General features: G+C 37.4%; 1 long non-coding RNA gene across 1 annotated transcript; it reads right to left on the bottom strand.

Moving 5' to 3' along the window:
* Positions 1–42,189: 42,189 nt before the first annotated feature.
* LOC121818546 (uncharacterized) lies at positions 42,190–48,882 on the bottom strand. The gene is made up of 2 exons (XR_006058512.2): positions 44,629–48,882; positions 42,190–42,809 (listed from the first exon to the last, which is right to left on the bottom strand). It is a non-coding gene; the product is annotated as an uncharacterized LOC121818546 (long non-coding RNA).
* Positions 48,883–72,089: the final 23,207 nt, after the last annotated feature.

Raw genomic sequence — 72,089 nt, 5'->3', positions numbered from 1 at the left:
ACAATATTACCTGCATATGAAATCTAAAAACCCGATACAAATGAACTTATTTACAAAACAGAAACAGAAACCCAGAGTTTGAAAACAAATTTCTGGTTACCAAAGGGAAAAGTGGGGGAAAGGGATAAAGTAAGAGGTTGGGATTAACATACACACCACTATATATACAATATATAATCAACAGGGACCTACTGTATAATAGCATAGGGAACTCTACTCAATGCCTTGTAATCATCTATATGGGAAAAGAAACTGAAAAAGAATATATATATGTCTGTTTATATATATACACACACACACATATACATATATATATATATATAACTGAATCACTTTGTATACCTTCAACTAACACAACATTGTTATAGTTAACATAATATAAGATAAAAAATTAAAATAAAAAACAAGCATTTATTAATTTATACCTGTTGAACATGTTTTCTGTCATTTGTACATTCCATGGGATTTACTGAGACATTGCTACATACAAGGCACAGGGCCAGGAGCTAGGTAGGCACTTGCTGGTGAGCAAAAGTAGGCACAGTTTCAGGCTCAGGGGACCTTTGAGACTATTTAGGGAGATAAGTAAATAAATAGTATATAATTGCTATTGAGATAAGTGCTAGTATTATTAATGGGTACCTAAATGCTCATATTTTAAAATCTCCACATTTCAGAGTGTTTACATGATAAAGAGTTGATTTCTTACTCATTCTATAGTTCAGCATGGTTGTTCCTATATTATGCAGCCATCTAGGTAGCTCTTTATGGGCAACAACTCAGGAACGGGAGTACCATTCATCTTACAGCTCAGTTCTTTTCCAGAACTTAACTTCAGTTCATATTCTGTTGTTCACAGTTCAGTCACATGATCAAGTGGGGGTGGGGACAGAAAATAGAATTTAGTTGTGTGTTCCAAGGAGGAGAATAACTTTCAACCATCTACCAAAATCTGTGAATGAAAAGAACATGTGCTTTCAGATGTGATAAGGAAAACAAGTATAAGACATAATATCATCATGAAACTTACAGTTTTGTTGGTGAAATATGCTAATGAAATATTCAAATAATACTGCAAGGCAATCTGTCTTTGAAGGAAAGAGAGTATCAGAGGAGAAATCTTTTACCATCATTGAATATAATCCCATTCTTTTCGTAAAAAAAAAAAAGAAAGTCCAAGTTTTTGTGATCCAGGAAAATGGGATATCTTTCCATTTGTTTGTGTCTTTAATTTTTTAAAAATCAAAGTCTTATAGTTTTTACTGTATAGATTTTTCACTTCCTTGGGTAAATTTATTCTTACGTATTTTATTGTCTTCTTTGCTTTTGAGAGTGAGATTGTTTTATTTCTTTTTCAGATATTTCATTGTTAGTTTATAGAACTATAATTGATTTCTGTATATTAATTTTATATTATGAAACTCAGCTGATTTTATTGATTAATTCCAACAGTTTTCTAGTGGAGTCTTTAGGATCTTTTATATATAAGATCATACCATCTTCAAACAAAGGCAACTTTACTTCTTCCTTTCTGATTTGATTGCTTTTATTTTCTTGATTGATGTCTCTAGCTAGGACTTCCAGTACTATGATTAATAAGAGGAGTGATAGTGGGCACTCTTATAAAAGTATTCAGTTCAGTTCAGTCACTCAGTTGTGTCCGACTCTTTGCGACCCCATGGATCGCAGCATGCCAGGCCTCCATGTCCATCACCATCTCCCGGAGTTCTCTCAGACTCACGTCCATCGAGTCCGTGATGACATCCAGCCATCTCATCCTCGGTCATCCCCTTCTCCTCCTGCCCCCAATCCCTCCCAGCATCAGAGTCTTTTCCAATGAGTCAACTCTCCGCATGAGGTGGCCAAAGTACTGGAGTTTCAGCTTTAGCATCATTCCTTCCAAAGAACACCCAGGGCTGATCTCCTTCAGAATGGACTGGTTGGATCTCCTTGCAGTCCAAGGGACTCTCAAGAGTCTTCTCGAACACCACAGTTCAAAAGCATCAATTCTTTGGCGCTCAGCCTTTTCACAGTCCAACTCTCACATCCATACATGACCACAGGAAAACCATAGCCTTGACTAGACGGACCTTAGTTGGCAAAGTAATGTCTCTGCTTTTGAATATGCTATCTAGGTGAGTCATAACTTTTCTTCCAAGGAGTAAGCGTCTTTTAATTTCATGGCTGGAGTCACCATTAAGTTGATGCAAAAGTAATAGTGGTTTCAGATCCTGAATTTTAAATCATCATAACTAGGCTTAAACACATCTTTATTAATCAAAATAGGAACCATTACAATCAACACATTTCTGCCAATGAGAACTAAGTTTGTTTATTCGTGTAGCATAAAAATCCTTGTTTTGAGATTCTACAAACACTTGAAAAGCGTTTTTCTGTCACCTGATAGTTGTGAAAGCATTTTCCCTGCAAAAATGCTGTTGAGATGCTTGAAGAAGTGGTAGCCGGTTTGTGAGAGGTCAGGTGAATACGGTAGATGAGGCAAAACTTTGTAGTCCAATTCATTAAAGTTTTGAAGCATTGGTTGTGTGATGTGCAGTCGGGCATTGCCATGGAGAAGTGGACCCTTTCTGTTGACCAATGCTTGCTGCAGGCATTGCAGTTTTCAGAGCATCTCATCTTCTCCCTGAGCATTCCAGATATAATGGTTTCACCAGGATTCAGAAAGCTGTAGTGGCTCAGACTGGCTGCAGACCACCAACAGTGACCATGACCCTTTTTTTGGTGAAAGTTTGACTTTGGGAAGTGCTTTGGAGCTTCTTCTTGGTCCAGCCTCTGAGATGATCATTGCTGGTTGTCATATAAAATCCACTTTTCATCACACATCACAATCTGATTGAGAAATGGTCCTTTGTTGTTGCACAAAGTAAGATGACACTTCACAATGATGATTTTTTTTTTTAATTTCCAGTCAGCTCATGAGGCCCCTCCTTACTGAGCCTTTTCACCTTTCCAAATTGCTTCAAATGCCAAATGACTATAGAATGATCAATGTGGAGTTCTTGGGCAACTTCTTGTTTACTTGTAGGAGGATCAGCTTCAATGATGCTCTTGGCTGTTGTCAACTTCCAATGGATGGTCACTGCACTCCTCAACTTCAAGACTCTCATCTCCTTTGCAGAGCTTCTTGAACCACCACTATGCTGTATGTTCATTAGTCTTTCCTGGGCCAAATGCATTGTTGATATTGCAAGTTGTCTCTGTGGCTTTATGACCTTTCTGAACTTGAATAAGAAAGCAAGGTGAAAAGACAGCCTTCTGAATGGGAGAAAATAATAGCAAATGAAACAACTGACAAACAACTAATCTCAAAAATATACAAGCAACTTATGCAGCTCAATTCCAGAAAAATAAACGACCCAATCAAAAAATGGGCCAAAGAACTAAATAGACATTTCTCCAAAGAAGACATATGGATGGCTAACAAACACATGAAAAGATGCTCAACATCACTCATTACTAGAGAAATGCAAATCAAAACCACAATGAGGTACCACTTCACACCAGTCAGAATGTCTGCGATCCAAAAATCTGCGAGCAATAAATGCTGGAGAGGGTGTGGAGGAAAGGGAACCCTCCTACACTGTTGGTGGGAATGCAAACTAGTACAACTGCTATGGAAAACAGTGTGGAGAGTCCTTAAAAAATTGCAAATAGAACTGCCATATGACACAGCAATCCCACTGGTGGGCATGCACACCGAGGAAACCAGAATTGAAAGAGACACATGTACCCCAATGTTCATCACAGCACTGTTTATAATAGCCAGGACATGGAAACAACCTAGATGTCCATCAGCAGATGAATGGATAAGAAAGCGGTGGTACATATACACAATGGAGTATTACTCAGCCGTTAAAAAGAATACATTTGAATCAGTTCTGTTGAGATGGATGAAACTGGAGTCGATTATACAGAGTGAAGTAAGCCAGAAAGAAAAACACCAATACAGTATGCTAACACATATATATGGAATTTAGAAAGATGGCAATGATGACCCTGTATGCAAGACAGTAAAAAAGACACAGATGTGTATAATGGACTTTTGGACTCAGAGGGAGAGGGAGAGGGTGGGATGATTTGGGAGAATGGCATTGAAACATGTATACTATCATGTAAGAATCGAATCACCAGCCTATGTCCGATCCAGGATACAGCATGCTGGGGGCTGGTGCACAGGGATGACCCAGAGGGATGTTGTGGGAAGGGAGGTGAGAGGGGGGGTTCATGTTTGGGATTGCATGTACACCCGTGGTGGATTCATGTCAATGTATGGCAAAACCAATACAGTATTGTAAAGTAAAATAAAGTAAAAAGAAAAATTAAAAAAAAGAGATCACTTGAATTTGCTTTTTGTCTAATATCATTTCCATAGTCTAAAATACATACAAAATAAACAGCAAGTAATAAGGCCATTAGCAAAAACCATGAACAAAGAAATGCACATTAAAACTGTGTATAGCACAACCACATTTATTTAAGAATGTATTCCAATTTCAAATGGCAAATTTCAACAATGCAAAACCGCAACTGCTTTTACACCAACCTAGGCAGTGGCACCCCACTCCAGTACTCTTGCCTGGAAAATCCCATGGGTGGAGGAGCCTGGTAGGCTGCAGTCCATGGGGTTATGAAGAGTCAGACTGAGCGACTTCACTTTCCCTTTCCCTTTCATTCATTGGAGAAGGAAATGGCAACCCACCCCAGAGTTGTTGCCTGGAGAATCCCAGGGACGGGGGAGCCTGGTGGGCTGCCATCTATGGGATTGCACAGAGTCAGACACTACTGAAGTGACTTAGCAGCAGCAGCAGCAGCAGCAGCAGCAATACTTGCTTAGGTAAAATGGCTAGTAAGTATCACAACTGGGTTACTTATTTTTCAGAGAAATTTGTAATGCTCAATGTTCATGTCCTTACCTACAAAGTTGATTCTTTTTTCTGTTTACCAGCAGATAAGCCCACATCTCCACTTAGAGGTGCTTATTCCCAGTGCTGAAACTTCTTTTGAGAAAGTCAATCAAAAGGGCCTGGATATTCCATCAAATTTCACTATCCACAGCTGGTAAATACTATGTGCCAGACAAACTCATGCCTGAAGTCTGACCTTGCTCTATTGGTCTTTTAGTTTAGGGCCAAAACTCTTATATTTCAGACCTGTCTTTCTTAGATTCTTGGCAATGTGTCATTTGGCCATGGAGGCTGACAGAATTGAGCAGTTTGTACCATCAGGTATGCTGGGAGCTGAAGCTGGGCTAGCTTTAAAGTCACTCATATAGGAGAGAGTAGTAACCTTCATTGTGTATCTCTACACATTATTAAAAATCTCTTATATACTGGAAGAAGTCAAAGTTTGGCCGGTTTTTTGGAGACAGTTTCTGAGGTGAGAGAAGGAGTTGAGGTAATCTAGTAGAGACTGTCAGTCGCTAGACAATTTGGTACCTGTCTTGTCCAAGTCTTTCTTATATTATGCTTTCTGAAAGTGATATGAATAATATGTAATTTTCAAATCAGAGGGTTGGGGAATTGAGGGTAGGCACAGTTTTAATGTGAGTACACTTGGTGGATTGATGGGATTAGGTAGTGCCTCTCAAAATATACTTTGAGGATGTTTTGTTTCCTAATCCCCTAGAGAGTCTAATGAAATGAAGATTCCTGGGCCACTTCTAGATTAAGACTGAAACTCGGGTTTTTGACTTCTGAACCTGCATGTTAAACAGAATTCCCTTTATTTTAAAGAATGACTACTAGAGAAGGATGGAGAAAAAGCTAAACAATGGTATTGGAATATAAAGCATCAAATTACTCGTGTGCATTTCTTGTGCATGTTAATTTACCAAGTAAAAATGTACTTAATAATTCCAGATTTGGATCTAATAAAAGGCTATCTCTATACATGATCAGATCAAATATATTATTTATTCTTGCTTCTTTCAGACAACTAGTCAAAAAAAGTCATTTGTCTGCTATGATTGCTGTTTGCTAGAATCAGCTGTCATGGATTATGTTAGGCATGTCAGAGGCCTTGTGAGAATCAGCTGTCAGGCATGAAATAGAATTGTACAGTTGCTATGGGTCAAAGAAGAGAGTGTTTTTCCTCTTGGAATTTTGACATTGTGTCAAGGGTTGTATAACTAGTTATATTTAACAAAGTGAGGTTCCCAGAAAGTCTCACAAAAAATTCTAAAGCACTGAAATATCTCTTGATTATGAAATTCTCATATTATGAGTTTAACATTCCTTATGGTAATTAGGAGATACTAAGTAAACATTTTTCATGCTAAATCCTGATCCTAAGATTTTTATGGAGGCTTTTAGAGGGACTCATACTTGAAACTGTGAATTGGACTTTCTTGAAATTATAATATATTCTAAGTAGATGCTACTAAGTTGATTATGTTGAATTTTTTAACTGCTAATATTAAAAACTATAGAAGGAGTTCAGTAAATTCTTTTGGAATTAATGCTCAGTTAAGAAGACAGAAAGAAAAGTGAAAGTCACTCAGTCATGTCTGACTCTTTGCTACCCCATGGACTATACAGTCCATGGAATTATCCAGGCCAGAATACTGGAGTGGGTAGCCTTTCCCTTCTTCTTCTTCTACTGCTATATAATTTGACAGTATTTTTATGAAGATAGTATCAGTAAGTGAAAAGTTCAATGTACATTAGTAGAGTGATATGACTACTTTTAAAAGGTTGCAAAAAGAGTCGTTTTAAGAGAAATGTACAAGGGATGGAAATTGGTCTTTGGACTCTGTATTTGGAAACTGGATATAGAGGGATGTTTTCTCTGAAGTATTCAGAAGACATTGACCACAGAGTTTCAGGAAATGTGAGAACAGGTGACTGAGATGGAGAAGAATCTAGCATTACATCATATAAGGAATGATTGACAAAGCCATAGGTTTTAATCAGAGAAAATGGGAAAAGGTTAGGGAAAATAGGCAAGGCCTTTAAATATTTGAAGAGCTGTTATACAAATGAGGGTGTATACTTATACTCTATGACTCCAAGGAGGAGAAAATGAGAAAGACTCATGTAGTTTTTAAAGTGTGGGAGAAGGCAAACTACAGATTGTTCAGACAAGTAACACTGAAGACTGTGTATTGAGAACTAAAAATTCCATGTTAACAGATGGATTTGGACCACTTGGTAAAGACAACATGATACAAGGGCCAAGAAAGACAAAACAGAGTGTTGAAATGTAATTTTCTTTTTTATTAGAATGGTAGAAGTTCATAAAAGTTACAAAGACATCAGACAGAAAAAAGCCTAATTAAAACTAAAGATGGAAAAGCTCTATACAGTCAACAAAAACAAGACCAGGAGCTGACTGTGGCTCAGATCATGAACTCCTTATTGCCAAATTCAGACTTAAGTTGATGAAAGTGGGGAAAACAGCTAGACCATTCAGGTATGACCTAATTAAAATCCCTTATGATTATACAGTGGAAGTGAGAAATAGATTTAAGGGCCTAGATCTGATAGATACAGTGCCTGATGAACTATGGACTGAGGTTTGTGACATTGTTCAGGAGACAGGGATCAATACCATCCCCATGGAAAAGAAATGCAAAAAAGCAAAATGGCTGTCTGGGGAGGCCTTACAAATAGCTGTGAAAAGAAGAGAGGCAAAGAGCAAAGGGGAAAAGGAAAGATATAAATATCTGAATGCAGAGTTCCAAAGAATAGCAAGAAGAGATAAGAAAGCCTTCTTCAGCGATCAATGCAAAGAAATAGAGGAAAAGAATAGAATGGGAAAGACTAGAGATCTCTTCAAGGAAATTAGAGATACCATGGGAACATTTCATGCAAAGATGGGCTCGATAAAGCACAGATGGTATGGACCTAACAGAAGCAGAAGATATTAAGAAGAGTTGGCAAGAATACACAGAACTGTACAAAAAAGATCTTAATGACCCAGATAATCACGATGGTGTGATCACTCATCTAGAGCCAGACATCCTGGAATGTGAAGTCAAGTGGGCCTTAGAAAACATCACTACGAACAAAGCTAGTGGAGGTGATGGCATTCCAGCTGAGCTCTTTCAAATCCTGAAAGATGATGCTGTGAAAGTGCTGCACTCAATACGCCAGTGAATTTGGAAAACTCAGCAGTGGCCACAGGACTGGAAAAGGTCAGTTTTCATTCCAATCCCAAAGAAAAGTAATGCCAAAGAATGCTCAAACTACCACACAATTGCAGTCATCTCACACACTAGTAAAGTAATACTCACAATTCTCCAAGCCAGGCTTCAGCAACATGTCAACTGTGAACTTGCTGATGTTCAAGCTGGTTTTAGAAAAGGCAGAGGAACCAGACATCAAATTGCCAACATCTTCTGGATCATGGAAAAAGCAAGAGAGTTCCAGAAAAACATCTATTTCTGCTTCATTGACTATGCCAAAGCCTTTGACTGTGTGGATCACAATAAACTGTGGAAAATTCTGAGAGAGATGGGAATACAGACCACCTGACCTGCCTCTTGAGAAATCTGTATGCAGGTCAGGAAGCAACAGTTAAGAACTGGACATGGAACACCAGACTGGTTCCAAATAGGAAAAGGAGTACATCAAGGCTGTATATTGTCACCGTGCTTATTTAACTTATATGCAGAGTACATCATGAGAAATGCTGGACTGGAAGAAACACAAGCTGGAATCAAGATTGCTGGAAGAAATATCAATAACCTTAGATATGCAGATGACACCACCCTTAAGGCAGAAAGTGAAGAGGAACTGAAAAGCCTCTTGATGAAAGTGAAAGAGGAGAGTGAAAAAGTTGGCTTAAAGCTCAACGTTCAGAAAATGAAGATCATGGCATCTGGTCCCATCACTTCATGAGAAATAGATGGGGAAACAGTGGAAACAGTGTCAGACTTTATTTTTTGAGGCTCCAAAATCACTGCAGATGGTGACTGCAGCCATGAAATTAAAAGACGCTTACTCCTTGGAAGAAAAATTATGACCAACCTAGATAGCATATTCAAAAGCAGAGACATTACTTTGCCAACTAAGGTCCGCATAGTCAAGGCTATGGTTTTTCCTGTGGTCATGTATGGATGTGAGAATTGGACTGTGAAGAAAGCTGAGCGGTGAAGAATTGATGCTTTTGAACTGTGGTGTTGGAGAAGACTCTTGAGAGTGCCTTGGACTGCAAGGAGACCCAACCAGTCCATTCTGAAGGATATCAACCCTGGGATTTCTTTGGAAGGAATGATGCTAAAGCTGAAACTCCAGTACTTTGGCCACCTCATGTGAACAGTTGACTCATTGGAAAAGACTCTGATGCTGGGAGGGATTGAGGGCAGGAGGAGAAGGGGACGACAGAGGATGAGATGGCTGGATGGCGTCACTGACTTGATGGACGTGAGTCTGAGTGAACTCTGGGAGTTTGGTGATGGATAGGGAGGCCTGGCGTGCTGCAATTCATGGGGTCGCAAAGAGTCGGACACGACTGAGCGACTGAACTGAACTGAAAAACTACTTTGAGTCCTATCAATTAGATAAAGACTATTAACAATTTTGGTTATAGGCTTTCAAATTCCTTATAAGATATTATTTATAAAAAATTCTTTATCAAATTGAGATTCTAGTATAGACATTTTCCTGTAGTGGTGTCTTTTTTTGAAGATGTTGTTTATTTAAATTTTTTTTTTTTTTTTTTTGCCACACAATATGTGGGATCTTAGTTTCCACACTGGAGATTGAACCTAACCCCCCCAGCAGTGGAAGGGTGAGCGTTACCCACAGAATTGCCAGGGAAGTCCCAAGTGGTGTTTCTTTTGCCACTTCAAAATACATAAATGCCTTCTTCTTTCACATTTATGTGTGTATTTAAATTACCAGTAGCATGTTTTATTATGCTATATTTCTATATAGTATTTAAAAGTTAAAAATTCATTTGTCATTGGAAATCTATACTGTTTCCTATTGTGACAAGTTATGAAAAATTATGAAATATAGAATTATGTCTATAGGATATAATTCTCAAGTGAGATGATAGTATCAAAGTGTACGCATGCTTTTTAGGGACTGTGACATACAAGTATTCCTAAAAAAATATTTCAAAATTTATACTCCTACCAGCTGATAATGATGGAGATATTTTCTGAACATTTATATTAAATTCAATGTTAACATTGAATTTAAAATTTTTTTCCAAGTTTAAATTTTTCTGTAGTTATATATATATATTTATTATTTAAAATTTTGTATATTTTTAGCATTTTACATTTATATTTACTTTTTAAATAAATGTAAGTTCATATGTTTAGCTGATATTTTTAGATATTCATCTTTTTCTTATTTTCAGGAATTTTTTTTAGGCTATTAGCCCATTGTCTTCATATGGTTAAATATGTCTTCTTGTTTATCATTTATATTTCAAGCTTATTTGTGATACATGCACATATATCAATAACTGATGGATCTAAGATTTTATCCTACTTGGAAGCTAATGAGTTAGCTTGTCACAATTTCACGGACACTGGCAAAAGACTCAAGAATTCTAGATCAGAGAAAATGTATAGTTGAATACTTAAAGCAATAGTAGTCGACAGAATGTCAGCATTTTCTTAAGCTGATTTTACAAGCCCCAGTTCTCACAGGGCAACATGACAAGGACCAGGTGATGTTTGCACATGTAACATCCTTGTTTTACAGGATAGTAACCCCAAGCTTGGAGAAGACAATCGCACCCCACTCCAGTACTCTTGCCTGGAAAATCCCGTGGATGGAGAAGCCTGGTGGGCTGCAGTCCATGGGGTCACTAAGAGTTGGACATGACTGAATAACTTCACTTTCATTTTTCACTTTCATGCATTGGAGAAGGAAATGGCAACCCACTCCAGTGTTCTTGCCTGGAGAATCCCAGGGGCGGGGGAGCCTGGTGGGCTGCCATCCATGGGGTTGCACAGAGTCGGACACGACTGAAGTGACTTGGCAGCAACCCCAAGCTTAGAAAACCCCAATATTTTATAAAGCAAGAACTCTGATCAGTATTTGCCCTAGAAGGAGACATACATGTTGGAGAGCAGACAAACATACCCTATCTCTATTTCCCAAGGCTGTTGCTGAATAAACATTCTTAAAAAGCTAATTCAGAAAAGCTTTTCAGTGTCTTGGTTCCCAAAACATGCAAAAATATTAGGACTGATGGAGAACTGTATTCTGAAAATATGTGCCACAAATAATTCCAAAACTATACAGTAGAATTTATCACTCTTAAATAGTTCCTTTTATTATTAGACTGAAAAGGTTTCCCCTTTTTTGAGATTGTTATTAAACTGCTGTCAGAGAATTCCCACTCTAGTACTTATCAGAAGTTACTACTAATGTGTTCCAACAGAAGAGATCTGCTTTATGAAGGGATTTCCAGGTCCCCAATTTTGTTTTTGAATATTCAAACAAATGATTTTTTATATTATTAATAATAAATGATTTATTTTACTACATAAATAATTCCCCAATTCAAGTATAATTCATACAGGAAGATACGCCTTGTTCATCCCTTAGCTTTGATAATTCTGCCACACCACATTCCTTATAAAAATTTACTAATATATACTTAATACCAACTGCCTGTCAGAAATAGTTCCAGTTACTTCACATATATTAGTTCATTTTGTTCTTGTAATGATCTGAGATAGGTACTTTTCTCCCAGTTTCACAGATGCATAACTGAGACTCAGAAGCAACAAGAAATTTACTCAAGATCAAATTCTTGAACTTGAGAATTATGATCACACTTCATCTGATTTCAACAAGGAATTTTTCTATTATCTCATGTCCTTGGAAATAAAGGACAAATTTCGGTATACAATTCATCATAGGTGATCCTATACAATGCCGTCTTTTTGTGTATCTGTAACCCATCTAAGGAAGAAGGCAATGGCACCCCATTCCAGTACTCTTGCCTGGAAAATCCCATGGATGGAGGAGCCTGGTAGGCTGCAGTCCATGGAGTCGCTAAGAGTCAGACACGACTGAGCGACTTCACTTTCACTTTTCACTTTCATGCATTGGAGAAGGAAATGGCAACCCACTCCAGTGTTCTTGCCTGGAGAATCCCAGGGATGGGGGAGCCTGGTGGGCTGCCATCTATGGGGTCGCACAGAGTTGGACATGACTGAAGCAGCTTAGCAGCAGCAGCAGCAACCCATCTAATAAAAGTTACATATCACAAGGGAGAAGAAATGCTTTCTCTCACACACACACACACACACACACACACACACAATATATTGCATGTACTTTCAGTATTATTTTAAATGACTTATTTGATATTAATTTATAGTAGTATAGGATGAGCTATATACATTTTATGTTCAGTTATTTACTGTTTTTATTTATCCTTTAGTTCTTTAAATCTTCTGGCAACAGATATTTTTTAAAGTTAACTTATCATCAAATGCTTAGGGAAAATGCTCAATGAGATAAAATTAAGAGCATCTATAGTTGAATCACACTTGGGAGATGGGATTATTTGGCCTTACCTTTATCCATTAATGTGGAACCAGAATGGAATCTGCTTACAATGATGGACTGTGGAATCAGAGAACTGGATTCCAAATCCTGGCTCCACATAACAGTTATTTTATAAATATTTAACAACTGGTAATGAGGGCATTGTCCAGTCAGAATGGATGGAGGCGGTGAAGACCTGAGATGGCTGCACCAGCTTGTAACCAACTCTGGCTCTGCCACTCCACTAGCCATGTTTTTATCTGTAAAATGAGCAGTAGCAGTAGTCATTATCTCACAGGGTTTTTATGAGTATTAGATGTGATAATATAAATAAAGCACTTAGGACAATGTTTGGTAGAAAGAGATACTCATTGTCTATCAACAGCAGTAGCAGCAGCAGCGTTATGACTAATAGTTGAAGAGCTTTGGAGGACCTTCAGAATTTTAGTTAAAATGTTTAAAATTCTCTGCTTAAGGGAAGATGGGGAAGACCTTGCTAAATTTGTGAATTGTGCAAGTCTCTAAAGAATATCATTTGGATTGAAGAATTAAGGATCAGAGAGATGCTGAAAAACCAGCAAGAGAGGCAGGAACTAATACAATGATATTCGATAGGGATAAATACCAAGTTCTGCATTTTAGTTATTCTATTTAAAAAACAACCTGTTTATAGAAATGGGGGGAAAACAAGAAATAAGGGGATTCTAGTGAAAAATACTCCAGGATTTTAGCTAAACAGTCAATAGGAAATGTGCTATTGCCGCTAACTCTGGTTGATAGGATTTCTGACACGGTGGCCATGTTGGTGCTATCACTCCCAGTGGACATATCACACCTGAAATATATTGAGTACCAAGCACTAGGCTGTAGATAGACACATGGATGTATTAGATTTATTCAGAACACTGTGAAGGAGAGTGAATACTGAAGTTTCTTGAAACCGGGAAGGGTAACCAGGCATGTTTTGCTGAGTTAAGCAGAGACCTAAGTGAGAGCTGATGGTGATTTTCTAATGCCTGGCTAGCTTTCATACGGATGAGTTGACTGTGCTCTGGCAGGAAGGAATAGAACCAATCAGTGAAATTCATAGAAAGGCGAAGTTCAGCTCTACATAAAACATGCCTAAAATAGATCTACCTGCTTACAGACTTGGGAACTTGTTCTTTTTAAGTTGTGTTCAAAACCAGAGGGTGTAGCAGTTGGGTAAAGAATGCTGTAAAGGGAATGTTGTCATTGGTGAGAAGTTAGTAATCTCTTTATTTCCTTTCTAAAACTCTTTAAATGTGTAATTTCAAGTTATGATCCAAGTTGTCTATGAATAATGAATAGAAAAATGAAGAAAGAGTATAAAAGGAGAATAAAAATATTTTAGTTACCCCAGAAAGAAGATTTTATCTCAACATAAGAATTTTCTAACAACTAGAATTGTTGAAGTACAGACAGCTTTCTGACAAAGTGAGCTTCTACGTTTGGAACTGTTCACTGAATGGTGTAGTTATTTATTCTTGGCAAGTGATGGGTACCTAGAAAATTTCATTCCATTGAATGAATTATCTCCTGTTAGGATTGTTGTTTCAAGGATTCTTGAAATTTTGGAAGATGTACTAGTTGAAATCTAAGGTTTCCAGTTCTAAAGTTTATTTGTATTGTGTCTGTCTTGTGTCCAAGTGAATTTTATCTTATTTGTTCCATATTGAATTCTCTCAATGCCCACCCGAAAAATTACTCTGTTTACTAAAACCAAATCAATATTATATGAACCAAACATGATTGCTGTTCCAGAAGTTCTTTATCGCTTTTACAGAGCTGCTTAGTTTACTTTGACTTTATTATAAATAAATTTTAGTGATGTTTGTTCATTCTTAGATTTTCCTTGCATATCCCCAAATCTTGTAAATGTAGAAGATAGTATTGGGGGTTCAGATGCTTATTAGTATTATAGAGTATGTTTGAACACAGATTTTTCTCTGCAAAATATGTGGATTAGAACTTTTCAGTTCAAAAGAATATATAATTATCAGTTATTAGATATTTAATTACTAGGTCACAATATATCTTTGGCTTTTATTATTATGAAAGTTAATATTAAATTTATAAAATAGAATAAAAATCATACGCTTGAAGAGGAAAATAAATATCACTTATTGTTTTAGTTTCCTAGGCCGCCTGAACACGTGACCTCAGATTTGGTGACTTAAAACAACAAAAAAATGTGTTCTCTCACAGTTCTGTAGACAGGAAATCCAAAATCAAGGTGTCAGCAAGGCTATGCTTCCTCTGAACACTGGGAAGAGTCCTGCCTTGCTTCTTCCTAGCTTCTGGAAGCTCCCAGCAATCATTGGCATTCCTTTGTGGCTGTATCACCCCCATCTCTGCCTTTGTCTTCACATGGCCTTCTTCTGCTTTGTCTTTGTGTATCATCTCTTCTTATAAGGGCACTAGCCATTGGATTTAGAGCCCACCCTAATCCAGCCTGGCCTCATCTTAGCTAATTACATATGCATGAGTGCTTAGTCACCTCAGTAGTGTCTGACTCTCTGCAACCCTATGGATCATGGCCTGCCAGGCTCCTCTCTCCACAGGATTCCCCAGGCAAGAATACTGGAGTGGGTTGCCATTTCCCTCTCCAATAATATATGCCAAGGCTCTATATCCAAATAAAGCCACATTCTGTGGTTTCACATGTATACGGCATTTGAGGGGACTCTATTCAACCTATTATACCTAAAATCTAATTTTAGGTGTATAAAATATTTTGATACACATACTTTCATTTTTATTTCGTTCAGGTCTATTTTGAAACTGGGATCTTGGTACACATACCACTTTGGATCTGCTTACTTCATTTGATATTGTGAATTGGTACTGTGGTGTTAATTAATTATCTACACTTCACATTTCCAGTGTACCAAGTATCAACCAATACTCTATTGATGAATTAGGTGGTATATTGCCCCCTCCTTTTTGCTATTATAAATGAGGTTATGAGAACTTGCTTGTATTTAAATCTTTGGATAAATCAGTGATTGTTTCCTGTGATATGAAGTCCTATGCTACATATACAATTGCTTGGTCCAAGAATATATATTTTTTCCAAGACATTTTAATAATATTCAGCTTACACCATCTGATATTCTGAATTGCAGGTCCATAGACTGTGTTTATGTCTTTTTGAAAAGAACTTAGTTCTAGGAAAAATTTTATTAAACTTCCAGCATGTCATCTTGTCAATATTTACATCAATATTTAATATATTAATGCTATGAGTAGTTTATGTTCCAGGTTAGATCTTGGAATAGGTAGTTTCAACTTTGGGCAAATATTGTATATGACTAATCTGAAAGGACTGCTTCCCTTTCTGCCTTCTCTAACCCCAGTCTTTTCCATGTGTGTTTGGTCGTCAGTCATAGTGTGGATTCCAGAGATAGTTTTTAGCAAGCAGGGAGCACAATGTACCTAAGGCTTTAAGGCTTCCTTTCCATTGTGCTTTGAGAGCTAGACGTATGTCCAGAAATGTGTACAGTACTTCTAAAAAGTGATCAGAATCATTACTTATGCCAAAATAAGTGCATTGAAGATATACTTTTAGGATTTTAAACTTTTTGAAACCAAATTATTTATTCTTTTAATAGATACATTTATTTCTATTTTGGTGAGAGAGGCATAAATTTAGATGCTTAGAGGTATAGGTCATATAAATCAGGAAAGCTAAGAAATTACGAGTGCTGCAAATCCTATAGACAGACTGAAAACAATGCTTCTGATGTTGTTGCTGTTCAGTTGCAAGTCGAGTCTGACTCTTCGAGACCCCATGGACTGCAGCAAGCCAGTCCTCCCTATCCCTCACCATCTCCTGGAGTTTGCCCAAGTCCATGTCCTTTGAATCAGAGATGCTTCTGATGTGCCCACCTCTAAAAAAGCATGTTTTACTTTTTTCTAATTTCTTGCTATGTGTGAACAATGGGACTGTAGTTGCCAAGTAGTAATTTTTTTAAACAAAATCCAGATATTCAAAAATTTTTGTGAAAATCCCAATTCTTAATCATAGATAAAGTAAAATTGTGGAAAAATTTTATAAGAAAAAAACATACTTTTATGGAGAATATTTGCCTTTATAGATTCAGTCTATGACTTCTGTTCTAAATTTTGACTTTTGTTTATTGAAGTGTTCACTTTTCTGATGAGTTTATTGTTATATTTTTTTAAGCCAGTTTTAGTTTGACACACCTCACCCTTAACTAACTAAAAGGCATTGCGCATAGGGGGAATCAAAGATATTCAGACTGTTGTGGTATACTTTCCAAGTATGCTAGCATGCAGCTGGTCAACCTTAAAATTGTAATGTCAACTTAAATCCCTTTTTTGGCAATCAATTATTTTTGTCTTTCAAACACCTCAAAGGGTCAAAAAAGGAATTTTACTCTTCATACACAAAAGCGCTCAATCTTATTGGAAAAAGATAGGAGTCTCAATAATTAGACATGGAGGAAATCAGGATATCCAACTAATAAGTCAATTGATTTCATTTATAATGAATGATTTAGATGAAATATATTTAAAGTCATTGACTTACATAATTGATTGTATATTGAAATTAAGGTAATAATTTTAATATTTTACTTTCCTTTTATAAAAGTTTAGCTAATGATACTAGCCCTAAATGCATTTAATTTTATAATAATCCTATTCATAAAAATTTTATATATAAAAATTTCCCAAAGTGATCTTTATTATTATAAAGTTTATGATTTGCCACTAATATGAGTCTTAATATTATGGAATATGATTGAAATATTAGAATAAAGTTGATAGTTTATTCTAACACTTATAATAGTTCTTTAGAGTTAATATTAAAATAAATTTTAAATTATTCCACTATACATTGCTGATTATATGACATGCATCACAATATCCTAAATATTAATTAGTTGTGTACTATTTTCTCATACGAAACTGACAATTTGTTGTCTTCAGTGTGTACTATGTCAATCCCAGTATTTACAAGCTAGTTTTCTTGCACTAGTTTAATTGTCAAGTAAAACAAACTGGTATATTTCTGACTATAATTGATTCTTTTGTAAATGTCCAGTCATGACTTGATTTTCCTTACAGGGTCTCCTTATTTCTTGGTTCAGTCAAAAGCTACAAAAAGCTATTGACTAGAAAATGACTTGAGCTCCAAGTGGTAATTGAACAAGGGAAAATTTAAAAGAAAATGTGGACAGAAAGAGGTGTTAGAAAATTCACACATCTGTTGCTCGTTTCATACTAGTGGTTTCTCAGAGAGAGCCTGTGTGAAATAGATAAGAAATTTGTAGAAGAGAAAAATAAGCATGACCTATAAAAGTGGATGAATTTACTGCTCAGCAGAAGTGATAATGCTGTCCAGATTGAATTAATTTGGGGGGAAAGAATAACTGCAAATATTTTAATTTGAACTTTTTTCTACCTCTCATAGCTGTATAACTAGTGGCATATGTTAAATGATATAAAGATATGCTTTTGGCTGACAAAGTTTAAATACTTAAATTTTTCATAAAATGGCATTGAGCTAATAGCAGAGCACCTTACCTGCCTCCTGAGAAACCTGCATGCAGGTCGAGAAGCAACAGTTAGAACCATACATGGAAGAACATGTGTTAGTCGTTCAGTCATAGCCGACTTTTTGCAACCCCATGGACTGTAGCCCACCAGGCTCCTTCGTCCATGGGATTTCCCAGGCAAGAACGCTGGAGTGGGTTGCTATTTCCTTCTCCAGCAGATCTTCCCAATCCAGGGATTGAACTCGGGTCTCCAATATTGTAGGCAGACTCTTTACCATCGGAGCCACCAGGGAAGCCCCACATGGAACAATGGACTGGTTCAAAAGTGGGAAAAGAGTACATCAAACCTGCATATTGACACCCTGCGTATTTAACTTATATCAAAGTACATTATGCAAAATGCCAAACTGGATATAGCTCAAGGCAGAATCAAGATTGCTCAAAGAAGTGTCAGTAACCTCAGACATGCAGATGATACCACCCTAATGGCAGAAAGTGAAGAAGAACTAAAGAGCCTCCTGATGAAGGTGAGAGGAGAGTGAAAAAGTTGGCTTAAAGCTCAGCATTCAGGAAACTAAGATCATGGCATCTGGTCCCATCACTTCATGGCAAATAGATGGGGAAAAAAAGGAAACAATCACAGACTTTATTTCTCTGGGCTCCAAAATCACGGCAGATGGTTTCTGCAGCCATGAAACTAGAAGATGCCGGTATCTTGGAAGAAAAGCTGTGACCAACCTAGACAGCATATTAAAAGCAGAGACATTACATTGCCAAGAAAGGTCCATCTAGTCAAAGCTATGGTTTTTCTGGTAGTCATGTATGGATGTGAGAGTCGGACCATAAAGAAGGTTGAGCACCAAAGAATTGATGGCTTTTTAATTGTGGTGCTGGAGAAGACTCTTGAGAGTCCCTTCGGCAACAAGGAGATGAAATCAGTCAATCCTAAAGGAAATCAGTCCTGAATAGTGAAGCTCCAAAACTTTGACTACCTGATGTGAAGAGCTGACCCTTTGGAAAAAACCCTGACGCTGGTAAAAGATTGAGAACAGGAGGAGAAGATGGCAACAGAGGATGAGATGGTTGCATGACATCATCAACTCAATAGACATGAGTTTTAGCAAACTTTGGGGGACAGTGAAGAACAGGGAAGCCTGATGTGCTGCAGTCCATGGGGTCACAAAGAGTTGGATATGACTGAACTACTGAACAACAACCTTGGCCTATTAAAATTCAATGTAACTTATTAATGTCTTCCTGGTTTTGAAGGTATAGGAAACCTTTCCATGAATGATACATATGCATGATACTATGTTGGATGAATACTGGAAATAGTCAAATAAGTTTTATGACAGTCCAAGGATCTATAGATGTACACAGAAATGACTGGCTGATTTTTAACACCAGGATATTTTTTCATCAATTATGGAAAAGTCAGATACACACATTTCCAAATCTTCATAAACCATGAACTTGGGTGTTCATGTATTTGTGTGGTGATGAGTGAAAATGTCCATTTTTTAACAGAGTAGATCTGAAATGAAAGATGACTCAGACTGCTTTCCATAATAACAGCTTTATTGAAATATAATTCTCATTGCATAAAATTCATGCTTTTGAAGCGTGTAACTCAGATATTCACAGAGTTGAACAACCATTGCCACTAACTTTAAAACATTTCATCACCCTAAAAAAGAACTCGTGTATCCATTAACAATAACTCATTCCTTGTTTATCCCAGGCCCTGGCAAAAGCTATTCTATTTTCTATTTCTGTGTATTTGTCTATTCTGAAATTTCATATAAATGGAATCATAGGCGTATGCCCATTTCTGTCTGACTTTTTTCATTTAGCACATTTTAAAAATTTATCTATGTTATGGCATGTATACCAGAACTTCATTTATTTTTATGACTGAATGAGACTGTGTTTATGTATATACAATTTTGTTTATCCATTCAACAATTTGTAGACATTTGGGTTGTTATCACCTTTTGGCTCTTGTGAATAATGTTGCTATGAACCCTCATGTATAAATTTTTGTGTAGAGGTATTTTTCTGTTTTCCTGTTCTCTTGGAATTGCTAGGTAATAAGTAACTTTTTGGTCAGTATTTTAACTAACCACCAAACTGGTTGTAGCATTTTACATTTATAGAGATTTATTGAGGGTTCCAATTTCTCCATATCCTTGCCAACACTGGATAGTCTATCTTTTGTATGTTAGTCATCTTACTGATTGTGACCTTGTACCTCATTATGTTTCTTTTGTATTGCCTAAGTGATAAATGATGAACATTTGTTCATATGCTCATTGGCCATTTATATGTCTACTTTGGAGAAATGTCAGTGTAAACCTTTTGCCTATGTTTTAATTAGGCTGTCTTTTTTAGTGTTTTTAAGAGTCCTCTATATTTTATGGATACAAACTGCTTTACAGAATGTGATTTATATGCTGTCCCTTATCAGATATAGTTTTTATCATTTACTTGAAGTTATTTTTTGAAACCCCGAAGTTTTTTTTTAATATCATGATTCATTGTTTTTAATACTCTGAGAGGCAAGTGAAAAGCAATAGTGGTTTTTTAAATTAAAAAAGCTATTGAGGTGCAGTTGATGTACAATATTACAGAAGCTTCAGGTGTACAACCTAGCGATTCACAATTTTTAAAGGTTATGTACTCCAGTTATAGCTACTATAGAGTATTGACTGTATTCCCTATGCTGTACAATATATCCCTGTAGCTCATTTATTTTATACATAGTATTGAGTTGGCCAAGAAGTTCATTCAGCTTTTCCTACAATGCTACAAAAAGCCTGAATGGACTTTTTGGCCAACCCACTAGTTTGTACCTCTTAATTCTCTACCCTTGTCTTGCACCTACCCTTTTCCTTCTCCCTACTGGTAACCACACTCTGTTCTTTATATCTGTGAGTCTCTCTCCGTCTCCTTTTTGGATTATATTCACTAGTTTGTCTTTTAGATCCCACATATAAGTGATATCATACAGTACTTGTCATTCTCAGATTTATTTCTCTTGGCATCAGTTCAGTTCAGTTCAGTCACTCAGATGTGTCCAACTGTTTGTGACCCCATGAACCACAGCACACCAGGCCTCCCTGTCCATCACCAACTCCCAGAGTCCACTCAAATTCATGTCCATTGAATTGGTGATCCCATAATACCCTTCAAATCCATCCATGTTGTTACAAATGGCAAAATTCATTCTATGACTGAGTGGTATTCTATTATATGGAATATACTCTATAAATATATCACATTTTTTATCCATTCATCTGCTGATGGCCACTTAGGCTGCTTCCATAATTTGACTACTGTAAACAATGCTGTTATGAAAATTGGAGTACATGTATCCTTTTGAGTTAGTGTTTTTGTGGTGTTTGGGTAGATACCCAGGAGTGAAATTCCTTGGTAATATTGTAGCTCTATTTTCAGTTTTTTGAGAAATCTCCATACTGTTTTTCACAGTGGCTGCACTAATGTAATTCCTTCTAACAATGTACAAGGGTTCCCTTTTTTCACCATCCTTACCACACTTGTTATTTGTCTTAATTTTTTTTCTCTGATTAGTGATGTTGAGTATCTTTTCATGCTTGCTGGCTGTCTGTATGTTTTTGGGAAAATGTCTTTTCAGGTCTTCTGCACATTTTTAATCAGAGTATATTTCTAATGTTGAGTTGCATGAGGTATTTATATATTTTTAATATTACCCCCTTAAAACATGGAAGGAAGCTAGACTGTCCATCGGCAGATGAATGGCTAAGGAATCGATAGTACATGTACACAATAGAATATTACTCAGCTATAGAAAGGAATGCATTGGAGTCAGTTCTAATGAGGTGGATGAAACTGGAGCCTATTATACAGAGTGAAGTAAGTCAGAAAGAGATGCACCAATACTGTATATTAACACATATATATGGAATTTAGAAACATGGTAATGATGATCTTATCTGCAAGACAGCAAAAGAGACAGAGATGTAAAGAACAGACTTTTGGACTCTGTGGGAGAAGGCAAGGGTGGGATGATTTGAGAGAATACCACTGAAACATGTATATTACCATATGTAAAATAGATGACCAAGGCAAGTTTGATGCATGAAGCAGGGTACTCAAAGCTGGTGCTCTGGGACAACCCAGAGGGATGGGGTGCAGAGGGAGATGAGAGGGGGTTCAGGATGGGAGGACGCATGTGTACCCATGATGGAGTCATGTTGAAAGAGAAAACCTATCACAATGTTGTAAAGTTAAGTATCCTTCAATTAACTAAACTAATTAATTAAAAAATATTACCCCCTTATAGATCATATCATCGGCAAATATTTTTTCCCATTCAGTAGATTGTCTTTTCATTTTGTCAATGATTTGCAATGCAAATAGTTTTATGTTTAATTAGGTCCCATTTGTTTATTTGTTTTTCTTTAGAAAGTAGCAATGGATTTTTAAAAGGACCACATCTAACAATACTCAGAGTAGGGAATGAGAGAAGTCAGGTAGCTAGCAATAGTGCCATGTACATAGTAAGCACTACATTGTTAAACTGAAATAACTTGCAATTGAGGATCATATTACATCTCTAGGACTGGATGAAAATTAGGTTAAACTTTGATAAGCTTAACTTTTAACTGACTTCTATTAGTTGACCTAGTTCCCTCTGATTAGCACCTCTATATTTTAAAATTCCTCTTCTCTTTCATTCATGTAGCTTTCTTTGATATATTTGGTCATTTTGAAATAATTTCAAAAATAAATTATATTAAATTAGAGCTTTTCTTTCTGTTTTTTTTTTTTTTTAAATTTAGCAATAGTTGGTATTATGCTAGTTTCAAGTGTACAGCTTCAGATTCTTTTCCATTAGAGGCTATTCCTTTATAGGTTACCATATTGATTATACTCTAAATTCTTGCTGATCATCTATTTTCTTTATAATGGTTTGTATCTGTTAATCCCAAACTCCTAGTTTATCTCTCCCCCTCCCCTTCCCCCTTTGGTAATCATAAATTTGTTTTCTATGCCTGTAAGTCTGTTTCTGTTTTGTAAATAAGTTGAATTATAAAACTTTTTTAAGATTCTGCATGTAAGTGATATCATATGATATTTGTCTTTCCCTGTCTGACTTACTTAATAATCTCTAGGTTCATCCCTGTTGCTGCAAGTGACAATATTTCATTCTCTGTATTATTTTTATTTGAAATGTTAATATATCTGGGAGATTGAAATAGACAGTCTCATAATGAAAAAAAACCTCAAGTGGACATAGGTTCAGCTTCTGACAGATCTACTTAAGCTTTGAGCATATTTCAAAAAAGGCCTATTTAAGATAGGTAAATACTCTCTTTGTTCCTCTCTTTGTAAGAAGAAACAGCATTATTGTGGAGAATCCTTAACTTAGGGCTGTAAATGGACATTTTATCCTCAAGAAGGAGACTGTGCACTATAAACCTGACAATCTCAAGAACCTTTTCCGTATGAAGGTACAGATATAAAATCCATTAAAGCTCAGCAAGGAGTGTGGAATACTTTTACAGGTCACTGAACTAGGTTCTCCCAATAGGTAAACTACTTTGGACATCTCTGCATTAAGCATGTACTCTTTCAGATCACTAGAGTTTAGCGTAAGAACTGGTATAAGAACTGGAATTTCTAAAATAAATTCTATATCTTGAAAAATATCCCAAATCACAGGCCATTTATTTAATTTGATACATTAATCTGTTTGACATGCATTTATTTAATCCTTACTATATGCCAGGTTCTGTTAACGTACCCTAAAAGTCTCACTTAATCCTCACATATTGTTCAATAATATATTATTAAATGTATTTTGCAGATGAAAAATCTAAGCCTCTGAGAGGTTAAGTGACTTGCCTCAGGGCAAGTTTTTGATAACTGGAACTTGAGTAGGGGGAGGGGACACTTCTAATACTTTTTCTTTCAAGTCATGCTGTCTCCTGTTTTAAGAAGGAGTTAACATATTTGCAGAAGTACCTGAAATATCCCCAAAAAGTAAACAGTGAAGATCAAATCTAGACGTCTGCTTCTTCACTCCTGGAAACATTAGTTCCATTCTTACTTAACGTTGTCCAGCCTAATAGTGTCTATGATGATTCTAGTAGTTTTAACTGCTTTAATTAGCAGACAGAGTTGATTACTTCCATTGTCTGTGTTTTCCTTTGTCAGTGGTTAATTACAACTATTTCTCATGTTGGAAGTTTCCATATATTTCAGAAAAGTTCTAAGAGCCAGAGTTAAATTAAATGGCTAGTAACTGTTCACACTATTTCACACTTTTCACTCAAAAGTGTCTCACTGTTTTTCGTTCTTTTCTTTTCCCAAAGAGTTAAAAGTTCTCATCACAAGAAAAAAATAATTTTAAGATTTATTCCCTTTGAAACTTTCAAATATATGGAAGAGAATTTTTAGCTATTGTCACCATGATATATATTACATTCCCAGGACATATTTATAACTGGAAGTTTGGATCTTTTGATCCCCTTTACTCATTTTGCCCACCCCTACCCCTACCTCTGACAGCCACCAATCTGCTGTCTCTAAGTGAGTTTGATTTCTTTTTTTCAGAGTCCACATATAAGTGGTATAATACAGTATTTGCTTTTCTATATCTGGCTTCATCTGTTTGAATGGCTGTAATCAAAAAGATATAACATGTGTTGGCAGGTGTACTTCCTCTCAGTATTTGATTTGTCTTCTCATTCTTTCAGTTTTGTTTTTTTTTTTGTTTAACAGAGAAAGAAGTTTAGTTTTAATGAAGACCAGCTTATAAATTAGTTTTTTTTTCATGCAAAGTATCTTTTTTTGTATAATAAAAGAAAGCTCATCCAGATTTCCTCCTATGTTGTCTTCTGAGGGTTTTTTAGCTTAGAATTTTACATTTAGGTATATGATCCATTCTGAATTAATTTTTGTGAAGGCACTAACATCTGTCTCTATATTCATATACAAAATATGAACGTTAGCATAATTTGTTGAAGAGACTATCTTTACTTCATTGTATCACATTTGCTCTTTTGTCAAATATCTGTAGATTGCATTTATGGGGTATATTTCTGGGCTCTTTTAAATTTTTTTCCACTGATATATTTGTCCTTTCACCAGTGCCCAACTGTCTTCATTACTGTCGCTTTATAATATGTCTTGAAATTGGGTACTGTCAGTTCTCTAACTTTGTTCTTTTCTTTCCAGACTGTGTTGGTTCTGAGTTGTTTTTTTATTGCCTCCACACTGAAACTTTAAATTTGGTGTGTCATTATTTATAAAATTACTTGCTGGGATTTTTATTGGGATTTCACTGAATTTATAGACAAGTTGGGTACAGCTAACATCTTGACCATATTGATTCTTCCTATCCATGAACATGGAACGTCTTACCAATTAATTCTTCTTTGATTTCATTCATTGGAGTTTTGTAACTTCCCTTATATAAATCACACATATATATTTATATTTATATGTTAGTACTTCATTCTGGGTGCTAATATAAATACTATTGTTTTAAATTCAATTTCTGCTTGTTTGTTGGTGCATAGCAACTGACTTCTCTATACTAACCTTGTATCCTGCAGTCTTGCTATAACTGTTTATTCCTTCCAAGTGTTTTTTGTCAGTTATTTTGCATTTTCTATCTATGCCATCTGTGAAGTGAGACAGTTTGTGTCTTCTTTCTCTATCTGTATACCTTTTATTTCCTTTTCTTACATTGTTGCATTAGTAAAAACTTCTGGTTCAATGTTAAAAGGAGCTATGAAAGGAGACCTCCTTGTCCTGTACCCTATCATAATGGGAAGACTTCTAGTCTTCCACCATTGATACGATGTTAGCTGTAGATTTTTTTGTAGATAGTTTTTATCAAACTGAGAAAATTCTCCTCTATTCATTGTTAATTTGAAGTTTTTTTAAAAATCATTAATGGGTGTTAGATTTTATTGATTGCTTTTCCACATCTATTAATAAGATCATATGGTTTTCAGTTTTTAGGCTATTGATGTGATGGATTACATTAATTGATTTTTTAATGTTGAAATTAAATTTGCTTCAAATACTCCTTTTCTCTCTTCTTCTCTGGTCATCCCATCACAAATTACGTCACATTTTTTGTTAGACATTCCACAGTCCCATAGTCCATGGATAATCTACTGTGGGTTTTCTTTTTTCCTGCCTTTTCTTTTTTCTTTGAGGATCCTATTGATATATCCTTTTTAGTTGAAAGAGTCTTTCTTTAGTCATGCGCAGAGTACTAAGTCCATTAGATGCATTCTTCTTTTCTGCTACAGTTTTTGTTTGTTTGTTTTTCTTTTCAATCACTAGACTTTCTTTTTGGTGTGTTCTTAGTGTCTTCATTCTCTCTGCCTACATTGCCCATATTTTCTTGCCTTCTGTATACATTATCCACTAGAGTCTTTAGAATATTAATCACAGTTGTTTAAAATTCCAGTTTGATAATTCCACCAGCCCTGCAATGTTTGGTTCTAGTGCTTGCCACTGTTACTGAGTCCAGGCTTGTACCATTCACTGCCAGTAAATCAAGAGATTAGTTGTTGGAGCAAGAAAGAGCAATTTAATTCTGAAAGCACGTAAACAGAGAAGATGGTGGACTAGGGTCCCGAAGAACCATCTTACCTGAGTTAGAATTCAGGCTTTTCTTTAATGGTAAGAGAGAATGGCTGCAATTGGTTGTTGCAAACTTCTTGGTGCCAGAATCCTTCGTTCTTGCATCTGTCCATGTAGGTCCAGTCACAGTGTTCCTATAAACCTCCAAGACAAATGTTATTCCCTGTTATGAAACTTTTTGCATCTATTTGAATGGGAAAATGTTATATCTTTAAGGGTCAGAGCCTTGGCTATCCTCTATATTTCAGGCTATAGGCAACATTCTTGTCGTTCAGTCACTCAGTTGTGTCTGACTCTTTGGAACTCCATGGACTGTAGTACACCGGGATTCCCTATCCTTTATTATTTTCTGGAGTTTGCTCAAACTTATGCCCACTGAGTCAATGATGCCACCCAACCATCTCATCCACTGTCATCCCCTTCTTCTCCTGCCCTCAATCTTTCCCAGCATCAGGGTCTTTTTCAATGAGTTGGGTTTTCACATCAGGCAGCCAAATTATGGGAGAAGGCAATGGCAATCCAGTCCAGTACTCTTGCCTGGAAAACCCCATGGATGGAGGAGCCTGGTAGGCTGCAGTCCATGGGATCGCTAAGACTCTGACAACTGAGCATCTTCACTTTCACTTTTCCCTTTCATGCACTGGAGAAGGAAATGGCAACCCACTCCAGTGTTCTTGCCTGGGGAATCCTAGGGACGGAGGAGCCTAGTGGGCTGCAGTCTATGAGATCGCACAGGGTCGGACACGACAGAAGCGACTTAGCAGCAGCAGGAGCAGCAGCCTAAGTACTGGAGCTTCAGCTTCAGCATCAGTCCTTCCAATGAATATTCAAGGTTGATTTCCTTTAGGATTGACTGGTTTAATCTCCTTGCAGTCCAAGAGACTCTCAAGAGTCTTCTGCAGCACCAGTTCAAAAGCATCAGTTCTTCGTTGCTCAGTTTTCTTTATGGTCCAACTCTCACATCTGTACATGGCTACTGGAAAAACCATATCTTTGACTGTAGGGACCTTTGTCAGCAAAATGATGTCTCTGCTTTTTAATACCCTGTCTAGGTTTTTCTTAGCTTTTCTTCCAAGGAGCAAGCCTCTTAATTTCATGGCTGCAGTCACCATCTGCAGTGATTTTGGAGCCCAAGAAAATAAAATCTACCATTGTTTCCATTTTTGTCCCATCTACTTGCCATGAAGTCATGGGACTGGTTGCCATGATCTTGCTTTTTTGAATGTCAAGTTTTAAGCCAGCTGTTTCACTCTCCTCTTTCACATTCGTCAAGAGGCTCTTTAGTTGCTCTTCACTTTCTGACATTGGGGTGGTATCATCTACTTATCTGAGGTTATTGATATTTCTCCCAACAATCTTGATGCCGCCTTGTGCTTCATCCAGCCTGGCATTTCCTATAATGAACTCTGCATATATGTTAAATAAGTAGGATGACAATATACATGCTTGAAGTACTCCTTTCCCAATTTCCAACCAGTATATTGTTCCATGTCTGGTTTTAACTGTTGCTTCTTGCAGCTTTCTGTTCTAACTGTTGCTTCTAACCTGCCTGCAGGTTTCTCAGGAGGCAGGTAAGTTGTCTGGTATTCCTATCTCTTTAAGAATTTTCCACAGTTGTGATCTACACAGTCAAAGGCTTTAGTGTAGTCAATGAAGCAGAAGTAGATGGTTTTCTGGAATTCCCTTGCTTTTCTATGATCCAATGGATGTTGGCAATTTGATCTCTGCTATCTCTTCCCTTTCTAATTTTAGCTTGTACATCTGGAGGTTCTCAGTTCACATACTGTGTTGGAGCCTAGCCTAAAGGATCTTGAGCATTACCTTGCTAGCCTGTGAAGTGAGAGCAGTTGTGTGGTACTTTGAACATTCTTTGACATTGCCCTTCTTTGGGATTGAAATAAAAACTAACCTTTTCTAGTTCAGTGGCCTCTGCTGAGTTTTCCAAATTTTCTAACATATTGAGGTAACATTCTTTTTTAAAAAAATATATAAATTTATTTATTTTAATTGGAGGTTAATTACTTTACAATATTGTATTGGTTTTGCCATACATTAACATGAATCCGCCATGGGTGTACACATGTTCCCCATCCTGAACCCCCCTTCCACCTCCCTCCCCATACCATCCATCTGGGTCATCCCAGTGCACCAGCCCTGAGTACCCTGTCTCATGCATCGAGCCTGGACTGGTGATTCATTTCACGTATGATATTATACATGCTTCAATGCCATTCTCCCAAATCATCCAACACTTGCCCTCTCCCACAGAGTCCAAAAGACTATTCTATACATCTGTGTCTCTTTTGCTGTCTCGCATACAGTGTTATTGTTACCATCTTTCTAAATTCCATATATATGCCTTAGTATACTGTATTGGTGTTTTTCTTTCTGGCTTACTTCACTCTGTATAATTGGCTCCAGTTTCATCCACCTCATTAGAACTGATTCAAATGTATTCTTTTTAATGGCTGAGTAATACTCCATTGTGTATATGTACCACTGCTTTCTTATCCATTCAACTGCTGATGGACATCTAGGTTGCTTCCATGTCCTGGCTATTATAAACAGTGCTGCAATGAACACTGGGGTACATGTGTCTCTTTCAATTCTGGTTTCCTCAGTGTGTATGCCCAGCAGTGGGATTGCTGGGTCATAAGGTACTTCTATTTCCAGTTTTTTAAGGAATTTCCACACTGTTCTCCATAGTGGCTGTACTAATTTGCATTCCCACCAACAGTGTAAGAGGGTTCCCTTTTCCACACCCTCTCCAGTATTTATTGCTTGCAGACTTTGGATAGCAGCCATTCTGACTGGCGTGAAATGGTACCTCACTGTGGTTTTGATTTGCATTTCGCTGATAATGAGTGATGTTGAGCATCTTTTCATGTGTTTGTTAGCCATCCATATGTCTTCTTTGGAGAAATGTCTGTTTAGTTCTTTGGCCCATGTTTTGATTGGGTCGCTTATTTTTCTGGAATTGAGCTGCAGGAATTGCTTGTATATTTTTGAGATTAATTCTTTGTCAGTCGCTTCATTAGCTATTATTTTCTCCCATTCTGAAGGCTGTCTTTTCACCTTGCTTATAGTTTCCTTTGTTGTGCAGAAGCTTTTAATTTTAATTAGATCCTATTTATTTATTTTTGCTTTTATTTCCAGTATTCTGGGAGGTGGGTCATTGAGGATCCTGCTGTGATTTATATCGGAGAGTGTTTTGAGGCAACATTCTTAACTTGCACCAAAAGCAATAGAGTACAAAGGTTAAGGTGTAAGAAACATCCACGATGGAGTCAGATTTGTTCTTTCCTATGACACTGTCTCCTTAAATTATTTTTTCTTGTTGTTGTTTGCCTTTCGGTGTGTCTTAAAATTGTTTCTGAATAGCTAGGCATTATGTACTGGGTAAAAGAAACCTCTTTAGATAAGCCTTTACTAGTATGGTGGTGAGATATGGGAATAGGGAAAACATTCTCTAGTCTTTGATTAGGTCAGTCTTTTAATGTCTGCGCCTTTGAACTGTGAATTTAACATGGGTTTCTCAGTTTCTTTTTCACAGCTTAGATGGGACAGGACAGCAATAGTGAGTGTTTTCCTTTCCTGGTTCAGTTAGACTGTGATAAAACCCCAGTAAGTTAGACTTTGGTTAAATAGCTTTGCCTGAAGGCAGGCCTTGTTAAGAAAAGCAGAGTGCTCTGGCCCATTTAAAAATATTTCCCTTTTCCCCTCATCCTTCCAGAGGCAAGACAGAATTTATTTATTTATTATTTTTTATTTATTTTTTAAAAATTTATTTATTTATTATTTTTTATTTATTGTGGGTATCTAGTTGATTTACTGAAGCTAAATCTCACCATATTGTGGAGCACCCCCACCTGTACCCATGACTCTCTGCTTCTGGAGTTTTTAACTCTGAGACTTGTTCACTTGTTCAAGCAATTTGTAAGTTATTGTTCAGCTTGTCCTACCCCAGCACTGGTTCCTGTGGTAGGTATTACTCATCAGATACTGTTCTAACAAGCCGCAAATCTCTGTACTTCCCTGCTCACCTCTCCTGTCTTGAGAGCAGCTGTTTGTTGTGTACTGCCCTCTCTTATAGATCACAGGAGACTTACTGATTTTTCATTCTGGTTAGCATTTTACTCGTTAGCATTGACTGGTGACTTCAAGTTCTTTACATGCAGAACTGAAAACTGGAAGTTAATCTAGAGTCAGGTTTGAAATCAGGATATGTGATTTCTCCAATTTTTTTTTTTTTCTATTTTTCAAGATGGTTTTGGCTACCTTTGACCCTTGAATTTCTATGTGAATTTTAGGATCAACTTGTCAATGTCTATAAATAAGCCAGATGGAATTTTGGAGGGATTGTACTGAATCTGTATTTGGCAGGTATTGCCTTCTTCGCAGTATTAATTCTTCTGATCTGTGAAAATGGGATATCTTACCATTTATTTAGATCTTGAATACTTATCAGTATGTTTTCTACTAACTGAAATTATCATATACTTTTGTTTTTAGTCTTTTGCTATGGTGACTTACATTAATAGTTCTTGAATGTCAGCTCAATGTTGCCTCCCAGGGATAAATCCCATTAGGTCATCATGTATAATCTTTTTCATGTGTCTGAATTCAGTTATCTGTTGCTTCTATAACAGATACTGGTCTCTAGTTTTCTGGTTATGTTTTTGTTTTTGTTATCATTGTAATACTGGCCTTATAAAAGTGAATTGGGGAGTAGTCCCTTTTTTCCTACTTTTGAGAAGAATTTGTGAAGGATTCATTTTATTTATTCCTTACATGTTTGGTAGTCATTGCTAAAGCCATCTGGGCTCAGGTTTTCTTTGTGATATATTTTTTATCTTATTTAATCTCTTTACTTGTTAATACATCAATTGAGGTTTCCTTTTTCCTCTTGCATCTGTCAGTAGCTATTTCTTAATGAGAACTTCTAAATTTCATTTGTTGTGTAATGTGTTAACTGTTAATTTTGATTTTTCAAAGCAAAATATTTTGGTTTTGGTGATTTTTCTCTGTTATTTCATTATTCTCTATTTTGTTTACTCTGCTCTAAGTTTTATTACCTCATTCCTTCTGCTTGCTTTGGATTTTGGTTCCTCTGCCTTTTCTAGATTCTTAAGATATAAATTTAGGTTATTGATGTAAGATTTTTCTTCTTTTCTTTGATAGGTGCAACTCAGTTATATCTATTACAGAAATTTCTGGTATATCTGGGATGGTATTATTTAAGTAAATAGTAAAATAGTTCACCTTTGGTAATACATTTATGTATGAAAAAACACAAAATGCAAGCATGGATGGTTATAAATCAATACTATCCAAGTGATAGTTGGCTGGTTACGTCTGCCTCCCCTTTGCTTCTTTAGGAAACACAAACACAGCTGAAACTTTCTGGTTCTCACCTTTATGATTCTCCCTTTATTATTAATAGTATTGGCACTTTAATACCAAAGCTGCAGAAAAGAATGGCTTTTAAAAAATTATTACTCTAGTATATTAAGTCAGCCATGTGAATTGGTAAGCTAGCAAAGTTTCAATGACCTTGAGCACTGATGATAAAACTCTTGGTCTTCTTGATGCTTTATCACAGCCATCTTTTTTCTTTCCTGTAAAAAATACATCAATTGTTACAGAATCAGAATATACAATATTGTACAAGTGTATAAACCTGAATATTTTTTCCTCCACATATTCATCATGGCAGTATATATAGTAACTGTGAATGATACAGGAGTAGAATTGATTATTGCATCACCTATGGCCATAAAAGACCTCATGTAAGTACACCAATTTTTAACATTAAATAACTGAAAGTGTGCTCATTTTAATCTGCTAAAGGGGGTTTGGAAAACAGGTTATATTATTGAAAGAATGAAGTACAATTTCTCAGGTATGATTAATCACCATGTCAAAGTATTTGAGAATCAAATATGAAATATCAGTTATGTAGGTAGAGAAGACAAATCTCAATATTTGCAATGAAATAGAATGGGCAGATACCATATATTTCAAATAAATAGTCTTGATTTAAATTTTAAGACAGCTAACCTAAAGGGTTCTTATGAGTGTAGTGCAGTAAATAAAAAGTGGCTATCCCTATGGGCGTGCTTGCAATTAAACAACAGCAAAATGCACCTCATACATGTGTCAGTTTTGCCTTTAAAAATTCATTTAAAATTTTTTATTCTTCTTCTAAATTTTGAGCAGTGAAGCTAGCACTTGCATATGAAATTGTTGAATTATAACATGATCACAAATATTCATGATAAAAAAAATTGATCTGATGAGTCTATGCTTTATTCAGGATCTAGTACAGAAGTTAACAGAGTTAATCACAATTGCTGGTACTCTCTCAAATGAAGGGTCAGTAACTGAAATGAAGTCAGATTTATGAAGAACAATGAATGTGGTGTATAAATCCTTGAGAAATGACAGAAACAGAAGGACTATACAATGTATATTCTTTGTTTTGCATCTTTCTTATTTTTAAATATGAATATTACAGCTGTAAGTTTCCCACTAAATGCTGCTTTCACAGTCTGCTCTTAATTTAGCATGCTGTGTTTTTGTTTTCAATCATACCTACATATTTTCTAATTGTGACTTTCTCTTTGCCCCACTGAGTGTTAATTTTCAAACATTTGTGACTTTCCTAGGTTCTCATTGGATAGTGATTTCTAGTTTGATTCTATTTTTGTAGTCGGATATTAAATAACATATTTTAAATGATTCTGAACAGTTTACATTTATTATGGCTTTTTTATGGCCTCGTAAACATTCTTTACTGGAGTATAGCCATGTGGGCTTGAGAAAAATGTGTACTCTTTTGTTGCTATGTGGAATATTTTAAATACATATATACCCGTTAAGTTTAGTTGATTTGTAGTGTTGTTCAAGTTTTACATCCCTTATTTCTTCTGATATAATCATGCAGTAGAAGACTTACTTGAAATGGAGTCTTGAATTCTCTATTCCTGTTGAATTTTCTATTTCTCTTATTAAGTTCATATGTTTTGTTAACATATATTTTGAGTTTCTGTTGTTTGATATATATTGGTTATAATTATGCCTTCCTAATATATTGACCATCTTATTATAAAATATCCTCCTTTTTCTGTAGTAACGACTTTTGTCTTTAAGTTTCGTTTGATATTAACATAGCTATGATACCTCTTTTGCTATTTGCATGGTATATATTTTTCCATCCTTTTAATTTTCATAATTTTAACTTGTCTTTTAAAGTGTGTTTCTTTTAAACAGCATGTAGCTGGAAATTGTTTCTTATCCACTTTGCTAACTTGTTTTTTGATTTTTCATATGTCATTTGTATATTTTTTCTTCCTTCACTCATCCATTCTTCTTTTGTGTTAAATATTTTCTAATATTTCATTTTCATTCCCTCATTTATTTTATGGACAGAAAAGCCTGTTAGGCTACAGTTCATGGGGTCACAAAGAGTAAGGACATGACTGAGTAACGTCACTTCACTTCATTTGTTTTAATATATTTTTGATTATATGTAATCCCCAAGTACCCCTGAGTGTTACAATCAACATGTTGACACCAATGATCTAGTTCAAATTCATACCTGCTTAAATTCAATTGAAGGCAGGAATTTTGCACCAACATATCTATATTTCCTCTCCCTCATTATGCTATTATTATAATCTTTATACATTAATATTCTTATATTACATATTTGTGCTTACAAGCATCAACATAGTTTTATAATTATTGCTTTATTCAACTGTTGTTAAACAAAGTAAGAGAATATAAAACATACTTAGTCTCTTTTTCCTATACCTGTATAGTTAACTTCTCCTTTCTTATTTTTGTGGATTCAAATTTCTTGCTGCTGCTGCTGCTAAGTAGCTCCAGTCGTGTCTGACTCTGTGCGACACCATAGACGGCAGCCCACTTGGCTCCCCCGTCCCTGGGATTCTCCAGGCAAGAACACTGGAGTGGGTTGCCATTTCCTTCTCCAATGCATGAAAGTGAAAAGTGAAAGTGAAGTCGCTCAGTCGTGCCCGACTCTTAGAGACCCCATGGACTGCAGCCTACCAGGCTCCTCCGTCCATGGGATTTTCCAGGCAAGACTACTGGAGTGGGTTGCCATTGCCTTCTCCGAATTTCTTGCTAGTGTGCTTTATTTCAGTCTGAAATACTCCTTGTGTTAATTCTTGTGGGACACCTCTGTTATCAATTAATTCTGTTTTTATTTATCCATAATATATCTTAATATCTTCATTCTTGAAGAATAGTTTTGCTGAGTATGGAATTATTGATTTCTGTGCTTTGAAAACATTATCACACTGCCTTTTGGACTTCATAGCTGAAGATGAAAAATCATCTGTTAATTTTATTGAGTGTCCCTTGTACATGTTTGGTCATGTCTTTCTTGCTACACTGAAGATTATTGTCTTAGGCTTTCAGAATGTTTACTGTTATGTGTGCAGCTGTGGATCTCTTTGAGTTTATTACTTGGAATTTATTGAGCTTCTTGTATAGGTAGATGAATATTTTTGTGTCATTTTAGGAGTTTTATACCATTGATTCTTCACATATTCTTTCTGCCCCTTTCTTTCTCTTCACTCCTTCAGAACTCTCATTTTTTTACATGTTATCCCACAAGTCTGAGTTTCTGCTCATTTTTCTTCATTCTTTTTTATTTTCGGTACCTCAGACTATATATTCTTAACTGACCTATCTTCAGGTTTGCTAATTTTTCCTTTGTTCAGCTCATAGCTGTTATTGATACTTTCTGGTACTTTTTTTTTTTTTTCTCACTTAAATTGTTTGACTTTAATGCCAGTATTTCTATTTCACTCTTTTAAAAAAAATACATCTCTGTTTTTGTTATTTTCTATTTGGGACATCTTCCTCTTTTTTCCATTCACTTTTTAGATATTGTTTCCTTTAGTTCTTTCAACATATGTATAATGAACGGTTTAATCTCTTCTTCCATTAAGTAACATCTGGTCTTCTTTAGGGACAGTTTCTATTAATTTCTCATGCATATGCAATATACTTTACTATTTCATTTCATGTCTCATGATTTTTTTAATTGAAAACTGGGCATCTTTACTAATATGCAGTTACTCTAGAAATCACATCCCACCCACTCTTGCCATCTTCACAAAGAACTGTCTTTCTGTTTAAACTGAACCAATTCTGTACTCTTTGTCATGTGTAGCCTCTAATGTCTGTTTAGTTACCTCAGTGGTCAGCTGATGATTGGATAGAGATTTCCTCAAATATAATGAATCAATAATTCTCCCAGTATTTTCTAAGGGGATTTGTGTGCATGTTTGGACACAAATGCTCTGGCAATTTATACTATGTCTTAACTTTCACTTCCTGATTATGCAGAGCTATCAGTGAGAGCTTAGGACTTTTTTGAGGCTTTCCTCGGTACTTACACAGTCCTGAATATAGTCTTTCCTGAGTGCAGCTCTGCACATAAATGACCTTCTTTTCCAAGAAAATGTCAGAACTTTTAAAAGCCCCATCAGTTCAATTCAGTTCAGTCACTAAGTCGTGTCTGACTCTTTGCAACCCCATAAATTGCAGCATACCAGGCCTCCCTGTCGATCACCAACTCCCGGAGTTCACTCAAACTCACATCCATTGAGTCAGTGATGCCATCCAGCCATCTCATCCTCTGTTGTCCCCTTCTCCTCCTGTCCCCAATCCCTCCCAGCTTCAGAGTCTTTTCCAATGAGTCAGCTCTTCAAATGAGGTGGCCAAAATATTGGAGTTTCAGCTTTAGCATCAGTCCTTCCAATGAACACCCAGGACCAATCTCCTTTAGAATGGACTGGTTGGATCTCCTTGCAGTTCAAGGGACTCTCAAGAGTCTTCTCCAACACCACAGTTCAAAAGCATCAATTCTTTGGCGGTCAGCTTTCTTCACAGACCAACTCTCACATCCATACATGACCACTGGAAAAACCATAGCTTGACTAGATGGACCTTTGTTGGCAGAGTAATATCTCTGCTTTTGAATATGCTATCTAGGTTAGTCCCATATGTACATCTAATTTCTAGTGTTTCCTATAAAAGGAAAACATATATTTTCTGGTAAGCCTCTTGATTTCCCTAGCTGTTTTCAATACTTCAGGTAGCTGCAATCTTAAACAATTGCCCCTAATTATTTTAGACAAATACCACCCTTCCCAAAGGGCTTTTCTCATCGAGTAAGTTGTAAATCAGGTGAAATAAATACAAGTCCTTTAAGTGGTGGTTTTCAGGCAGCTGTCAGGCAGATCAACTAACAATAATTCTCTGACTTTGTGGGGAGCCCTGAATTCATTCTGCTCCACCAAGTGACTGCTAAACTGAAGATTTTCACAGTAGATTGCAAAGCTTTTGGTCTTCAAGGATATCACAGAGGTGGTAAGAGCAGATGGGGACAGAGCAAGTTAAGACACCACAAAGTTCACTGCTTTTTATCAAGATTGAGCCAGTTTTATTGAATGAATATTCCTTGGATTATTACAGACCATTGGTTAATTTTCTGAGTTTTGAAGGAGCTGATTTTGGGGGATTTTCCTATTGTTCTAATTGATATTATGAAAAATTTTATGCCATGGATATATTTTATATCTTCATCCATGTTAAAAGGCACAAAAATAATCTCACATTCAGTATAATCTATAGAACTGCCAATAAGTGGATTTTTGGTTTACATTGCAGATTGGCCTCAAGTAGAAGACACAAATAATTATTTTATCTCACTCCCCTCACCTGTTATTAATGATAAAAATGGGGAAATTGAGGCTCAAGGCCATACTACTTCTCCCGGGATGAACAAAAATTAGAAGCCAGTTCCTCTTTCCTCCCAACCCTGTGCTTTAATATACTGCATTAAATATGTTTATTTACCTTTGTAATGTGAAATAAGAAGTGTCAGTCAGAATCTTTATTCTCAACAAGATTGAGGCAAGCAGCTCTTCACTCCTTCATTGGAAGTTTGACAATTAATCTAAGTCTGCTCAGGAACAGTGGGAGCTCAATCTCTTTATCTCTGCAGGTTATGACTCGTTACCACTATTCAGATTCTTTTTAGGTTACACAGTTGTTAGGCTACTTTTCAAGTACATGTTTCATTTGTTACTAAGAAAGCAAAGTTCTAGTATTGTCAGCTCATCGCACTTCAAATCCTAGATGTTAGGGAACACATCAAAACCTAATTCAGGAAAGACAGACATTGATTTTATATCAAATATTTAAGACCAGCCACAAGATATACTACAATTCTCTTTGAAAGAGAAAGTGTTAGTTGCTCAGCCCTGTCCATTTGTTTGTGACTGTAGCCCACCAGGCTCCTCTGTCCATGGAAGTGTCCAAGCAAGAATACTAGGTGGGTTGCCATGCCCTCCTCTTTGAAGAGCTCAAATTGCACCCATCTCTAGAATGACATCTTGGGTCATCTTGTTTCATCCCTTAAATATACAAACTCCTAATATATATATAAATATAATTTTTCCTAATTACTAAATATATTTTTGCTAATTACTAAAATTATTAAAAATTAGATTATTTAAAATAATGTGATTGTATTGGTAATTATTTAAATCACTTATTTTTACTTAATTGATGTGCTGTGGTATGTTTTATTCACTGAGTCATATATTGTTTGATTTCCACCTCAGGGTAAGATGTGCCCAAATATAGAAAGTATTACAAATGAATGCTTAATTCCAGTTACCTATAAACAACATAGGGTTAATATACTGCTTCCAAAAGTATAAGATTGGTAAATAAGAGAAATGAATAAAGCTTCCAAAATTAGGAAAACATGTACCAGGTGCTATCTTGCTGAATATGGAGACTAGTTCATTCAGTAGTCAAATGAATATTTGAGTGCCCAAGATATTCCAATGACAGTTCTTAGCTCTAGGGATAGAGTTGAGAGCAAAACAAAAATCCTGTGGCTATGGCATTTCTATAATAGTGGAATAAACAGTAAATATACAAGCAAGTAAGTTAGAATGCAAAATCAGGTGGTGATAAATGCTAGAAAAAATTATAACAAGTTATGGGGTTAGAGAAGAGTCGGTATTAAGAGGGTTGTCTCTTAGGAATGAACATAGTAAGGGAATGAGCCATGTGATTTCCTGGAGAAAGATTGTTTCAGGAAGTAGTTACAGTGATTATAAAGATTCTGAGGTAAAAAAGTAAAATGGGTAAGAAGGCCAACAGAGTGTCATGAGCAAGGAGAAAATGACAGGAAATGGAAGTGAGAATTTAAATTGAGCCTGATAAAGTAAAGACTAAGATTTTATTCTGAGTGTTGGAAAACTACCACACAGTGTCCAGGAGCTGGGTTCAGTTCAGCCACTTAGTCGTGTCCAACTCTGTGACCCCATGAACTGCAGCATGTCGGTCTTCCCTGTCCATCACCAACTCCCAAAGTTTGTTCAAACTCATGTCCATTGAGTCAGTGATGCCATCCAACCACCTCACCCTCTGTTGTCCTCTTCTCCTCCTGCCTTCAATCTTTCCCAGCATCAGGGTCTTTTCCAATGAGTCAGTTCTTCCCATCAGGTGGGCAAAGTATTGGAGTTTCAGCTTCAGCATCAGTCCTTCCAATGAACATTCAGGACTGATTTCCTTTAGGATGGACTGGTTGGATCTCCTTGCAGTCCAAGGGACTCTCAAGAGTCTTCTCCAACACCACAGTTCAAAAGCATCAATTCTTTGGTGCTCAGCGTTTTTTATAGTCCAACAATCCCATCCATACATGACTACTGGTAAACCATAGCTTTGACTAGCTGGATCTTTGTTGGCAAAGTAATGTCTCTGCTTTTTAATATGCTGTCTAGTTTGGTCACAACTTTTCTTTCAAGGAGCAAGCATCTTTTAATTTCATGGCTGCAGTAGCAGTGATTTTGGAGCCCAAGAAAATAAAGTCTGTCACTGTTTCCCAACCTATTTGCCATGAAGCAATGGGACTAGATGCCATGATCTTAGTTTTCTGACTGTTGAGTTTTAAGCTAACTTTTTTACTCTCCTCTTTCACTTTCATCAAGAGGCTCTTTAGTTATTCTTTGTGTTCTGTCATAAGGATCTGGGTGATGTGATATAATTTTCATTTAAAAATATTTTTCTCTGGCTACTATGGGGAGACCTGGCTGTTGATTTACCAGAGCAGAGGCTGAAGACTTCTTGGAGTACCAGGTGATGAAACCAAGAGAGAGACATAAGGTTAGGGCAGGGTATTATTCAAATCTAATTCTATCAATATTCATTTGATGGGTTTGAAGAAAAGTTATGACACCAGATTTTTGACATAAGATGCTTTATGGCAGTAACTACTGTGATAAGAATCTCTAGAGGAAAAACATGTTTGACAAGGGGTAGGCAGGTGAATCAAGAGCCCAGTTTCAGATTTGCAAGGATTGAAACACCCATTAGACATTCTAGTACAAAGTATTACTATTCAGAGGAAAGATTCATTCTGTAAATAGAAATCTGAGGGTCATCAGCACATAGAACGTGTTGAAGGCCATTGGAGTGGATAGGATCATCTAAGAGTAAGGGGTCTATAGCATTTCAAGGTTGAGGAGATGAAGTTCCAGCAGAGAAGACTGAGAAGTAGCAACCATATAGGTAAGAAAAAAAATCAGAAATATATGGTGTACAAAATTCCAAGTTTAAAAAATATATATATGTATTTAAAGGAGGAGACAGAGATGATCTGTATCAAATGACACTGATAGTTTGAGCTAAGAGAGTGAAAGGAGAGCAGAAAGAGGTGAGGGTAGAGAGATGAGGCTGGGCCTGATAGATAGTGTAGCATGCTTTTATGATGATGTCAGTGATACAGACAGAGAAGGCAATGGCACCCCACTCCAGTACTCTTGCCTGGAAAATCCTATGGACGGTGGAGCCTGGTAGGCTGCAGTCCATGGGGTCACTGAGGGGTGGACAGGACTGAGCGACTTCACTTTCACTTTTCACTTTCATGCACTGGAGAAGGAAATGGCAATGCACTCCAGTGTTCTTGCCTGGAGAATCCCAGGGACGGGGGAGCCTGGTGGGCTGCTGTCTATGGGGTCGCACAGAGTCTGACACGACTGAAGCAACTTAGCAGCAGCAGTGATACAGAAAAGAGGAGCAAACCATGACGTAATGAGAGAGAAGAGAAAGGAGATAATTGCCTGAGGAAACTTGTTGACTAGACAGAGCTGGGACACGGTGTGTGAGAGAGGTTGGTCTATGTAGAACATGGACAGTGAATCCACTGAGTCACCGCAGAGGCAAAGCATACAGTTTTAGAGATGCTGGTGGGTTGGAAGATTTGGTGGCAGAAGATGAAGAACGACTCTTCTAATTCATCTTTTTGATGGAACAGGAATGTCATCTGCTCTGAGAACAGTTTATATTTCTCTCTCCCTCAGCAGATTCTTTGTCAAAGTTAGAGATTTTGTTTTCTCTATCATTAGCATCTGACCCAACACCCAGCACACATTAAATACCTCATGAATGATTGTAAAATGTAAATGAATTAAAGTGGGTTTCATCTTTACTTCATGGGCAATTTAAATGTGTTTAATGTCTATTTTATTGGAGTAGAGTTAAAGAGAGTGTTTACAGAAGGCTGATTTTGAATATCTTATCTCCAAGCCAGATTCTCATGAGCTGGCATTTGTTTTATTTTTGTTCTTTTTGTTTGTTTGCTTTGTTTTAGAAGTCAAGGGCAAATGATTCTCTCAGACCAGTTGGAGACTATGTATAGACAAAACATTCAACGGAGTATGTCCAAAGAACCAGAATCTTCCCCCTTTCCACTGAGATAAACCTGTAAGTAGCTTACAACATTGTCAGTGATGATCCTAACTTGTAAAAATATGCTTTAACAATTTTCCAGGTGAAAGGTGACATGGAACATGAAAATTTTGCCTGTTTTGAAAGGAATCTCAAAGACGAGTGAATAGCAAGTAAATCATTGTACACATTTTTCTATATTGACTTGAGGTTTTCTAACAAAGTTTTCTTAGCCTCAACACTTCACAGTTTAGTCTGGATAATTCTTTAATTCTTTGTTGTAGGGATGAAAGGGGAAGTTGGGGCGACATTCTGGGCATTGCAGGATGTTTGTATGTTTGGCATCTGCCCACGAAAGACAGTGGCACCCCTCTCAAGTGTAGGCACTGTCAGTGTCTCTAGACATTGTCAAATGTTCCCTGTAGTCAGAGTGGGAAGTGGGGGAGAAAATTGCCCTGGTTTGAGAACCACTGTTGAAGCAACGACGGCTCAGCTAGTAAATCTGCCTGCAATGCAGGAGACACAGAGATGCAGGTTTGATCACTGGGTCAGGAAGATTCCCTGGAGGAGGGCACGACAATCCACTCCAGTATTCTTGCCTGGAGAAATCCATGGACAGAGGAGCCTGGTGGGCTACAGTCCATGGGGTGGCCAAGATTCGGACATGACTAAAGTGATTGAGCATGCACACATTGAAACAGCACAAACAAAAACTCTTCTGAGGACAGTTTTGTTGGAATTTTTATTTAATGAGGGCATGGTTAGGAATGTATAATCATAGGGATGGCAATTGAGACAATTCTCATTTCATGTACACAGAATACATTATAAAACATGCAAAGCTAAAGACTCATCAGTTAGAATATAGCCATAGCTGTCATGTGGAAGAGGAACTCAATTGCCTGAAGGATATTACCAGAAGGCAGACCTATGAAGAATGGTGCTAATTATAGAGAGAGATAGTTTGATATGTGATAAGGACCATGGTTTTGATGATTAGCAGTGTTTAGAAAGAGAGAAGTGTCCCAGAGTTCCCTTTCAATTTCCAATCAAGCCAAAATCACATGGTAACATTTTAGGAATGTCACAGAGGGAGAGAATATCACTGAGCATTGGTTGGATTTGAGATTCCATTCAATCTAGGGAGTCCAGAAAGCACAGCAGGACCATGCTGCTGCTGCTGCTGCTGCTGCTAAGTCGCTTCAGTCATGTCCGACTCTGTGCGACCCCATAGATGGCAGCCCACCGGGCTCCTCTGTCCCTGGGATTCTCCAGGCAAGGACACTGGAATGGGTTGCCATTTCCTTCTCCACAGGAGGACCATGGGAACATCCAAATGAAGTTGTATCTGACAAAAGAGGTAGAGAATGAAAGCAATAATGGGAAACAGCAAAGTCAAATTGGTGTTGCAACGAGTAAGGCATTAATCTTCAGCAAGCATAGCTCAGGGAGGAGGGAAGAGACAATTCAAATACAATTCAAAGTATTCAACAACTCAACAATTCAAAGTGAGTGTCTCCACTTTGGAATTCTCTGTGACTCTGGCCATGTAATTTGAGGCAATTCCTTGAACTGTTTAATGGTGGCTAAGGATCCTTCCTTCAATCCATCCTCACTCCTTAATGGCAGCCTTTGCCACTTTTCAGGTGTTAGTGCAAGGTTGTGAAATTCACTGGGATGCTTTTCAGCCATGCATGTTTGTGAGACCCATATGCAGAGTTTGCATTTCCTTAAGTCTCTGTGAGCTGGTGATTTATTCATTTTAAACTAGCACCCTTAGAAATTCCAATACAAGTGAACCTAGGGTCATCCCTTTGAACAACATTGTTTCAGTGGAAGGGGGTGTGTAGTTCAGTTTGCTATCTGACTCCTGTCTGAACCCTGTAAATTTTTGTAGTTTTCCCAGGAAAGATTATTTTAAGAAGAGCAGTTAGATTACCCACACTAAGTATTGGGCCTGTAATCTAAACTTCACTACTGGTATTCCCTTCACAGATCTGACATTAAACTCAAAGAGTATGGTGATGTTTTTCTGGAAATGTCAGGTGTTTTTTTTTGGGGGGGAGAGTGGTTAGGGAAGATTGCTTACATTTTGGTAATAAAAAGATTCTCTCTGATGGTGCTAACCCTAACCCTCCATATCTGGTGACTATAAATTCCCAAGCTCAAAAACATCTGATAATTCTAAAAGAAAATGTTTAGAAATTCTTAACATGTCAGTGCCATTACTAATAGACCCATATAAGCACTAATCTTCTCAGCTGGATTACTCATTCAGAGTAACACATCTGAAAGAAACTCCTCTAAAACCACTAGAGTGTCAACCAAACCAGGGAGATTAGAGATGTATGTCACTCTTTAACCACTTAGACTAACACCTTCTCTTTCATATTCTGGGAGTGGACAGGTTCTTACATTGAATGCCTCTGGCTGTATCCAGGTATTACCAGAAAACTAGCATTCAGTGGAGAAGGCATCTCCGGGTGTAGTGGCATCTGTGGTTTCATTTGGTAATCCTGAACTCTGATACTCATTTTCATATTCTCATCTCTTTCATCTGATACTTCCTACCTCTTCATCAGAATCTCAACTCTGTCATCCTATTTTCTTGTTAAAATTCCTTTTTTGTATCTGCTTGATTTCACACCTTAATCCTTGCTCAAGCCTGAAGAAGTATAATTTGACTATCACTAATCTACACCTGTATTATTCTCCAGTGATACTCATGATAAAGGCCAACAAAGTGAATATTTGTTCCTTGGCTTCATACATCACTGATTTAGAGACAGACTGATTATGAGGCTAGTTGATCATAAGCTCAGATCCTTCTTTTGCTTGGGTTGCTTCCAAGGACCAGAGATGACCTTAGTAGTGTATTCATATGGCATATGCTTTAAAAATATTTGCAGACAAAGGCATTTTGACTATTCCCAGTGAGAATTCTATATCCTACTAGGATCCTAATTCTCTCCTGTCCTGTATGAAAAGATTTGTATGACTACAGAAATTTTGAGGATGTAGGCAAGGGAAGTAAACTCATGGATACATTTAGTTTAGGTAGACATATTTCTGTTTGTAGTTTAGGAGATATATTTATGAGGTATGCTTTCACATATGTGAATCAAAGTAGGGTTTGCTTCTAGAAGTTTTCCACTGTACCACCTCACCTGGTGTCTTCTCAGAAATGTGTAGGATTGGAGGTCATATCTTGATATGAACTTGTCCCAGAGATCCTGTTGTGGGATATATGCGGAAGACAAGAGAAACAAGGGTAGAAATGTATAGAGTCAGAGTTATCTGTGGTAAATCCTTCCAAAAAGCTGATGTGTGCAATTGTAAGCAGAAGATACAGCTCTTACTGATATCATGTCTAAACAGAAGTTTCTCTCCCATCAGAAATATTTTCAATAATGAGTATCAATAATTACAAATGTACTATGCATATTGGCCTTCCCAGGTGGCTTTAGAGATAAAGAATCCACCTGCCAGTGCAAGAGACATAAGTGGCATAGCTTTAATCCCTTGATTGGGAAGATCCCCTGGATGTAGGCATGGCAACCCATTCCAGTATTCTTGCCCGAAGAATCCCATGGACAGAAGAGCCTGGTGGTCTATAGTCCATGGAGTCATAAAGAGTTGGACATAACTGAAGTGACTTACCATGCACACATGTACTATGCATACAATAATTTAAAGAGACCACTAAATTTATTACAATTGCTAGTATAGGAAGCACAAACCTGAGGTATCAAAAAGGGTACATATAAGGATGAAGATAAGATAATCACGATGGTGTGATGGCTCACCTAGAGCCAGACATCCTGGAATGTGAAGTCAAGTGGGCCTTAGAAAGCATCACTACGAACAAAGCTAGTGGAGGTAATGGAATTCCAGTTGAGCTCTTTCAAATCCTGAAAGATGATGCTGTGAAAGTGCTGCACTCAATATGCCAGCAAATTTGGAAAACTCAGCAGTGGCCACAGGCCTGGAAAAGGTCAGTTTTCATTTGATCCCAAAGAAAGGTAATGCCAAAGAATGCTCTAACTACCACACAATTGCACTCATCTCACACTAGTAAAGTAATCCTCAAAATTCTCCAAGCCAGGCTTCAGCAATACGTGAACTGTGAACTTCCAGATGTTCAAGTTGGTTTTATAAAAGGCAGTGAAACCAGAGATCAAATTGCCAACATCTGCTGGACCATGGAAAAAGCAAGAGAGTTCCAGAAAAACACCTATTTCTGCTTTATTGACTATGCCAAAGCCTTTGACTGTGTGGATCACAATAAACTGTGGAAAATTCTGAAAGAGATAGGAATACCAGATCACCTGACCTGCTTCTTGAGAACCCTGTATGCAGGTCAGGAATCAAGTTAGAACTGGAGATGAAATAATAGACTGGTTCCAAAAAGGAAAAAGAGTACGTCAAGGCTGTCTATTGTCACCCTGCTTATTTAACTTCTATGCAGAGTACATCATGAGAAACGCTGGGCTGGAAGAAGCACAAGCTGGAATCAAGATTGCCAGGAGAAATAGCAATAATCTCAGATATGCAGATGACACCACCCTTATGGCAGAAAGTGAAGAGGAACTTAAAACCCTCTTGATGAAAGTGGAAGAGGAGAGTGAAAAAGTGGCTTAAAGCTCAACATTCAGAAAATGAAGATCATGGCATCTGGTCCCATCGCTTCATGGGAAATAGATGGGGAAACAGTGGAAACAGTGTCAGACTTTATTTTGGGGGGGCTCCAAAATCACTGCAGATGGTGACTGCAGCCATGAAATTCAAAGACACTTACTCCTTGGAAGGAAAGTTATGACCAACCTAGATAGCATATTCAAAAAGCAGAGACATTACTTTGTCAACAAAAGTCCGTGTAGTCAAGGCCATAGTTTTTCCAGTGATGATGTATGGATGTGAGAGTTGGACTGTGAAGAAAGCTGAGTGCTGAAGAATTGATGCGTTTGAACTGTGGTGTTGGAGAAGACTCTTGAGAGTGCCTTGGACTGCAAGGAGATCCAACCAGTCCATCCTAAAGGAGATCAGTCCTGGATGTTCATTGGAAGGACTGATGTTGAAGCTGAAATTCCAGTACTTTGGCCACTTCATGTGGAGAGCTGACTCATTGGAAAAGACTCTGATGCTGGGAGGGATTGGGGGCAGGAAGAGAAGGGGATGACAGAGGATGAGATGGCTGGGTGGTATCACTGACTCGATGGATATGAGTTTGGGTGAACTCTGGGAATTGGTGATGGACAGGGAGGCCTGGCGTGCTGCATTTCATGGGGTCGCAAAGAGTCGGACACGACTGAGAGACTGAAGTGAACTGAAGTGTGAAGAGCCATATTTTATACATTTCAATTATCAATAGTAAAAAAAAATAGTTTTCAATCTATTATATTAAAGACTAAATTGTCATTTTGTTTTCTCTATCGAAAATGGTATCACAAAATTATGGTTATATGAAAAGGTAATAAAAGTATAAGCTGAAAATTTTATGAAAAACTCTGTAGATTGTATGTCAGATGTTTATTAAATTTTTATTATTATCCTAGAACTTGCATTTTTGAGCTATTCGTCAGTCTTTTAAAATTTGTGATTGTTATTTCTTTCCTCGTTCTAAGTGCATGTTCACTCTTTTCTGCCAAATTATGTATTTATTATTTATCTATTTTTCTTATAAAAGGTCATTAGATCAGATAAAACCCGGGTGTGTCCTTCGGATATATTTTCTAACGGTTTTCAGACTTAGTTTCTTGTGAGGGAAAACTACCTGCTGGTCCCTGACTTTCCTTTGCTTTGGTGAAATTGTGCAGTGTCTATGATTTTATGGGGCTTTAATCCACCTGCTACTATAAAGAAAGCTGAGCACCGAAGAATTGTTTCTTTTGAACTGTGGTGTTGGAGAAGACTCTTGAGAGTCCCTTGGACTGTAAGGAGATCCAACCAGTCCATCCTAAAGGAGATCAGTCCTGGGTGTTCATTGGAAGGACTAATGTTGAAGTTGAAACTCCAATACTTTGGCCACCTGACACAAAGAGCTGACTCATTTGAAAAGACCCTGATGCTGGGAAAGATTGAGGGCAGGAGGAGAAGGGGATGACAGACGGTTGGATGGCATCACTGACTCAATGGACATGGGTTTGGGTGGACTCTGGGAGTTGGTGATGGACAGGGAGGCCTGGCGTGCTGCGGTTCATAGGGTCGCAAAGACTCAGACACAACTGCGCGACTGAACTGAACTGAACTATCAAAGCTGCGTAAGCTGGCAGACACACTTGACATGTAAAGTCACAGAGGAAGCGGGAGAGAGAGCACTAGGGCAGTGGCAAATATAATATGACAAAAAGAGAGAGAGTGTATAAGTCAACATGATAACATCCTACAAATAAAATAATTTGCCCTTTCGGATCTCAAAGCTGCAAGATTCCCAGAAAATTGTCATCTTCTTTCTCCCTGGACCTCCCATTCCTGTCATGACTTTATATCCTCTAAGGAGATCTGAAAGTGACCTTTTCACCTCCATACCTAACACGATGCTTTGTGTACTCTATTGAAGTCCTAACCTGGCCTCAAAGTACTTTCCCATCTCTTTCCCTTATTCTACATACTTCTTTCAGGGTAACTTCCCAACATTACTTCTCTGTTCGGTCTATTCCCCTGAAGAATGTCTCCCCATTGACTATATTGCCTTAATGTTTTTACACTTGGCAGGAGTGCAAAGATCTCAGTGATGTCATGCCACCACTTGCTCACTCTCTTTAATTTTACTGTATCTTCCAAGTAAAGTTGGACTACTTACTGTTCCTGGCAAGTTTCTTTTCCCCGGGGCTTTGCCCTTTTAATCTGGCTGGAACAGTTTCCCTGTGTCTACATTGTAGGCAACCTCATTGTTCAGATATCATCTTAAATGCTACTCCCTCTAAGAAACATTTCTACTTTAAACTGAAAGAACTGTCCATTACTCTCTCATGCCACTAGGCATAGTCTAACCAATACTGGAGATATCTGTGTACTGGCTTTATTTCTATAAGTGAAGTGAAATGAAAGTCGCTCAGTCGTGTCTGACTCTTTGTGACCCCATGAACTATACAGTCCATGGAATTCTCCAGGCCAGGATACTGGAGTAGGTATCCATTCCCTTCTCCAGGAGATCTTCCCAACCCAGGGATTGAACCCAGGTCTCCCACATTGCAGGTGGATTCTTTACCAACTGAGCCACCAGGGAAGCCCTTATTTCTGTAAGAAGACTGTAAGCTTTATAAAACTTGGGCATGCATGCTGAGTTGCTTTAGTCATGTCCAACCCTGTGCAACTCTATGGACTATAGCCAGTCAGGTTCCTCTGTCAATGGATTCTCTAGGCAAGAATATTGAAGTGGGTTGCCATTTGGGAGTGTTGTAATAATTTTTATGTGTTTATGGTTTATAGAATACCATGTACATATTAGGCACTCAACCAGTATTATTTATGTTTTACAGCTAACTGTAAAACATGAACCAAGTGACTGGAGCAACTCAGAGAAAAAGAGACAGCTAGGCCAATTGCTGTTGTATTAAGATTATATATATATACACACATATATATATATATACACACACACACATATTTATATACATTTATATATGGAGACATAAAGACATATAGGAAGAACTAAGGTTGTCTGAAAATACTTCATCCCAGTTCATTTCATGCACATTCTTAAAGATCATTCCATATATTCTGGTACTTCTGAAACTCTCTGCTTGCCTTCCAAATCCATTTGAATCTTGCTAAATCCATTTAGCACAGATCCTAGCATCCTTACAAACTGTTGAGAGGTCACGGGAAGGCACCTGTAGGATAAATTGCTTTAGGATCCACTCCTGTCCCCCCTGCCCCCCAGTACTAAGGTAATCCTGCTGGATCTGATGTGATTACTCTTGTACCCAGTGAATATACTCCACAAAACATCATTCACCTTGAACTGACGTTCACCATAATATGAGGTCAGAAAGGGCAGAGACTGTGGAAAGTTTTCCATGAGGGATCAAAGCTATATACTTAGCTGAGCTATAAAGCAGTACTATGGCCCAGAAAAGCAAAAACATCATCTTGTAATTGGCTTCAACTTTCTTTTTCATATCCTTAACCAGATAGAGCAGATTTACTGTGAATCTGAACGAGCTTGGCTGACACTTCATAACTTCACATTTGTACAGGCCAGAGAGATGTTGTATTTGTAATTTTGTGTTTTCATACTTCAAACACCGCATCAAGTGTCACAAAACATTGATCTGCTTCAGTATCTATATCTTCTTCTGTGCATGATTCTAATTTTGCTAATCGTTTGAATCTGTGGCAATTTAGCTGATAGAAAGGAGTTAGCAAACTTAGGTCTTTATTTTGATAGGGCAAAAGTCCACATGGGCTTCCCTTTCTATGCCTTTTATTCCACATTTATCAGTGCAAAAAAACAGAAATAATGGACACATAAATTGGCAGCTTTCATAAAGTGGCAATTAGAAAATAACCTGTTTTCATTTAAACCAGGAAGAAAGCAATAATTTGTGCCAAAATTAGGGATATCATTTCAATATGCAGATGACACCACCTTAATGGCAGAAAGTGAAGAGGAGCTAAAGAGCCTCTTGATGAAGGTGAAAGAGGAGAGTGAAAAAGCTGACTTAATATTGTAAAGTAATTAACCTCCAATTAAAATAAATAAATTTATATTTAAAAAAACACCTAAAATCATGGCATCCAGTCCCATCACTTCACGGCAAATAGACGGGGAAACAATGGAAAGAGTGACAGACTTTATATTCTTGGGCTCCAAAATCACTGTGGATGGTAATGGTAGCCATGAAATTAAAAGACGTTTGCTCCTTGAAAGAAAGCTATGACAAACCTAGACAGGGTATTAAAAGCAGAGACATTGCTTTGCTGACATAGGTCCATATAATCAAAGCTATGGTTTTTCCAATAGTCATCTATGGATGTGAGAGTTGGACCATAAAGAAGGCTAAATGCTAAAGAATTAACGCTTTCGAATTGTGGTGTTGAGAAGACTCTTGAGAATCTTCTCCCTTTGACTGCAAGGAGATCCAACCAGTCAATCCTAAAGGAAATCAACTTTGAATATTCATTGGAAGGACTGATGGTGAAGCTGCATCTCCAATACTTTGGCCACCTGATGCAAAGAGCTGATTCATTGGAAAAGACTCTGATGCTGGGAAACATTATAGGCAGGAAGAGAAGGGGACAAAGGAGGATAAGATGGTTGGATGGCATTACTGACCCAATGTCCATGAGTTTGAGCAAACTCTGGGAGATGATGAAGGACACGAAAGCCTGGTGTACTGCAGTCCATGGGGTTGCAGAGATTTGGACACAACTGAGTGACTGAACAAGAACACCTTTAAATCTAACATGAAAATAGTATGCATAGCAGACCAAGGACCACAGGGAGGAGGAGAGACATTGACAAAATAGAAATGCTATTATAGCTGGTGACTGAGAGAAAAAGTGTGCAATATATTTGATCAAAGGCTGATTTCACTAATAGCTGGGAGCCTATTTTCCTTGGGTCTTTTGTGTTTCTGCCAGTCTTATGAATGAGGCATTAACTGTGTTTTGTTCAGGACTAATTTTTTCAAAGATGTATGACTAGCAAATATCCTTGGAAGATAGAGATAGTATCTCCCTCCAAGGCAAAGAACAGGCATGCTTATGGCCGGGTTTCTTTCCTGTGGTACAACCCACTGTGTGTGCAGACATCATCTGGTATCCTGAAGGGATTTGGAGGCAGGGAACTGACACAAATATGCTGACACTCATGAGGCCTCCTGTGATATGAGAAATAGTGCCCTTGGTCTCTGATCTAGGTATCTTGTGTCTTCTTCTAGCACCCACAAAACTACAGTAGACTAACTGTTTGCTTGAAAATAGGACAAAATCTCAGATCTTCACAGCCCTTAACAGTACCACACTGTGAGTTTATACAACTTAAATAAAAACACAGCCAAATATAAAAAGGGACAACTTTATAATGAATACTTAGTAGAAATAGTAAAATGTAGCTGTACTTGAATATCTTTGTGTGCTCCGTTTGTCAGCTGAGTCTGATTCTTTGCGACCCCATGGACTGTAGCCCACCAGGCTCCTCTGTGCATGTGATTCCCCAGGCAAGAATACTGGAGTGGATTGCCATTATCTCCTCCAGTGGATTTTCCCGGCCCAGGGATCAAACCTGCCTCTGCTGCGTTGACAGGAGGATTCTTTATCACAGAGCCACCTGGGAACATCTTGACTAATCAGGAAATATAAAAATAATATTGAAGTCACTTTTTAACAACCAGATTGTCAAAAACCAAAAGTAGGAATAAGTCAGATATAGAGAAGAAATGGAGAAACATACCTGCATTTATGGTGGATGTAAAATGTAATTAAATAGTTCAGAAAAAATTGTACCTATTTGGCCAGTCATTCTACATTTGGAAGCTATCAATGGGAATACAGTCTCGAATGTATTTGTCTATGTGTGTTTGCATATATACACACACACAAACACATATAAATAAATAAAAATATATGTATATGTGTGTCTGTTTGTGCGTGTGTGTGTATATCTTGTATACACATATAGATACTCTTTATAGTAGCATTGTTTGTCAAAGTAAAGTCTGAAATCAACCTGGATGCTCTCTAATAGAGGAATGTTCAGATGCAAATAGTTTATTCTACTATGAAGTGGAATGAAGATATGAGGAAAATACATTGATCAGTATGTGCTAACTTGAAAGAATGCACTGAAATACTGTTATAAGAAGAAAAATTACATATGTAATATAAAAAGCAACCCCATTTTTATTTAAAAAATATATATACACGCATACAATTACTCTATTGTGAGCTGCCACAATGGGCAAGTAGGGTTTAAGTGTATTCAGTTCAGTTTAGTCACTCAGTCGTGTCCAACTCTTTGTGACCCCATGACTGAAGCACGCCAGGATTCCCTGCCCATCACCAATTCCTGGAGCTTACTCAGATTCATGTCATCTAGTTGGTGATGCCATCCAACCATCTTATACTCTGTTGTCCCCTTCTCATCCTGCCTTCAATCTTTCCCAGCATCAGTGTCTTTTCCAGTGAGTTAGTTCTTCGCATCAGGTGGCCAAACTATTGGAGTTTCAGCTTCAGCATCAGTCCTTCCAATGAATATTCAGGACTGATCTCCTTTAGGATGGACTTGTTGGAACTCCTTGCAGTCCAAGGGACTCTTAAGAGTCTTTTCCAACACCACATTTCAAAAGCATCTATTCTTTGGTGCTCAGCTTTCTCTATAGTCCTACTCTCACATCCATACATGACTATAGGAAAAACCATTCTTCACACCATTACTTTGTTGACAAAGTAATGACTCTGCATTTTAATAGGCTGACTAGATTGGTCATAGCATTTCTTCCAAGAAGCAAGAGTCTTTTAAATTCGTGGCTGCAATTACCATCTACAGTGATTTTGGAGCCCCTAAAAATAATGTCTGTCACTGTTTCCACTATTTCCTTATCTATTTGCCATGATGTGATGGCACTGGATGCCATGTTCTTAGTTTTCTGAATGTTGAGCTTTAAGCCAACTTTTTCACTCTCCTCTTTCACTTTCATTAAGAGGCTGTTCAGTTCTTCTTCCATTTCTGCCACAAGAGTGGTATCATCTGCATATCTGATATTATTGATATTTCTCCTGGCAATCTTGATTCCAGCCTGTGCTCCATCCAGCCTGACATTTCACATGATGTACCCTGCATATAAGTTAAATAAGCAGGGTGACAATATATAGCCTTGACGTACTCCTTTTCCTATTTGGAACCAGTCTGTTGTTTCATGTCCAGTTCTAACGGTTGCTTCTTGAGCTGCATACAGATTTCTCAGGAGGCAGGTCAGGTGGTCTGGTATTCCCATCTCTTTAGGATTTTCTGCAGTTTGTTGTGATCCACACAGTCAAAGGCTTTTTGGCATAGTCAATAAAGCAGAAGAAGATGTTTTTCTGGAACTTTCTTGCTTTTTCAGTGATCCAGTGGATGTTGGCAATTCGATCTCTGGTTTCTCTGCCTTCTCTAAATCCAAACTGAACATCTGGAATTTCATGGCTCATGTACTGTTGAAGCCTGGCTTGGAGAATTTTGAGCATTACTTTGTGAGATGAGTGCAATCGTGCAGTAGTTTGAACATTGTTTGGCATTGCCTTTCTTTGGGATTGGAACAATAACTGACCTTTTCCAGTCCTGGGTCCATTTTTGAGTTTTCCAAATTTGCTGGCATATTGAATGCATCACTTTCACAACATCATCTTTTAGGATTTGAAATAGCTTAACTGGAGTTCCATCACCTCCACTAGCTTTGTTCATAGTGGTGCTTCCTAAGGCCCACTTGAGTTCTCATTCTAGGATGTCTGGCTCTAGGTGAGTGATCATGAAGATATTTTTGTAAAGTTCTTCTGTGTATATCTTCTGCTTCTGTTAGGTCCATACCATTTCCGTCCTTTACTGTGCCCGTCTTTGCTTGAAATGTTCCCTTAGTATCTCTAATTTTCTTGGATGTATTGGATTTCTAATTTTCTTGGGTGTATTATTTAACCCCAAAGTAACTGCAAATTGACTTTCTATGCTATGCAAGAAACTAACAACTTATACTGACTTAGTATCTCATTGTCAATAGCAGCCTGATCCAGATTAGAGTTTTGCTTTGGAATCAAACAGACTGGAGTTCCCATTTTGTTTGGATAGCTGACTAGCTGAGTGAACTTATATCATTTGGTCTTTCTTAGACTCAGTTTTTTTATCTGTAAATGGAACCAACAATAGTACTTATCTCACATATTTGTAAAAAGTGATTTTTGTAAAGTCTATAATGTAGTAACACAGTTCTGTTAGAGTCAGTAATGGTGTTTACAATGAAATCACACACTTACTGAGCATTTACTATGTGACTGGGCTCAGTTCATGGCACCTGTTTGTTTTGTTTTTCTTTTTCTCTTGCCTTTTTTAAATAGCATTTTCCTCACCTAGTCGTCTATAAAGGTACTTCAGATTTTTATATTATTTCTTCACACCAGCCTGGCCAAATAATAATGGAATCAGAGCCTTGGGGTGATCATAAAGCTGTGTGTATGTTGCGTTAGCCTACCTTCAGTGAAGGATATTAGAACTGCAGCCAGCAGATGACCTAACGTGTGAGGAAAACCTCTAGCAGTGCAGCTAGGGAAACATTAGCTTGTTTACAATTTGACAACTAACACAGTGGTTATATTTTACAAATGAAAAAAAAAAAGTCGCCCCACACCTTCCTTCGGTAAAAGCTACCATTTCATATCAAACTGAATGCAACAAAGCCCTAGAAAAATGTTAAAAGGCAGTCAGCCAAGTCTTTATTGCAAGAACATCAGAGAAATGAACCAGCTGAGCTATTTACTGTCTGCTTAAATTTCTCAACTATCGATCCTTGCAGCAGAGAAGCTATTTATAGATCCTATGTCTCCTTTAAATCTTTACCTCATAGGAATCTAGCTCGATTGGGAAAAGCCCCGTTTTGTTCAGGATTGCATAGTCTGCCTGCAGAACACAGTTATGAACTAATCAGGAGTCTGATTACACTCCCTGCATCTAATCAAGCATTAATGGTTTCCATGTCAGCATTTAATGAGCATTTCCTTTGGATTGATAGTCTCCACTGCTTCATTCATTTACCTACAATTTTTGATCACCAGTTTAGGCCAAGATTGTAGGTATTTGTTTCCGAGGCCATTGGGATGACAGTTAGAGAGAACAATGGAACAATTAATGTGACTTAAAATTTGAGCTTGGGAAGCTGGCAGCCTAAAATATGAAAATAAATCTGCCCCTGCAAACGATGTGTCTCAGGGAGCTGAAATTGTTGCAGAAACCAATTGAAATCCTGGAGAGCAGGGATGATACCATAGGCACTGTCTCTGTGCTTTTGGTACCCAGACCAGTGCTGGGCTCCTAGTGCCAGGGGAGAAGAAGGAAAGAGGAAAATGCCCAACCAAAATGTAGCAGAGTAAGACATTAATTAAAACATCCCTTTCATGCTGGAAAGCAAGCTGTAGATTCATTTAAGTGCCAGAGCTTCCTTTAAACTTTTTCTAAAACCAACACGTTTGATGCTTTATTTCATCTGAGATAGAATGTCACTGTCTGGGGATGGAATTAGTGCAAGTGTCCTTTCTGTTTTTTTCAGAAGCCTTCTCAATCCCTCATCAAGTGACAACTTGAATAGCTATTGAAAGGAAAGTTGCATGTGCACAGAACTAGAACATTTCTTACAAGGAGCTAAGAAGGTCAGCAGGGATTTCAAGGTTAGATGTGCCTTCTCCCATTTTCTTAGGACCCTGAGGTAGAAAGTAATTCATAAACTATAACACTTCTCAATAAATTCCTTGGCTTTGGGAGTATACCACCTAAGCATTCTAAGGGAAAATATTTTAACTATTTTTAAAAATTTTTTATTTTTACTTTATTTTACTTTATAATACTGTATTGGTTTTGCCATACATTGACATGAATCCACCACGGGTGTACATGAGTTCCCAAACATGAATCCCCCCTCCCACCTCCCATCCCATATCATCTCTCTAGATCATCCCCGTGCACCAGCCCCAAGCATCCTGTATCCTGCATCAAACAGACTGGTGATTCGTTTCTTACATGATATTATACATGTTTCAATGCCATTCTCCCAAATCATCCCACCCTCTCCCTCTCCCTCAGAGTCCAAAAGTCCGCTCTACATATCTGTGTCTCTTTTGCTGTCTCGCATACAGGGTCATCATTACCATCTTTCTAAATTCCATATATATGTGTTAATATACTGTATTGGTATTTTTCTTTCTGGTTTACTTAACTGGCTCCAGTTTCATCCATCTCATTAGAACTGATTCAAATGTATTCTTTTTAATGGCTGAGTAATACTCCATTGTGTATATGTACCACAGCTTTCTTATCCATTCATCTGCTAAGGCCAGCTTTTAGTTACTCTTTCAGATTTTCAAATATAGTAAGATAAAATCTCAAGGCTTTTAATTTCAGGATAAATTCTTTAATTAGTTTATTTTTGAGTACATGAGGCTAACTATATAAGATGTCTAGGGAACCTAGAAATTTTGAGTGTCCTGGTCCAGATGGAAATACAGGCAGAGGAAGAACAAGTGGGCAGAGAAATTAGGAAATGAAATAGCATCACATGGCAGTTCAGATCCCAGACTCTAGAGCAAGATGATACTTACCATATATCTGCTATTGAAAAATTCCCCAGTCTCTCTAGGGCTTGATTTGCTCATTTATAAAATATGGATAATAGTAGTATCTTCTTAGAGTTGTTTTCAGGATTAAATTATTTAATTAACCAATGTAAAGCTGTTAAAAATATGTCTTATAAACATTAAATACATTGTAGCAATTATTGGAAGACATTAAAATGTCAGAAATAAAGACTAATATCCAAATGACTATCACTTGTTAAATGTGATGAATTTGTGTTGCCTCTAAATTCACATAAAAAAAAGACAGGACTCTTGTAGCTCTTCCATTCAGGAAGACCCTAGTTGGCTAACTGCTAGTGCAGATTTAGGGACATCAGAAGAAGGTACAGGATGTAAAAATCATAGTCATCTCCAGGGCCTGGATGTTTCAGTTCAATAGGTAGTCATGGGAAATGCTTGCCCATTCCCAAGAGTCACTGGGCAAGCAGCAGAGGTGGGCTCAAGTGGGGAAGGAATGCTCAAGTGGGGCTCAGTAGTTCTCAATCCTTGTTTTGTGGCCATTGCTTACCATCTCCCCTTTACAATTGTGTTTCCAAAATGACAGAGTGTAACATGTCTTTGTGTTCAATCGATAATGGCTTTGGTCAACGTCTGCCAGAGTGAATGTGGGGCTGAGAGTACCCTATGGCCTGGTAGAGAGCAGAGCTGATGTTTCCCGTTCAGAGGTGCAGGTAGCAGCCCCAAAGGGAGGTCAGCTAGTTGCTTGTACCTGGTCTTCTGAGGAAAGCTTAAAGGGGGCCAGTTTCAAACAGTGACAGAGCTGAAGAACAGCATGGTGCTTTCATAAAGCATGTTAGATCTAGCTATCTGGTAGTTGTGATGGTTCACTGTGGTTGACTTTGGAAATTTTGAATCCCCCTCCAAAACATTTCCCCCTCATCCACACCCTCAACTGTAGTTCCTCAGAGGGCCAGGAACAGAGTTAGCAATCACCAGACTCCTTGCCAGGACTACTCTTGCCTGGAAAATCCCATGGACGGAGGAGCCTGGTTGGCTGCAGTCCATGGGGTTGCTAAGGGTTTGGTATTACTGAGCAACTTCACTTTCACTTTTCACTTTCATGCATTGGAGAAGGAAATGGCAACCCACTCCAGTGTTCTTGCCTGGAGAATCCCAGGGACGGGGAAGCCTAGTGGGCTGCTGGATATGGGGTCACACAGAGTCGGACACGACTGGAGCGACTTAGCAGCAGCAGTAGCAGACTCCTTACCAAGGCTACAGGTGTGGTTTGTAGGTCACCAGGGAATCTTTGGGCTTCCCTGGTGGCTCAACTGGTAAAGAATCTGCCTGCAATGCAGGAGACCTGGTTCGATCCCTGGGTTAGGAAGATCATCTAGAGAAGGGAATTACTACCCACTCCAGTGTTCTGGCCTGGAGAATTCAATGGGCTATATAGAGAATCTTTAGTATGCGAACACAGTCTTTGTGCATGTAAATTGGCATATTTGTTATGTTTTGTGTCAAAACAAATATGAACCCTTTCCCGATAGCTATTCTCTCCTCTAAATCATTTGTAAAAGGCATTGAGAAAAGGAAGATAATTATAAATTATTTTTTTACTATAAAGGTGTAGAGACCTGGAGATATAGAAGGAGTGGGAAGGTGATTATTTTCCTAAAATTTTCACATGAAACTTTTGTCTTAAGTAATTATTGGTTAATAGATTACTTTTTTGTAAGTGTACCTATGCTCAACTGCTGAATTGCTATTAATTCTGATGGACTATGCCATTAATGGAAATTAATATATTCACTTAGGAGCTATTTTCTTGAATGGTATTTATGGCAGGCATCCATTAGAAAAACCAGAGGTCTTGCACTTGCCATGATTTTGAAAAAAAGATTTTGCTGAACATAATTACAGTTATTTTTTTCTTAAGTGGAAAGTTTAGTATTAAAGTTTTTGTGCATGTTCCTGTATTTTTTTATGTCTAAGCAATTCTATGAAGTGATTGATCTGTTTTGATTAATGTAAAACTGTGACTATATTGATAACTTGAAATATATACTGTATATATATATATATATATACACATATATATATGTCAGAAGTACGTAAAATAAAAAAAGTTTTATAGCAAACATAAGGACAGTAAGAATATATTTGCTGTTGATATTTTCAGAGGAGAAAATGAAGAGGAGAGTAGGGCTTACTTAAGGCAATGGGAGCTTCAATCATCCTGGAAGACTCAGGTTCTTAGTCCTAACTTAGGAACTTAACTGAAAACTTAGCCATGTCTCTGAGCCTCATTAAATTTCAGACTTTACCTATGTAAGTGATAATGCTAGTATCTCATTCAGTCATCCCACCAAGTGTCTGTGAGGGTTTAGCGATACAATATATATGAAAGCACTCCATAAATACATGGCGTTGTTGATCTAACTGTGGCCTTTGGGGCCCTATTTTCTTCTTGACATCAATATTTAGGTTTCTCTGTTTTAAAATTTACTTTTTTATTACACAGGAATATATGAATATATTATCATGGAAATCCAAGTATTATCATAATATATAGAAAAGAAAATGGAAGATCCTTGACTTACCTAACTCCAAATCTCCTTTTATCTTTAGTGGTGGCACTAAAGATAATTAACAGTTTGAATTTCCTTTCAGAAACTTTCTAAACATACGCATGTACATACACACACACACACACACACGTATATGCATGCTATGACATACAATTTTAGTTCACGTGATTTGGATCAAAGGTTTACTTCTAACTCACAAATTTACCTTACTAAAATAAAAGTTTTTTTTCCCCTAATGTAAAATGTGACATAATTAGCACGCAGTTGTTTCAGGTAGAAGATTGATTGTGAAAGGTTAAAAGAGTACTTGAAAGGTGGAATGGGTTTGGTAACTGTGAATACAAAACCCATACACAAATGAATGTATTTCAGTTGTTGTCATGAAACCCCATTGTGTTAACAAATGGGAAATAACACTTCATGGCAGCCGATCTAAAATAATCTCTATGTGATGAGTAGCACTGGCGGGTCTGCCAAGACGCACCGATTCTCAGTGTGATCACATAGATTTCATTGGTCACAGACAGAGAAAAGCACATGATTGCTCTGAAATCGATGACGGCTTTGCCAGCCCAGAAATCACAGCTCAGGCTCTGTGATAGCAGACTATCACACCTGCCAGTTGACAGGTGTGCACTAAAATTTATGAAAAGCTTTTCTAGCCAAGCCATCGGCTGCTGAAAAGAATGGTGGATGCCTTGAGCCTTGACATTTATTACAGCTTTGCCAGCATATCTGTCTTGTAGAGTGTGATTTGAAAAACGATATGTCTAAGCATGATCTTAATAAGCTCATTTGTTCTGGGATCTCATTGTACTTGTGCTTGCTGATAGAAGAACAGAGGGCCAACAATATAAATAAGGGAGGCTTCCTCGGGAAACAGCTCTAGCTATTTCAATATGGAGACAGTCTGATGTTGAACATTGCCAGTTCCCTGTACCTAAGGGAGGAATTACAATGCTGCTTTGAGATGAGAGGCTGCAGTTCTTTAATAACCTTGATTTCACTTAGCTTGGTCAAAAACAAATTAAAGCACATGATAAATTAAAGCACATGATAAATATTCTGGTAAAGATCCACATATATTAATGTTACCCAGGAAAGATATATCTTTAAATATATATTTTTTAAACAACTTAGCATTTTCTTATTAACCACCCATTTATAAAAATTCAAAATACTTTGTATATTTCCTTACTCATTGTCAAAATACCCTTGGAGGCTGAAGATGGGGCCAGGATCATCCTGTATTGGTACAGGAGGAACAAGAAGAAGCTAAAATGCTTAAAACAGTTTTCCCAGACTTGTATCATGACCAGCCAACACATTTCTTGATTTTCAGTGTACTTTTTTCTGGATAAATATAAGCCTTAGTCCATACTGCCTATATTTGAAGATATTTTCTTTGATAAATATACTTGCCTATTGAGATACAATAGTTATTTAAATGGGGATAATAGAATATTAAAAACATTATGTTACCAATACAGACAATATTTCTCATCCACAGAAAACCAATCTTGTTTTTCTCTTACTACTAAAGAAGTATTTCATTTAATAAAAGTACTATTTTTCTTTTTCAACAGAGTGCTGTTTACAATAGCTAGGACATGGAAGCAATCTAGATGTCCATCAGCAGAAGAATGGATAAGAAAGTTGTGGTACATATACAGAATGGAATATCCAGTTCAGCTCATTTGCTCAGTCATGTCTGACTGTTTGCAACCCCATGGACTGCAACACACCAGGCCTCCCTGTCCATCACCAACTCCCAGAGTTTACCCAAACTCATGTCCATTGAGTCAGTGATGCCATCCAACCATCTCATCCTCTGTCATCCCCTTCTCCTCTGTCCTTCAATCTTTCCCAGCATCAGGGTCTTTTCCAATGAATCATTTCTTACTCAGCTATTAAAAAGAACACATTTGAATCAGTCCTAATGAGGTGGGTGAAACTGGAGCCTGTTATACAGAGTGGAGTAAGACAGAAAGAAAAACACCAATACAGTATGCTGCTGCTACTGCTGCTGCTAAGTCGCTTCAGTCGTGTCCAACTCTGTGCTACCCCAGAGACGGCAGCCTACTAGGCTCCCCGTCCCTGGGATTCTCCAGGCAAGAACACTGGAGTGGGTTGCCAGTTCCTTCTCCAATGCATGAAAGTGAAAGTGAAGTCTCTCAATCGTGTCCAACCCTCAGTGACACCATGGACGGCAGCCTTCCAGGCTCCTCTGTCCATGGGATTTTCCAGGCAAGAGTACTGGAGTGGGGTGCCATTGCCTTCTCTGCCAATACAGTATACCAATGCATATATACGGGATTTAAAAGAATGTAATGACGACCTTATATGCAAGACAGCAAAAGAGACATAGATATAAAGAACAGACTTTTGGACTCTGTGGGAGAAGGGGAGGGTGGGATGATTTGAGAGAATAGCACTGAAATGTGTATATTACCATATGTGAATAGATGACCAGTCCAAGTTTGATGCATGAAACAGGGCACTCAAAGCTGGTGCACTGGGACAACCCAGAGGGAGGGGATGGGGCAGAAAGGGGGAGGGTGTTCGAGATGGGGGACCCATGTATACCCATGGCTGATTCATGTCAATGTATGGGAAAAACCACGACAATATTATAAGTAATTACCCTCCAATTAAAATAAATACATTTAAAAAATATTTTTCTTTTTGCTACCTCTAATGTCTTTATTACAATGCAATTAGCATATCCTTTCCTGTCCATGTTTGTACCTTGCAATCTAGCCATCTAGAGGACTAGCCCTTCTGGTGAAAATAGATAACTTTTTAAAAGACTCAGTTAACAAAATTAGAGAAAGAACAGAGTTACAGAGACAGAAAAGAAGTCTGTTAAAAGACTGCAAGGGGGAAGAAAACTAAAATTCTATGAAAATGAATTCTAAAATCTCAGTGAAATTGAGAAATCTAAAATCTTAATGAAATGGACAATTTGCTATAGAATGTTGATTACTGCAATGAACTTAGAAAAAAAGTACAAACAAGAACAGTGTTATTGATGTGCCTGTAGCAATGGAGGAAACTGAAAACTCTGTAAGAGTTTTCTAAAGGAAAATGGGTCCAAAGCAGGATGTGTTTACCAGAATCATTTCTTATTTTCCAAGGGACTATGATCCCGATGATAAATTCTTCCAGTGCATGGAAAATGATGGGATGTTACATGATTTATGTTAGCCTGATAATAACATTTGATAAAGATGGTACATAGAAAGAAAACTCCATCAGTCTCCTGGAATATACATAAATGTTGTACAGACGTTCAAAATAAAATAAGAGTAAGTTGAATCCAGCATATTTTAAAATGTATTTTTCCTTACAGGGATATATACAGATGACTCACTAATAAGAAATTATTAAATAAGCTATATAAATTTATCAAAACAGAAAAAACATTGTTTTAACCTCACTTAAATACTAAACGGGCATATTTAAAAGTCCATTTTTAAGCCTAGTTGAAATGCTGCCTCTTTCAAAAAGTCGTGCTTGATTCCTTTGGCTGAAAGTAACCGCTGCTTTGAACTTTCATATCTGCATTTATTTCTTGCGCTTTTCAGACATAATCCTGTATTATGGAAATTATGTATACATTCCATGTGGTTTACTCCATACTAATCACCTACTGGTAGAGATTCTATTTGTTCTTATTTCTCATTTCTCATAGAAACTGAGAGTAGCTTCCTTAAAAAGGCTTGACAAATAAATAAATGTTTGAAATTAGGTACATCCTAATTAAAGTTATAAATGCCAGGATGTATATAGATAAGAATAAAAATTACTGTATAAGCATTTTCTTATGATATCATATAATAATGGGGAACATCGGTACATACCAAAGGTCAGAATGTAGCCTTTCTAACTACTTTGTCTTTATAATACTTCTCAATACAAAGTGAAGTGAAAGTCACCCAATTGTGCCTGACTCTTTGTCACCCCATGGACTATACAGTCCATGGAATTCTCCTGGCCAGAATGCTGGAGTGGGTAGCCTTTCCCTTCTCCAGGGCATCTTCCCAACCCAGGGATCAAACCCAGGTCTCCGACACTGCAGGCAGATTCTTCCCCAGCTAAGCCACAAGGGAAGCCCTCAATACAAAACCATGGTGTGTGTTACTCTGTGATGAGAGTTACAGCAATATTTACCCTGGGAATATTATTTTTGCCTTTTTTTTCTTTTTCATGTTTGTAAATTCTAGGCAATATTTTGTACATTTTCTAGGCAATATGATAATCAACAAAGGAAATTAATTTCTGTAAGTATTTGAAAATTATGGTTATAAAAGTTATACTAGACAATTCTATAGTAAATGGAAGTTCTCATTAAAATAATTACATTTCCTCTAAATAATTCAAAATGCTTTATTAAAATTACCTCATATAATTTTAGTTACACATGGTAACAGTACCCTGGTAAGTACTTACCCCATGTACATGTGTAACTATACCCTGGTGGCTCAGAGGGTAAAGAATCTTCCTACAATGTAGGAGACTCGGGTTCAATCAATGGGTTGGGAAGATACCCTGAAGTAGGAAATGGCATCCCAGTCCTTACCTGGAGAATCCCATGAAGAGAGGAGCCTGGCAGGCCGCAGTCCATGAGGTTGCAAAGAGTTGGACACGACTTTGTGACTAACACTTTCATTTTCACATAGGCACTCATTTTTTTATGGGTCTTCAGTAGGAATTTTTGGAGAAGGATATGGCAATCCACTCTAGTATTCTTGCCTGGAGAATTCCATGAAGAGAGGAGCCAGGTGGGCTACAGTCCATGGGGTCACGAAGAGTAGACTTGGCTGAGTGATAACATACACACGTAGTAGGGAATTATACCTTAATGATAAAATCCCAAACGACCTCATACTATATGGAATTTTCTCTATAAGGCTCACAAGAAATGTGGTCCCATAATGCTCTGATCCCCAAATTATAAATTATTAGATATCTCTTCTGCATATTTAGTTTACTTCTATGTTGCTATTTCATAGAGAAGCCACTTGATTGTAGTGGAAAAAAACACAGGGTTTGGAACCAGATAAATGTGGTGTCTTATTACTGATCTGGCATTTATATGGCTGAGTGAACTTGGGCAAGTTACTTAATAATTCTGAGCCTCAATCTGTTCATTCCCTACATGGGAACAAATACTTATAAACCAAAGATTAAATTATGCATTGATCATAAAAATATCTAGTACATAGCAAGTGCTTAGATATTCTTTCCTCTCTCACATGAAAGATCATCAATCCTAGAGATTTCTTTGCCCTTGCTAAGTGTCTTGAGAAGTTTTTTCTTTTGCGCATCTCGAAGAAAGAAAAAAAGTTTCAGGAGAACAGGAGGAGATGTGGTATGTCTCAGTGCATTAGTCGGTGTTTGGTACATGAGATGTTCAATCATTTGGAAAAAAGAATATGAAAATATTTCTGAGACTTGTTTCAATTTATGACAACCAAAAGCTGATTTCTAAGAATCATGATATAAAATTCTTCATTGGCAATTTTAAATTGTTAAAATTCTTCAGTACCTCTTTTGACATCCTTGCCTACATCCTTATTATTCCTAATAAAACTCAAATTCATCTATATTCTTTTCTCTTTGGCCTTATCAAGTTATATTATTATTCTACATTTATTCTTCATAGTAGGATAAACCTAAGAGGATATGAACATAATAATACTTGTTTAATCTTTTCCTCCAGTTGTTGTCCCAAGTGGACCATGCAGACTTACCTGCTGTCATCCCCCAAATCTATCTCACATAGATCCTATAACTCTTTGATCATTACTTAAAAAGTTATTTTTGGTTGAACCCAGTTTAAAAGCATCCACCTCATATTCAATTTCATTATCATATTCAATTTCATTATCATCTCTTCCCCTCTTCCCAAGAATACCTGAACTTCATCTTGAAGTGGAAAGGAGGAACAGTCTTCTCCATTCATTTTCCCACTCTCCCTTCTAGATTAATATCTCTTTGAAGCTGGAGTCTGGTAAGAGGGAATATGAAAGGTGGAAACGGACAAATGTCTCTTTCTTAGGTGGTGTTGTGGTCTTCTCTCTGCTATTGCTGCTCTTCTGGAGAGTCCTGACTGGCCATTGATATTCTCTTGCCAGAAGAAATACAAATGCTATCATTTTCATTGAAGGCATGGTTGAGTTCTTCAGCTGCCCTATGGAGACATCCTCATTACTGCCAAGATTTTTTCACTTCTGCTTTTTCATATATACCCCAGCAGAGTACCCATAACTACTTGTTACTCGGGTTATTTTTCCAGCAGGTGATAATCTTGGGTAAAGGTCAGGCTAACTTTCTTTGTATCTAATTGAGCCACAGACTAGACATGCCAAGTGATGGAAGTGAAAATTGCTACATGGTTGAACTCTTCACTGCCCTGCTGTCTCTATTTCTTTTCTCTCTAGTTCAAATAAATGTAGAGAGAAGATCAGAAAATTTGATGCTGCAGAAGTATTCTAATAGAGGAATGAAATGCTGGTCTCCTTTATTCACTGGCATCCTCAGCTGTTATGAGGGATTCTTCAGGATCTCTTTCCCCTTGATTCTCTGTGGACTCTTCCTCTGAACACAATCAATGCCTCAGGACTCTTGTGACTCCTCCTCTCTCACAACTCTCTCCTATTTAGTTTTCAGTGTATATAGACTGGGGTTAGAAAGCTCAGGGGTAAGAGTAGAAGGTCATAGAAATTGTTTGGCTGTCTTCTAATGAATTCAGAAGTGTCTTTCTTTTTTCATCCCTAATTTTGCTATCTTCAGAATGTCAGATACTTGGCAAAGTTTTGTCCTCAACTATGGATTTTTGTAACCAGTTCTGGTGAAATAGTAAAAAAAAAAAAAAAAAAGAAAGAAAGAAAGAAAGAAAAAGATTACCATTTTGTTAATTTCTAAAAATAGTGCTGTATTTTCTCTTCAAAATTTCAAATCAAAATGATGAAATTCTAACTTAATGTACAGCTATTATTTTGTCTTTACTCTAGACAATTAAAAATTGCAGAAATAATGGGAAGTCTAAGGGGAGCTAATTTCTAAAAGTTTCCTCTAATAAAAGATTACAATTATCAAAGTGGTGGGGAGGGCACTGTAAACAATATTAATTGAAACTAATTACTGAAGGAAGCAAAAAAAACCCCACTAATATTGCATTGTAAACTTTAATATGGCTAAGTAATTACAGGTGAAACCAGCTTAACTCCAGTTCTTCTTCCAGATACAGCCATGTGCTGTTGTGAGAGGTAAGAAATGGAAATCTAAGCAACCTCTGTACATGGAAAGGTGCATAGAGTCCATAGGAGGGATAAAAGCCCTCTAGTGTAAACCCTCATCCTGTCAAAAGTCCACAACAGCACTCACTCAGATTTTTCAGTAGGAAAAGACCAAATACATAGCTAATCCAAATAGAAAGCCTGTTAATGGTGGGCTTTTCTGTTTTTTTTTTTTTTTTTTTGTTTTTTTTTTCTTGATGGTTGGTTCACCTGAATATAGGAAAATGCTTCCTGAATCTAAAGGATCTCTCTCCAAAGACTTGGTGAAGGATGGGACAGCCTGGTGTACTGTATTTCATGGGGTTGCAAGAGTTGGGCACAACTTAGTCATGGAACAAGACTACATAATTATATATATATATATATTTATATATATCTATATACTCACACACATATATATACACAGATTGCTATATATGGCAACTGCATGGCAGAGATGTATTGATCTTACTGGATTCAATTGGAGCTTCAAACCTAACATTTCCCAACTTTTTCCTGAACACTGCCAGATGGTTTGGTTCAGTTCAGTTCACTCACTCAGTCGTGTCTGACTCTTTGCGACCCCATGAATCGCAACATGCCAGGCCTCCCTGTCCATCACCAACTCCCGGAATTCACTCAGATTCATGTCCATCGAGTCAGTGATGCCATCCAGCCATCTCATTCTTGGTTGTCCCCTTCTCCTCCTGCCCCCAATCCCTCCCAGCATCAGAGTCTTTTCCAATGAGTCAACTCTTCGCATGAGGTGGCCAAAGTACTGGAATTTCAGCTTTAGCATCATTCCCTCCAAAGAAATCGCAGGGCTGATCTCCTTCAGAATGGACTGGTTGGCTCTGCTTGCAGTCCAAGGGACTCTCAAGAGTCTTCTCCAACACCACATTTCAAAAGCATCAATTCTTCAGCACTCAGCCTTCTTCACAGTCCAACTGTCACATCCATACATGACCACTGGAAAAACCATAGCCTTGACTAGACGGACCTTAGTCGGCAAAGTAATGCCTCGGCTTTTGAATATGCTATCTAGGTTGGTCATAACTTTTCTTCCAAGGAGTAAGCACCTTTTAATTTCATGGTGGCAGTCACCATCTGCAGTGATTTTGGAGCCTCAAAAATAAAGTCTGACACTGTTTCCACTGTTTCCCCATCTATTTCCCATGAAGCGATGGGACCAGATGCCATGATCTTCGTTTTCTGAATGTTGAGCTTTAAGCCAACTTTTTCACTCTCCTCTTTCACTTTCATCAAGAGGCTTTTTAGTTCCTCTTTGCTTTCTGCCATAAGGGTGGTGTCATCTGCATATCTGAGGTTATTGATATTTCTCCCAGCAATCTTGATTCCAGCTTGTGTTTCTTCCAGTCCAGCATTTCTCATGATGGACTCTGCATATGAGTTAAATAAGCAGGGTGACAATAGACAGCCTTGAAGTACTCCTTTCTCTATTTGGAACCAGTCTGGTGTTCCATGTCCAGTTCTAACTGTTGCTTCCTGACCTGCATACAGATTTCACAAGAAGCAGGTCAGGTGGTCTGGTATTCCCATCTCTCAGAATTTTCCACAGTTTACTGTGATCCACACAGTCAAAGGCTTTGGCATAGTCAATAAAGCAGAAATAGATGTTTTCTGGAACTCTCTTGCATTTTCCATGATCCAGCAGATGTTGGCAATTTGATCTCTGGTTCCTCCACCTTTTCTAAAACCAGCTTGAACATCAGGAAATTCATAGTTCACGTATTGCTGAAGCCTGGCTTGGAGAATTTTGAGCATTACTTTGCCAGCATGTGAGATGAGTGCAATTGTGCAGTAGTTTGAGCATTCTTTGGCATTGCTTTTCTTTGGGATTGGAATGAAAACTGACCTTTTCCAGTCTTGTGGCCACTGCTGAGTTTTCCAAATATGTTGGCATATTGAGTGCAGCACTTTCACAGCATCATCTTTCAGGATTTGAAATAGCTCAACTGGAATTCCATCACCTCCACTAGCTTTGTTCATAGTGATGCTTTCTAAGGCCCACTTGACTTCACATTCCAGGATGTCTGGCTCTAGGTAAGTGATCACACCGTTGTGATTATCCAGGTCATGAAGATCTTTTTTGTACAGTTCTGTGTATTCTTGCCCCTCTTCTTAATATCTTCTGCTTCTGTTAGGTCCATACCATTTCTGTCCTTTATCAAGCCCATCTTTGCATGAAATGTTCCCTTGGTATCTCTAATTTTCTTGAAGAGATCTCTAGTCTTTCCCATTCTGTTCTTCTCCTCTATTTCTTTGCATTAATCACTAAGAAGGCTTTCTTATCTGTTCTTGCTATTCTTTGGAACTCTGCATTCAGATGCTTTTATCTTTCCTTTTCTCCTTTGCTTTTTGCTTCTCTTCTTTTTGCAGCTATTTGTTAAGCCTCCTCAGATAGCTATTTTGCCTTTTTGCATTTCTTTTCCATTGGGATGGTCTTGATCCCTGTCTCCTGTACAATGTCATGAACCTCATTCCATAGTTCATCTGGCACTCTATCTATCAGATCTAGGCCCTTAAATCTATTTCTCACTTCCACTGTATAATCATAAGGGATTTGATTTAGGTCATACCTGAATGGTCTAGTGGTTTTTCCCTACTTTCTTCAATTTGAGTCTGAATTTGGTAATAAGGAGTTCATGATCTGAGCCACAGTCAGCTCCCGGTCTTGTTTCTGGTGACTGTATAGAGCTTCTCCATCTTTGGCTGCAAAGAATATAATCAATCTGATTTCAGTGTTGACCATCTGGTGATGTCCACGTGTAGAGTCTTCTCTTGTGTTGTTGGAAGAGGGTGTTTGCTATGACCAGTGCATTTTCTTGGCAAAACTCTATTAGTCTTTGCCCTGCTTCATTCTGCATTCCAAGGCCAAATTTGCCTGTTACTCCAGGTGTTTCTTGACTTCCTACCTTTCCATTCCAGTCCCCTATAATGAAAAGGACATCTTTTGGGGGTATTAGTTCTAAAAGGTCTTGTAGGTCTTCATAGAACCGTTCAACTTTAGCTTCTTCAGCATTACTGGTTTGGGCATAGACTTGGATTACTGTGATATTGAATGGTTTGCCTTGGAGATGAACAGAGATCATTCTGTCGTTTTTGAGACTCCATCCAAGTACTGCATTTCAGACTCTTTTGTTGACCATGATGGCTACTCCATTTCTTCTGAGGGATTCCTGCCCGCAGTAGTAGATATAATGGTCATCTGAGTTAAATTCACCCATTCTAGTCCATTTTTAGTTCGCTGCTTCCTAGAATGTTTACGTTCACTCTTGCCATAGACTAAAGCAATGGTAAATAACACTGCTGTGACTCAGCAGTAGAGAATCCGCCTGCCAAAGCAGGAGATGTAGGTTCGATCCCTGGTTTGGGAAGATTCCCTGGAGATGGAAATTGAAACCCACTCCAATATTTTTGCCTGGGAAATCTTATGGACAGAGAAGAGCCTGGCAGGCTACAGTTCATGAGATTGCAAAGAGCCAGACATGACTTAGTGACTAAAAAAAAAAAAAAGAGAGACTTATAAGTAGTTCATAGCATATGACAAGTCCAGAAGTTATTTCTATCACTTAGATATCAAAAGTTTCAACATATAATTTCAAACACGAAATAGATTAAGAACAAATTTCTATCATACTTTCAAAAGGGAAGGTTCTGAAAACCTTCCCCATCCTTCCCCACAAACAAAATCTTCATTACCTACTGACAGATTTTACTCCCATCAAAAAAGTGGGATTGAACCAAAAAGAGGAACCTAGGATCAGGAATCAGAGGGTATTACACAGGAGAGAGGTAAGAAGAGTTCTCTTAGTGATAATTAAGGGAAATAAAAGGATGAAAGATGTGTGCTAGCAATATATCAATGCAGATTGGGGCCGAGGTATATAGAGAGGTCTAAGAAGATGAAATTGAGAGAATGACTGACAGCAGATAATATTGAGAAAAACTAGAAAACTAAGTAAAACTAAACAATTAGTTGTGAGAAGTTATAAAAGAAAAATGAAATCATTTTACACTACATGGCTCAGCTTTTAATATTTACTGATTCATAATTACATGAAAAATGAATGCTGATATAACTAAGAATTATAATTCCTGATATAACTAAGCTGATAATTACTGATATAAGCTGATATAACTAAGAGTAAATTGGATCCTAGATGGATGGAAAATATGTGGTTGGGGGAGAGTGGTGGCGAAAAACACTAAATCCTTATCATTTATAGCAAAAAGGAACATTTTTTAAATGGCAGCATAAACCTAATGTTTTGTAAAAATATGTTTTGAATGTAATACTAAAAGATTTGATACTGGTTGCCTCTGAGGAGGATATAGAGAGAATCCTAGGGACAGTAAAAAATAAAAAAGAAAAGAAAAGAATTTCTGGTACATTCTTCTATGACAAATATAAAAAACCATGATATCTAGATCTAGCCATGTTGCTGCAAATGGCATTATTTCATTCTTATTTATGGCTGAGTAATATTCTATTATGTATATATACCACAGTGTTTTTTATCCATTCATCTATTGATGAACGCTTAGGTGGCTTTCAAGTCTTGATTATCACAAATAGTGTTGCTATAGACATTGGAGTGCATGTATCTTTTCAAATTATAGTTTTCTCCAGCTAGATGCCATGAATGCTACTGCTGAATCATATGGTAAAAATATTTTAGTTTTTTAAGGAACCTCCATACTGTTCTCCAAAGTGGACATATTAGTTTATATTGCCACCAACAGTTGAGGAGTATTCCTTTTTTAACACACCCTCTCCAGCATTTTTTATTTGCAGACTTTTGATGATGGCCATCCTGACTGGTGTAAGGTGATAACTTCACCTCACATTTGCCTTCCTCTAATAATTAGAAATGTTGAGCATCTTTCCATGTGCCTGTTGGCCATCTGTATTTCTTTGGAGAAATATCTATTTATATCTTCCCAATTTTTCATCTGGTTGTTTCTTTTTTGATGTTGAGTTATGATTTTTCAGTATATTTTGGAAATTAAGCTCTTGAAAGTCGCATTCTTTGCAAATATTTTCTCCCATTCCTTAAGCTGTCTTGTTGTTTATAGTTTCCTTTGCTGTGCAAAAACTTTAGAGATTATCTTACTAAGTGAAGAAAGTCAGACAAAGACAAATATTGTATAATATCCCTTATGTGAAATCTAAAAAAAATGATACAAATAAACTTATTTACAAAACACAAGTATACTCTCTGATATAGAAAACAAATTTATGGTTACCAAAGGAGAAGGGGAGAAGGAATAAATTAGGAGTTTGGGATTAAAATATACACACTTCTATATATAAAATAGGTAACCAAAGAGGATCTACTGTACAGCGCAGGGAACTATATTCAATATCTTGTAATAACCTATAAAGGAAAAGAATCTAAACATATGTATGACTGAATCATTTTACTTCATATCTGAATCTATTAATAGCACAACATTGTAAATTAACTATTT

The sequence above is a fragment of the Ovis aries genome, chromosome 2 (genome assembly GCF_016772045.2).
Source record: "Ovis aries strain OAR_USU_Benz2616 breed Rambouillet chromosome 2, ARS-UI_Ramb_v3.0, whole genome shotgun sequence".
NCBI lineage: Eukaryota > Metazoa > Chordata > Mammalia > Artiodactyla > Bovidae > Ovis > Ovis aries.
Note: the sequence above shows the minus strand (reverse complement) of the source record. Positions and strands in the feature narration are given on the sequence as shown.